General features: G+C 40.9%; 2 protein-coding genes and 5 non-coding genes across 10 annotated transcripts; 3 read left to right on the forward strand and 4 right to left on the reverse strand.

Annotated features, from left to right (window-relative positions):
- Positions 1 to 18,478: 18,478 nt before the first annotated feature.
- Positions 18,479 to 18,560, forward strand: trnas-aga (transfer RNA serine (anticodon AGA)). The gene has a single exon. It is a non-coding gene; the product is annotated as a tRNA-Ser (tRNA).
- A 1,930-nt stretch (positions 18,561 to 20,490) lies between these two features.
- trnag-ucc (transfer RNA glycine (anticodon UCC)) lies at positions 20,491 to 20,562 on the reverse strand. The gene has a single exon. It is a non-coding gene; the product is annotated as a tRNA-Gly (tRNA).
- A 531-nt stretch (positions 20,563 to 21,093) lies between these two features.
- trnag-ucc (transfer RNA glycine (anticodon UCC)) lies at positions 21,094 to 21,165 on the reverse strand. Its single transcript has one exon. It is a non-coding gene; the product is annotated as a tRNA-Gly (tRNA).
- Positions 21,166 to 21,931: 766 nt separating this feature from the next.
- Positions 21,932 to 22,003, reverse strand: trnag-ucc (transfer RNA glycine (anticodon UCC)). Its single transcript has one exon. It is a non-coding gene; the product is annotated as a tRNA-Gly (tRNA).
- Positions 22,004 to 23,212: 1,209 nt separating this feature from the next.
- Positions 23,213 to 23,284, forward strand: trnaa-ugc (transfer RNA alanine (anticodon UGC)). Its single transcript has one exon. It is a non-coding gene; the product is annotated as a tRNA-Ala (tRNA).
- Positions 23,285 to 28,006: 4,722 nt separating this feature from the next.
- On the reverse strand, positions 28,007 to 35,545 carry map3k8 (mitogen-activated protein kinase kinase kinase 8). Of its 4 annotated transcripts, XM_026179975.1 has the most exons (9): positions 35,475 to 35,545; positions 35,214 to 35,284; positions 34,091 to 34,453; positions 33,798 to 33,968; positions 32,158 to 32,419; positions 31,310 to 31,416; positions 30,264 to 30,416; positions 28,883 to 29,129; positions 28,007 to 28,791 (listed from the first exon to the last, which is right to left on the reverse strand). In XM_026179975.1, the coding sequence occupies exons 3-9, from the start codon at positions 34,451 to 34,453 to the stop codon at positions 28,667 to 28,669; spliced, it is 1,428 nt and encodes a 475-aa protein (XP_026035760.1). In that variant the 5' UTR covers positions 35,214 to 35,284; positions 35,475 to 35,545; the 3' UTR covers positions 28,007 to 28,666. The 4 variants fall into 4 exon arrangements, with proteins under 4 accessions (XP_026035760.1, XP_026035761.1, XP_026035758.1 ...); XM_026179976.1 differs by lacking the exon at positions 35,475 to 35,545 and having other exon boundaries at positions 35,214 to 35,285; XM_026179973.1 differs by lacking the exons at positions 35,214 to 35,284; positions 35,475 to 35,545 and adding an exon at positions 35,069 to 35,207.
- Positions 35,546 to 35,569: 24 nt separating this feature from the next.
- mtpap (mitochondrial poly(A) polymerase) lies at positions 35,570 to 46,869 on the forward strand. The gene is made up of 9 exons (XM_026179972.1): positions 35,570 to 35,764; positions 36,445 to 36,611; positions 36,708 to 36,941; positions 37,038 to 37,262; positions 38,889 to 39,100; positions 40,233 to 40,459; positions 42,886 to 42,978; positions 43,076 to 43,149; positions 46,276 to 46,869. The coding sequence occupies exons 1-9, from the start codon at positions 35,584 to 35,586 to the stop codon at positions 46,618 to 46,620; spliced, it is 1,758 nt and encodes a 585-aa protein (XP_026035757.1). The 5' UTR covers positions 35,570 to 35,583; the 3' UTR covers positions 46,621 to 46,869.
- The last annotated feature ends 24,707 nt before the right edge of the window (positions 46,870 to 71,576 follow it).

Consider the following 71,576-nt stretch of genomic DNA (forward strand, 5'->3'; position numbering starts at 1 on the left):
ATTAGCGCTGAACTCAGTATCTTGGTTAAGCTCTACAGTATGACTTGACTCTGAATGTTCTTTTTCAAACAGCACATTTACTTTTCTCTTCAGAATCAATGTGAAAGTGCATGCCATCTGTCGCTGGTGCGCCTGTGTTTAAAAGTGAAGCCGCTACTTCCTCCTCATTCTCCATGAAGCATTGCTTGGCCTGTATGCCAGCAATCTCTCTAATACACACACATGCACGAAACATAAAGCAAAGCACTTAAGAGATCAAAGGACAATCAATTACCATTCTGCTCTAATGGCAGAGTTAACTGTCCACATGTCCCCTCCATTAAAAACAAGGCCAGATCAACATTCAGCGTGACCACAGTTTGAGCCGCTGCTATCTCTGTGACTCCATCCTTTAACAGCCTTGTAAAATGCAAAGTGCTGAAGGTGAATAGGTCTGTGTGGGTTTTTTTTACTTGCTGTCACTGAAAGAGAGGATACATTATTTGGAGGTTTAAAGTGTTCCATCAGATGTGAGTTGCTGAGGTGGAAAGATAACCATGTGACTTTGTTTGACTGACTTGTCACCTCTGCTCTTTGTTCGTGTTGCCTCCTTTGAATGGTCTGCGCAGCAGCAGGTTTTGAGGCACGTTGCTACGGGAAACAGGCCAATGGCAAACAAATGATCCCCAACCGCAGTCAGAATTGCTGATGAGCCTGTAGTAAACATGAAACTCTCCAGCAGCCATATGGAAAACACTGAGCTGCTGGTTGCAGTGTAGGATAATATTCCCAGTTATGCAGAATTGTGGTTGCAGTTCTCTGTCTTATTGTTGCAGTTATGTGCTAACCATGAAAGAGAAAAGATTCTTTGTTTACAAAGGAGGACTCATACATAAAGCTTCTGTTGATGCTGAAACGCTACCAAAGATGTTTCACGCTGCTGAAAAGGACTACAGTTATGATGTTCAATGGAGCATTCCATAAATGCCACCAGCTATATAAAAGCTGTAAATCAGACACACAGAAGACAGACAGAGCAAAGGCTGCCAAGTGACCTTCTGCTGTCACTGCTGATATCAGATGATTTCTTAGTTCTCTCTGATTAGAAACAGGTTGCTTTCAGTAAACACTGGATGGATCTGAACGCAAGGCATCTGATATAGCCTTTTTGTGTTTTGGTTTTTTCAAAAGGCTTCTTATGTTGAAATCTGTTCCAGTGGGTCCCAGCAGGTGGTGAATCAAGATGAATGCCATGATGTGCTCCCATGGCACGTTGCTCAAAGTGCCAGGACCTGCAGCTCTTAAAGCATCCAGTGTGAGGGCAAACGTGGACATTTTTAAAACCGTTTTGGTCTCTGGCTCATTCTTCAGTTCACGAAAGACATCAGCTTGTGTGAATTTTTACATTAACGGCTTTCATGTATGAGGAGAAATGTCATTCTTAGTGAGAGTCCAAGTGGATCCAGTTTTGTCTTCCCTGGAGTTCAGTTGTACTAAAAGACAGTTAAAGAGTTTACTGTTCAGTTTGAAGGGTGACTTTCTGCATTGGCCAGATTATGTAATGGACATTCAAGAAACATGCTCAGGGGCTCACGCATAGTCTGGGACTCATCCAAGAGGCAAAAGGGGAAAAGAAGCAAAGAAAATCTTGGGTATGTTTGTTATTTCACATATTTCACCTGCCCCTTCCTGCCCTGCAATGCTGAGGTTAGTAGTTTTTCCCAATCTCATCTAGCTATCGCTGATTGACTACTTCCAAAAAGAATGAACCAGGTAGAAATGAGGTTAGCCAAGGACGAATGCGAAACCTTTTTGAAAATTGACTTTTTAAAATCCATTCAATTCAGATAGACATGAAGCAGTTAACGTTAAACTTGCTGAGACAAGACAACATGTGAGCTAATCCAGAGGTCAGCTGTAACAACAGCTCACAATCAGCCCAAACTCTGGCCGGACCGAAATGAAGACAGTCATCAGTGCTGCCCCTCGCAAAAAAAAAGAAAAACAAGTGTAGAGGAAGTTTATTTGCCTTTATTATTATTATTATTATTAATTTTTTCATTTTCCTGACAAAAATACAAACATAAAAGTGTTCATTCCTTTTTGAAGTGGACAGATAACAAAAGAGTCATTTTTATCATGAGCGTGAGTTACATATGAGTAACAGACAGCGAGAGAGAAACGGTACAAGAGGTGCTTAAAAAAGGAAAAAAGGAAAGGAGGACAACAACAACTGTGTGTGTGTGTGAGAGAGAAAGAAAGAGCGAAAGGACACATTAAACATATTAATATTACAGTATCATCCATATAAAAACTATTAGGAAACAGTTTATTAATATTATATAATTTTAAGCTTTTAGTGAAGCTGTGATATTTATTTATTCAGTAAGGCAAGTCTGTGTACATGCACCTGTTCCTATATGATTTCTCTAATTATTGATGAAAGAATGAGTGGCTCAAGAGTTGGGAATTCGCCTTGTAATCGGAAGGTTGCCGGTTCGAGCCCCGGCTTGGTCTGTCTCGGTCGCTGTGTCCTTGGGCAAGACACTTCACCTACCGCTTACTGGTGTTGGCCAGAAGGGCCGATGGTGCGATATGGCAGCCTCGCTTCTGTCAGTCTGCCCCAGGGCAGCTGTGGCTACAACTGTAGCTGCCTCCACCAGTGTGTGAATGGGTGGATGACTGGGTGTGTAAAGCGCTTTGGGGTCCCTAGGGGGGGACTAGTAAAAGCGCTATACAAATACAGGCCATTTACCATTTACCTGATAATCAAAACAGGTTGACTAGGGTCCATCAAGCAGTTGTGCAAATGGTTACTTAATAAGCTGGACATGCTTCATGCTGACTATGCCTTATTTCTAATATATTGTTCAGAAGATATAATATATTTTGTCTGGTTAGATGGCTCCTGTGTCAGATTAGGTTAGTAATAAATTTAAATTCTTTGCAAGACTCGGCAAAGACCGAGTATTTATACCCAGTACCTTACCATCTTTCATAAACAGTGTGATATTATCCTGAAGGGGGTGCCAGGGACCCAACACTGTAGAAGAACTACTGTCTTGTATTCAAAATGGCCTAAAAAGGTACAGAAGACACAAGACTTTAGACCAGCAAACAGCTTTCACTCGTACGCACAGCTATTAGCTAAATGCTAACAAGCTTAGAACAATGATAACATGTAAATATCATGTTATGTGCGCTATACTAACATGCTAATTAGCAATAACTTAATGGAAAACAGGTATTTGGATGGCAAAAGGGTTAAAATTTAGACCAAACAATGCTGCTAAATGAAGGGCCTGGGATTTTATTCTCTGAGGTCTCTAAAAAAACATTAGTTCAAACATTTTAAAAGCAGCAAAGCATTTATTGGTGGATATTTTATGTCAGTCCAGCTGGTAGTTATAGCAATACTTAAGCCTGATCTCAGACTAGATGGGACTTTAGAAACATACCAAATTGGTATAAATGGTGCAGCAATCAAAATTCTAAACTAACATTAATTATAAACTTGGATTAAAATCAAATCAAACAATCTGAAGATGATTTATGTACTTTATCGGTTCCACTTGTTGAAAAAATCCTTAAAAAATGTAAGAAAGTAAGAAAGTTTAAGTTAGAAGCTTGTGTTACTACTTCTGAGGGTGGGGAAATAATTAGCCACAGCAAATTAAGTGAAATATTCTCAGTGAAATATTCAGTGTAAACTTCTGCTTTTTAAAATAATGTATTTACTTTTAATTTTAACAAACCAAAGTCGTTCAAATATGAGAATCCTACCTTCTGTCAGTAGAGCTTCAGGGGAAAAACAACCCACCGGGTCCATTTTTGTCTGTAAGAGGACCACCAACCATCACGGGAATTCTTTCTCCCCCTTCCCCAGCTCCCCAGGTTTACACCAGGGTTGAAGCTGTTTTCACAAAACATTATCACAGTACATCTAGGTTACAGTAATGCTTCCCCCCTTTTTCCCTTTTGCCATATTGCATTTCAAGCGAGCACCTTTGTGTGCATGTGTGTGCACTCTACCAGCACTGTTTCTTGGAAAAAGATGAAGGCCAGTAATACTAATTTTACCTTTTTTAATGGTGGGAAAGCATATCACGAGATCCATATTGTTGTTCTAACTGTAACCCTTTAGTCTGACAGAAATACAGAGTGTTATGGTCTATAAGCAAAACCAGGTTCTCCAGCACTTCAGGACTGGTTTGATGGCAATTCCATTTGGCACTCACTCCACAAGATCCACATGTGGCTCCAGCTGACCTTTGAGGCTGTCATGTTGCACACATGATTCTGACATCTGTTGAACAGCCTGAGTAACCTCGATGTTCTCAGCCTTTACATAAAACAGAGACATGCTGAGTAGAAGCCATCTGAAAAACATCATCATCTTGTACATCTTGTCAAAATCTTGTCAAAGCAAAAGAATTAAGAAACAATTTATGATTTAAAAAAAATTACCTCCAAAGAAGTTTTCTATGATTTTATAAAGATCAGACAAACCAAACGGACATGATGTTAGTTAAGTAAACTTAAGTAAAATTAAAAGTCAAAAGCACCTCTAGTGGTCCCTGCAGGCTGTCATTTCTTTACATCCTGAAATTTGTCATGCGTTGGATGAACGGATGCAGAGAACAATGATCTTTTTCTGTCCATTCTTAGAGTGTTACAAGCAACGGAGTTAAAAATACGTCTTTCCTGAGAGTGTCACTGAAGGAAATACCTTCAGTCGAAAAGATTGATATGCTTAAGAAGTTCACAAATTCACAGGAAACTTTCAGAGCTTTTCAAGTTGGACACAATATGGATTAATCCTGGAAAATGTAATCCTCTGAAAATACAACTGTGACCATTTCCCGGGAAATGCAATGTCAGGAAATGGTACAAAAATTTGCTTAGATGCAATATCTTAAAAAAACGCTGTATAACTGCACTTGTACAGAAACATCTGATCTGTTGCAGGTGGCTTACACTGTCTCAGATGCTGCAGGTACCTCAAGGCTATTCTCGCTAACTCCAAGTTGCTAATGGAGGCTATAACCTATTTCTGTGTTATTACAGTAGGCAAGGCAGGGCCATAATGCTTTTATGGCATATACACTTTGTGCAAAATTATTAAGTGAGTATTTTGACCTCGTCTTTATTTCTATGCATATTTTTTCACTCCAAGCTACATAAACCGCAATACTTGTTGGATTTAAACATTCTCCGGTGATATTTATTTGTGTAATGTGGCCCAGAATGCTGAACATCTTATATCAAAGTGTGCACTGTTATTAGGCAGCTTCTTTACTTCAGGCAAAATGGGTCAAAAAGGGGACATAATGGACACAGATAGCTCAAAAATTGTAACAGTCTTTTGAAGTAGCTAATAGCTTCCAGAAGCAAAGATGCTCAGTACCCAGGGACATGGCCGAAGTAAGGAAGGCTGAAACACAAGCACCACTGAACAAGATGCAACACTTTTATTTTTGGATTTAAGGAAAAAATAGATTTTTTTAAACAACAGGGTATTTTCTTGCTTTTTGGGCAGAGGCAGGGTTCCACTAGCAGGCTTCTGCATCTTCATAGTTCAAAGCAGGCTTGGGTGCATGGTTGAAGCCCTCCAGACCATTGGTTCAAAGAAGTGAAAAAAGCAAAAACACAAAAACAGTTTTGCACCTAATGTAATACCAGAAAGGATAAGTCCAATTCAAAAAGGCCCACCATGGGCTACGATGGAAAAAATGATAAGCCTGGGCTCTTGGAATGTATGTCAGGACATCCAACCAAACTGGGAAGGCTTCAAAGAGTAGAGTAATGCGAGGTTTTCAAATGTGACTCCAGAGACACAGTTAGGAGATCTCTTTCCCATCATGTTGATGATAACATGTGGTTACAGACTTAATGCACCAACACTGTGCATTTTTCCACCAGTAAAAACTCTGTGATGAGTTAAACAGCCACTTTATAGTTTGAAAGTTTATCTGAACAAGTCACCTGAAATACAAAGACTGTATTTGCTCTTATGTTCATAGCCTTGCATGTTATTCAGTAATGTTTCAGGCCCTTGCTGTATATAGTCATGTTTGGGAGGTTTCAGAGCAATGGTCGAGCTGGGTTTGCGTGGGTCTGTCTCATTGCTGCATTGTAAATGAGTATGCATTCTTGGGCATTTAACTGTGCCGCTCTGCCCCTCATCAACCCCGTGACTAGTAAGCCCCCAGTAATGAGGTCAAAGTAGCAATGTACTCTGGCAGCTTCAGAAACACTAACAAGACCTCTTTTATTCCCTTTTGTTGTATCTTTGGATGGACTAGACTCAGTGTTGTTTACCTTATAGCCATGTTTTTTCAAAGGCCTTTACCCTTTATTGCTTTTAATTTCCACCGAAAATATCGATTGAGAGCAGAAGCTTTTGTGCCTATTGTGGAGAAAAATGCAGCATTTAGGACTCATAATGGTTATCACAGAGAAATTATATAAGGAATAGATTTCAAGAAAACTTTCTTCATCATCAGTATGCCTGATGATGGACCTCCATCGGCATGAGAGCAGGCAATGGCCTATCGAGAGAAAAAACCCCACCATTAGGTACAACATTTTGCCTTTTTCAAGCTAAACAAATTCACCCAGTGCAATCTATATTCTGCATTTAAATTATAGTGGATGCCTAAGTTGGCCTGAATGAGATGTTATTCAAGGCCGATGATGTACTCTAATGAGTGTCATCTTGGACTTTAGTGGAGCTTTGTTTGCACACCACATTGTGTAGCTCAGAACTTTGTCTTCCAGTTGACCTTCTTTATGTTTTAGAAGAAGAACAACACATTTTCACAGTTTAGTTTTGCGCAGCAATAATATATCAAGCTCTCAGCCACAGCCTGTATGCAGTATAGTGTAACTCTGAACAAACACACTGAGCAAGCTGAACTTAGCCTAACTTTGATACGTGCCTAAAAAATCATCAAAAGGTTTGAATCTTCCACAGTTAAGATGTTTATTGTGTTTTAAAACATAAAAATAAGCAAAAGGTTTTGTATGTAACTTGTTTGCCCTGAGCTTGCAAAAGGCACCACATTGCTTTGGAAGCTCTGCAAGTCACAAAATCAGTGGCAAAAGTTCTTATTGAGCTTATTTGGTTCATATACCAAAAAATCATTACATCTATGTGCCTTAAGACTTTAGCAGTACTATAAATCTTCCTATATATGAAATTCCTATGGTGAAAATGGAAGTCTTTTTTTTAATGGATGGACTTTTAGCTCCCAATGGCTAACCCACTAGCAAGTAACCTGGCTCTAACATTATAGCAAGTTTACATTCTAACTGGTTCACACAATTTATTCAAGTGATGTACTTATTTATATATTTATAACATACAGATAAGCTAACACACGGCCATCTAGGTTGCAGCTAGCTTGATAGCTTGGTTGCTAATATGACGATAAGTTCTCACATAAATGATGCGCTTGTTAAATGGACTCCAGCCAAAATGCTGTCAGCAAACCATTTCCATTTTTGGAGTTTAGACCTTCAAATGTACAACAGCAACAAAACTAACAATCTCTGGCCCTGTGATGAAGAGAGATTATTATTATTATTATTATTATTATTATTATTATTATTATTATTATTATTATTATTATTAATATTAATATTTTGGTCAGCAGTGTAAAGTTGTGTATGGCATAATGTTTAAATTTGTGTGAATTTATAATTTTTTCATAAAGATACTTTATGTGTTTAGCAATTCCATGAGAACTTGCTTTAAAACTATGACCTTACAATGTCATGACCCTATCATGATGTTGACCCAGATCTTGTAAACAGTGATTATAGTGATTAGAGAACTCACTATGTTCTCTGAACTATGCAGAATAATTGGGACAGAAAGAGAGTTTAACATAAAGCTCTAATCTAATCTCATTAATCAAATCAAAGCCAATAACCTGCATATCTGACATTATTTAAGCCTGAAAATACTTACAGTTTTGGAATACATGCGGATGTTGTTAGATTCCTTAACTGTTTCCATGAAGGTTCTGAATGTACCCACTTTATATCACTGACTGGAGGATAAAGGCAGGGGGTGGAAGTGACCTATTGTAAGTCACTGGCTGTTAGGATTTAATTCCAGACTGACCCCATAAATTTGTTCCACTTATTAAGCCCTACAAATTACATCTGCATGCTTTCAATGGCCTTTGGTAACAGTACTGGTTCGAGGTGATGGTGCAGGAAAAAAAATCCAATTCAACTTGTCACTTTCAGAATTGTTTTAATGGAAAATTAGGTAAATAATGTGGCACTGAAACATAAAAGTGCATCAAACTGACCCAATACTATAACATAAATGCTTTATTTCCCAACATGTTTTCATAACTGTTTAACATATATATTGAAAGAGATGGTTCAGTTGATCAGGTATTAATCTGACTGAGAGAGCATTCGTTACTTTGGTGTAAGCAGGAGGCCCTTACACCAAAGTAACTTTTACTAAATATTTTTAACATCTATCATTTTGATTTTCTGGGCCTTTAACTTTTAGTCTTTAAATGACTTTCCTGTAGAGAATTTTAATAGGAGCTCACAAACTTTCTTATATAGTATCTGTGCTTTTAATGTGAAGCTGGAGATATCACAGGGCTATATTAGCATAGCCTTGGGGAAAAAGGAGATAGCAACCAGCCGGCTGAAGAAAGAGTCATGCGTCTTTGACAGATTAAGGCAAAGTGTTTAACTTTGGGCAGCATGGCAGAGTGGTGGTTAGCACTAATGCCTCATATCAAGGTCTTGGGTTTGAATCCAGGTGGCTGTGGTGTTTCTGTGTGATGTTCTTCTTCCTGTGCCTGTGAAGGCTCTCTCAAGGCCTAAATCTGTCTAACTCTAAATCTATGCATGAAAACTTTTCTTTTTCTCAATTAGTCCTGTGATTGACTGGTAAAGATGCAGTGTCCAGGCTGTGCCCTTCATCTCAGCCTATGATATACTGGGTAGGCTCCAGACCATACATGACTCTGACTCGATATGCAGAAAAAGTTGTTGGATAGCTAAACCTGCTTGATCTTTAGGCTAGGTAGCCTAGTCTTTAATCAATCAGTTTGTCACTGTTACAGGCTGATGGTGAAAAAATAATGTATCAATCCTTGTTAGCTATTCCTGTAGCACATTTCTCCTTATTAAATTAGGCTCAGAAATTATGAAAGCATGTGACGCAATCAAGAGGCCAGTCAGCCAAGAGGATAAAGTACTATAGGCTAACTAGCTGCTAGCTGCATAAGTATGTGCAGTATCTGCTAAAAATGTTTTGTTTTCTCAGAAATACATGAAAAGACCACACTTCCATGCCTGCGCTGTGGAAATCAGTTCACTCACATGACCACACTTTAATGGTTCTGTTTCCCAAACCTCTACAAACCCAACAGTAAAAACTGCTTCCACCTAATTATTACGTCCCCAGAAGGGATTTTGACCCAGTTCTCCAAGGTGTGAGTCGTGCATTTGCATGCTGCACCTCTTACTGACAACTGTTTTTTATTATGTTGCATCACCACCAGGGAATTCATGCATCCACCACAACAATGCTGTGAACTGACTGCCTTTTATTCTGTGGTGTACCAACATAATTGTAAAACAATACATGCCACCAGCACATAACGCGTTTGAAAGAGGTTGCGGTCATTTCACGTTAATCTGTGAGATCAAAAGTTTGAGTGGCATTAAAATAGTCCTATTTGAACTAATTGTGTGTGGAATATTTGACTCAAACAGGAAAGAATTTGATACGATAGCATTTGTTGGATTACATTTTGTACGCATTACGTGAAGACCAAGACTTAAACAGAACGGATACATAACTGTGTTTTTTCATGTGTGCATTAATAATAAACTGATTCAGCTTTGAATGCTGCTCTAGTACTGTGATTTTCACAATTATTTAGTTGGCTAATAACAGACCCTGTACTATGTTAAACATGATTGTTAGCCCTTTGATGTATTGCGTCAGAGTTAGCATGACGAATCATAGTGCATATGTCATCCTTTAGTGTGGGTAGAAATGAAAAACAGGTGTAAAAACTGTGAGTCCTACGTGCTAGCGAATTAAGGAAACTGTATGTCATAGGGCTTTTCTTAAGGTTGTGTTTTTCTAAGATTACAACCCTGCGATGAGGCCAGGCCATGAGAATTTCACATCTGCAGCTGATTATTGTGAAGTAACAACAAACTATGTGAGATGGCTGGGATGTGGGCTGGAAGGAGCGGATGATATAATGTGCAGTCACTTTAAGTAAGGTCGTGGTTCACGGATAATCACAGACTTTTGAGAGGTGATTGCGGCAGAAGACCTTGTTTAACCAATACACGGTTAAAACTACTATATTAGGCCTATTCTCAAATAGAGCACAATCGATTTCATAAGCACAGAAGTTATGAGAAAGTGTGTTTGTTTTTACCTTTAAAGTAAATTTTTGGAGACTAACGAGTAGCAGCTGGATACACTCTCAGCCTGATCTATGCAAATGGGTGGATGGCATTAATTAGCTGTCCCGTTGCTACATTGTACACAACCTTTTCAGCCTTTGTAACTCTCCATGCCACAGTCAATCAGTATCTGTGTAACCACGCCTGGTATTCTTCTCTTGCCAGAGTCACATGGAAAAATGAACAATATTTGAGAAAAGCGTGTGCCTCTGGGGCTCAAAGGGAGAATAATGACAAACATATAAATAATGCAACAGCTCAGCGGGCTGTGCAGATTAAAGAGGGAACAGAAAACAATTTTCCTGTTGCTTACAAGTGAGACTTGTGTTGATGCAAATCTTTGCACGCAAGAGACAGAGGACAACAGAAAACATGACGGAATGGAGAGGATAACAAGATGAGAACAGGAAAACGGGGAGGAAACACAAGTGAAAGACAGCTGCATGAGCTGATTATCAAAACAACGTGTTTGCATGTGTGTAATCCAGTATTTCTATGGTTGTGAAGACCAAGCCTGTGAAATGAGAGGCTTTGTTTTCTCTTTTGCGGGCCTAAAGGTAAGGCAGGTGTTAAGTCAGAAAATTACCAGAAATTAAGAAGAAACATCAAATGTTCCTAGTAAATAAACTGTAACATCAGTCTTGCAGAATTCGCAGCAAACTCCAAGACAAGATAACATACAGTATCGCAACATGGAGCTAATAACATGAGTGCAGTTCCTCAAATGACCACTTGAGGCAAGCTTTTTTGTTTGCTTTGTTGAAACCCATTTTATTATACTTCATTTTTTCATTCATGTGGATACTGTACATGTTTAGCATTCATTTCATTGTTTAGCATAATTCATTTAAATGTTTAGTAATAAATAATAAATGAAAAAGGTTTTTGATCACAAGTTTGTTTTTTTTCATAAATAAATATTCAGAAACACATTTTACTGTATGGTTTTGAAGTATCACTGTAACGCACATAAACTCATACAAATGAGAAAAGTATCCAAGGCCAGCATGTTCTTGTCAGTGTGAAAACTTATTGTCATTTTATTATTGTCATAAAGCGCTTTGAGGCGACTGTTGTTGTGATTTGGCGCTATATAAATAAAATTGAATTGAAATAGATTTTTAAATAGCTCTTTCTAGCATTATTAGTACTTTGACCTCCAATCTAGACCCTGAAGGAAAGGTCAGAGGTCAAGTGTGACATGATATTTAAATACTTATAGTATTTTAAATATGTTGACAATACACACCAACACTTTTAGAGTTTCAGAGTTCCCAAGTTATCACGCTTTTCTTTTCAGTTTTTGAGGACCTTGGTGTAAATAAGGCAAAATTGTTAATGTGACCCCGACTCTACACCCCCACAAAATTTTATCAGAATTTATTCTTAACTTTATTGTGTTTACAGACAGAAAGAATAACATGCCTGCACACAAATGCTAGCAAAAACACAACCTCCTTGGCGGAGGTAATAGACATGTCAGCAGCCTGGCACAAAAATGCTTTTGGTTTCATGACTGATTTCCTTCTTCATGATTACTTCACTGAAAATTCCAAAATGCTTTAAATGTTTCTGTGTAATTTTAAACCCCAGGCAACATATCATCACTTCAATCTACACCTCTCCTCAAGTTAAAATAATTATGAAAAATCCTGAGTTCGTAATGTGTTTATAAAATACTTTTTAGAGCTTGTGATGTCTGAAATAGTCAAATATGGCACAAGTGTAAAGGATTGTACCCAAAATAAACAGTTACAAATCTGGCATAACTGATTAAACTGTACAAGTGCTGCATTATTCCTGAATGAGACCAACTAACAGACCAAATGTTTGGGAACATGCTACTAAAGGTGGAAGGTATGTAGACTGTTTAGCCTGTATCTAACTGAGAATTAAGAAGTACCATGTCTGTACTTGTGACACCTTGTGGAGAAACATAAATCTCAGTTACCTCCTTACAGTGAAATATCATCTGCTGCTTCCCAAGCCCCGATTGGCTCTTGTGTTTTTTCGTATAAATGAAAGAGTCATAGACATAGTGTATAGTTGCACTAATCTGTTTGCCTGGAGCTATTTTGTGCCTTTGTTTGTGTCTTATTTTGCCTGTTTGTGTGACCTAGTTTATGTCTCCCCGGCTTCTATGCGCGTGAGTGTTTGTCTCAACAGAAACCCAACCTTTGTGGCACCACAGCTGCTCGGTCACTGTCAGATTCTGTCAGCGACACAGCAGTAGCCCGGCCTCTCGGTCACTGACTCTGTCTGTTGGGTTGCCAGATCCAGGGTGGTCTCTACAACCGCAGTCATCCAACTCATCCGCCCCTGTTGTCAGCGTGATTATGTTGATTTACTAGTACTACCTCACTCCTTCCCACCTCTCAGTACATCCATCCTCTCCTCTTCTCAACCCCACTGCTGCCATACATTTATAACAAAGCTTCTCTGGTCATGACACACAGCAGTGTCCACACTGTAAGAATAATAAGTCTTTAGAAACATTTTCATAGACTTGTAGTAGACTTTGAGTGGTGCAACTGATCACAACCTATTTATAGTCAATGTAAATATACCAGAGTACTTATTTTGCATGTGTATCACAGCTATCAGACAGCCAAGTGTTCTTTGGAAGTGTTTTTTTTTTTCAAACCAAATGTGAATCATGAATTGATGCACACTGGGACATGTAAAAAGAGGCAAATAAACGTCTGCACAAGTGGAAAGGTTTTTAACTTAAGTGTAAAATCTGCCTGATGCTGGAAGCTGCTGAAGCCATAATTCATAGAGTTATTGTCTCCAATTTTTTTTGAAAGGAGACCAGATTGTTGAGTTGTTGGTAGCTTTATGTGTTCTTTTACTTAGCTTACCTCATTTTGCAATGCCTTAGTGGTTTCTATCTAACATTTACACACAGGTGGATGCATGCTTCTGATTAGCAGACAACATGCTCTACCTTCTGAGCTACAGCCACTCTCGAACTCTGAAAATCTTATTGTAACTTGATTCCAGGTATTGCTTTTACGCATTGTCCTAGTTCAGTGGTCAGCAACCTGCCATGGGTTAGAACTAGGGTAATACATACTATATGTCCCCTGTCACCTGCGTGTGCTGCTCTTTTTCTCCCGTTGTTTGGTAGGAGGAACTAAAGTGGCTCTTTTGATGTTGAAGGATGCAGACGCCTGTTGTTGCTGGACTGAATATTTATCTCCATCAACTGTAACACAAGGCAGGCTTTGCTTGGCATTTGGTTTTCAAGAAGTTTATCGTTTATCTTCTGTACAATTGGAATTTCTAATGCCGACGTGCTGTCGTGTGTCACAGTTGTCCTTGTTCAACAAATGGAAAAATTTTCCCTGATGTGAAAAAATGATGCGTAAAGCTACCCAGCGCGTTTACACGAGAAGCCAAGTCATTAGATTGGAGTGCGATAATCTGGTGAGTTATGGCACAGATGTCAAAACAGATACATGTAGATACAAATACATGCCTCAGAAACAGCAGAGATACAGCCAGAACAGCAGTATTTGACACCCTGGGAATGTGAGCTGGCTGGAATGGGAACACAAATTATTTTAAGTAAATGAAAGGTTTGGCTTTGGGGGAAAGATTACAAACTTGTGGTTTCTCTGTTCCCTGGGCAAAGAGGATACTGGGGGAGGTCGCAGTTGTCATGGCAACTTAATTAAACTAACTTTGTGGTCAGCACAGACAACATTTCAGTCCTCTGCAGGCCGGCTAGAAAGCTTTCAGATAAATTCTTTGCCTGCTCTGATCTTCATGTCCCCATAAAAGTTCTTTTCTAAAGTCAGCATTTTCAGTTTCATACGCACGACCCTCGTAGATTCAGAGGAACAGGACTTCTGGAGTGCAGCAGGCAGACTCAGGACATGCGATGAACCTGCTGATGACTGTAATCGGCCAGTTATGTGGAAAAGAAGACCAGGTTTAATCACCACATGGCAACAACTTGAAGGATTTGCTTGTGGTCAGTCGAGCTCAGTTTCCAGTGCGTTCAGCCCACACGAACACATGATACACATCAACAGTAGCTTACTGTGCACACTGGACATACTGTACGTGCAAAAATGTGGACACTGTCAAGATGAATTCATTTGAATGAATTCAGTAGCCGCGCAGCAAGCCTGGATGAATTCTTTAACCTTTTACCTCAAAGCTTATTCATTAACAATAACTGAGGAATTGTCATGGTCCTGTGTCTTGGACTCAGGGTTTTGAGTTTTGTATTCTCAGTTTAGTTGTTTGGATTTTTAGCCTTTAGCTTTGGATCCTTTTCTTCTCTTGGTTCTGTTCACATTTGGAGTACTGGTTTGTATTTATTTCTCTTCCCCAGTGGTCTCTAGTATTTGCATCCTGTTTGTTGCTTCCTATTTATTTTTATATTCTGGTAGCAACAAAAGGCCTGGAGCCATAATCAGCCCTGCAAAGACTCCAGTCCGGCCCACTGGATGGCTTTGGAAAATGTAAGGGAGACATAAATTGTGGACTTTTAGCTGTATTTTCACGTTTTCCAGCTTTTCCTATAGATACAGCGCTCCCCTGTGGTCATCCACAACAATCAAAAAGTAATCTAATGATAGATTTCTGTCATTTTGCACATTTACATACAAGTTAAGCCCAGTCAGCTGTGCTGACAGCTTTCTTTCATTTACTACACTACCATTTCTTTATCATGCAGAAAAACTGAGACATACTATTGATGTTGCAATTCTTTGTCTTATATTAAAATTTTGCAGAGATTAAATGTGTATTTAAACTTTACCCTGACAGAAATTGGAGTCTGCCCCACATGTGGCCCACGATGTAAAATTAGTTTTACATCCCTTCTCTATTATTTTTTGTGCAAATTCCACTTTCCTCTTTGTCGCTGTGGCAGTCCAGCACCGAAGCCTCGTCTGAGCAGCAGTAACTCAGTACCAAACCTTGCAGCTGCCTGGCCTGACAGAAATGATGCTGCCTGGAAACAGGGCCAGCCCCAGAGGTCTTTGCCCTCCAGAGAGGTCTGTTTGCTATGCTCAGCCTGTGGGTTGCTGCCTGAAGGGTTTTTCAACCTAGCTCATCCTCTGGGTCAAACTTCTGAACTGGTCTTCAGTGCTCCCTGGCTCAGGCTGACCCACAGAAATGCTCCTGTGCATTGCCCCATGACCAGATCGACTCACTGAACACTCATCAGCTTTGTCTGGACTTGTTTGCTTTATACACCTGTGGCCACAGAAGTGACTGGAACACCTGAATTCAAAGATTCGGATGGATGAGTCAATACTTTTGGCAATATATTGTATGTGCCACTGTGGATTTTGCAACTTTTATTCATTCATTTTCAACCCTAATTACATGTTAGTTTTCATTTACTTTGTTTTTGTCTGTGAGTCCTGTGTTTGGGTCCTTTTTGCCACCTCTGTCACAGGAATAGACAAATCTTCCTCACTTCAAAGGTTACACTGAGTCGCTGCACCATCATGGTATATATCTGTATAACGACAAAAGTAAAACTCAGCCCAGTTAAACTTAGGCTGATATCTTTTCAACATAATACATGGGCCTTTACATGTATATATATATAACAGGTTTATCTGTTGTTTTGACAGGATAAACCTTCAGCACTCCGTCTCCTCAAAGCAGCTCTGGTGCCACTCAGGTCTCTAACCTTCATCCATAATTGATGGTTAGGCCTTGTAATGTTTATGGCCAACTGTTATCCAGGCTGAATAATTAAAAGCAGTTTTCCTTTCCACTGCCATACAGTATATACTTTGGTAATTTACATAATTGGTCAGATGCAAAAGGAGGCTTCCTACTAAATAATGGCCTGTTATGCAGGACTTATGAATGCAGCAGCTGGTGATGGTACAAAGCACAAAGTCTCTCAGCTGGCCAAGCATTCATGATGCTCATCTGGGCGTACCTTCCCCAAAGTGAAGTCATGTTTTTCACTGTGTGCTCCCAAAACTCTCAAATAATTTTGCAATGTCATTTCAAGTGAGGCTGTTCTGGAAATTTTCATTCCAGAAAATCCACACAGAGCCTTTCTTCAGTTTCTTCGCTTGATCTGTGCCAGATGTTCCTCTCACTCTTGATTTTCTACTCTTTCAGTCCGGCAAATAAAAAAATACTGCTTGCCACAGCGACAGTCTTAGCGTTGCAATGCTTACTTTTTTTCTCTGATTTTTGGTCACAATGGAGAGACAGAGGGTGTAGAGGAGGAGGAGGATGTTAGTTAGAGCAGTGGATCTTTGAGCTTTCTTACTGAGACGCTGGAAACATTCAGTAAAATTCCTCTGTGGATAGACCGCAGCGGTTTAACAACAGCTGGATCTTTTTGGTCAAGTGACGCACACTGGAGCTGAAACGCTGTGCAGACAGACACATATTGTGTAAAAACCAAAGAGACACTTAGCTCATTAAAGCTGGATAAAAACTATCATCCTTTTGTCAACAGGAATACAGATTTCCTGTGGTAGCCTCCACATCACCGCTCCCCCCGGTAAAAACAGAGCTTGCAGCCAGCTGTTTGCTGTCCACGTGGTTTGGAGGAAAATGGTGTATCCTCACATCTCGCCATGGCTAATTTTCACAACCCTCCCAGGCGCTGTATTTACATCTGGAATAACATCCCCACAAATGTCAGTGTAGTTAGAAGGGTGGAGGCTATCATTCTATACCTATTGGAGACTGAATGAAGCTTGATTGCACTATTAGAGGGTAAGATCATTTCCACCTCAGTGTTTCGAGTTCTTAAAAGTGGATCATAAATTAAAATTATTGGGAAGAATTCTTGCTAAATTGTGGTAATTACTGAACCATGTGAAACAGCAATCCGAGCTCAGCTTTACCTGCAGGCTCACACATCTCTGTTCTGAAACCTTTTACTGAGGTTTAAGTTGGGGATACATTTTTGCAATCTATCCCCAACTGAAACAGCCCACATATGCCCTCTCATCTCGTAATCCTATGACATTTACTCAACACCGATATCCAGGACTAGGACTCAAATCTGACACTGCCAATCTCAGCTCTGAGCAGCCAGCCAGCATTATTATTAATCACTTTACCATCTACTCTACATATCTCAAGGTCTTACTCTTATCTAATGTGGAATTCAGTTGCGAGTGAGGGCACGAGGACAGAACAAACGACACCCTGTGGAAGACAGCCAGAAATGAATAAAAAGTAATGATTAAATGCAGAGTGTTGTATAAACACATAAGAACCGAATGAAAACCAGAATCCTGTCTGTGTACACATGCAAGGAACTGGGATTGTTCTCAGTGTACTTATTAAAACAGGCAACATAGACAAAAGCAACACGTAAGAAGAAGCGCAACCTGTGTAAAATAATCAGCATTATATAATGATGGTTTAGATACCAAAATCAAGGTTGTGAAGCCTTTGAACTTCTATATGTGACACTGGACTATACAAATTCTGCAAGTTCTTCCTGGAGAACTTGAAACATCCGTTTAAAGAACTAACAGGTAAGTGATCTCAGAGTTAACTGACACACTTTTGGACAGTGACTGTAGACTTGATGTGTAGTATTTATGAGAGAGATGTTCACACTGTAAAGCTCTCCAGTTTACATTTCTGGAAGACTTGTAAATACTTGATCTGACGTTCTGTGTGTACTTCAAAGGAACCTTTTAAGAAATGTGAATTACTGCCATCTTGTGGTATTGGAAGTCAAAGGAATCTGCGCTTTCTTTATTTCGTATTTATCTACATACATAGTCGACAATGTTGTCAAATAAATCGAAATATCGGCATTAAAAATACTTTTAACAAAATGTTAAAACCCCGCATCCATCAGGTTTTACCTTTGGAGCAAAAAGAAAACAAATATAGACTTTTGTTAGTAACTCTGGAGTTAATCTTCCATTATCATTTCATTATATGTTTGTTTATGATGTTCATCTAAAAAAGTATTAGACGTTCAATAAATATACAGAGGATATACGGATGCTTAGCAACTAATGCTCGGCTGAGCGAAGAAGCGATGCACGACGGTGACGTAGTATAAGTTGTCGTGGCCGAGTGGTTAAGGCGATGGACTAGAAATCCATTGGGGTCTCCCCGCGCAGGTTCGAATCCTGCCGACAACGTGACTCTGTTTTTGTCCGATCTTTATCGAGACTGAATCTACATAAACTACGTTATGGTGGCGGCCATGTCTGTTGCAAAAAGCTACATTCAGAACTTTCCCTGTGCTACTGTGCTAAATATCTTGAATGTTGCTGCACAGTATTATGCTTACATCAGGTATGTTCCTGAATGGCAGCCACAAGATTAGGTAGAGCTGCAAATCATTCCAGCTGGATTCATTTTGTGTAGATTCCCACATATCTAAAAACATTTATTGTCCACAGCCCTGAGGAGAAGGAGTCTTTTAGTGAAATTATTTTTCTTTGAAGGAGAACATTAGAAAACAGCAAGGGCATTAGGGCAGCACTGCTGAAACATTAAATGAACACTCATTCGTAAATTTGGGCTACATGGTGGCATGTGTCATCTGTTTAGAAGGTCTAGGCTAGCTTTCTTCTTAATGGCACACCCTGTTCTTTAAATCATATTTCAGGTTGTTGTGTCAGTACATAGTAGGTGTAAAGTATTTATTTACTATTTGAAATCATGACACTAAAATTCCTATTTACAAAGGAGCAGAATTCTGAAATGTTAAATTATTTAGCAGATCTCAGGGACACATGGATGACCCATGTGTCCCTGAGATCTGCTGAATACAGTCGAGGCTATCCTTTCTCAGAGGGATCTGCTGATAAAGTGCTCAAGTTTTCTCATGACAGCAGTGTGCTGGATTCAGAGTTTCTTCCTGTTATGAGAGCTAACACAATGCATTTCTTATGCCTCAAATGAGAAATGTAATCATGTCACTTGCTGTTTTCCTCTCATCTTTTATTGTATTGCACTAGATACTCTCCTTATGTTCATGGGTCAAAGGAACCCAACATATAAGCTGCCACATCATTTCTGCAGTTTAAGATGCACAACAAATAAGAGAGATGGGATCACTGACCTATGTGGATCCGACTTGTTTGTCCAGCACATCCCACAGATGCTCAATTGGATTTCAACTGTGGAGAATTTGGAGGCTAAGTCAACACCTCAAACTCATTGTGGTGCTCCTCAAACCACAGCCATCAGGGAATACTGTGTCCATGGCAAGGTGCTCTGCAACAATGGTTTGGTAGGTGTCAAAGTAAAATCCATATGGTTGACAGGACCCAAGGCTGGCCTCCTGATGGCTGGCCTCCTTTAGTGCATCTTGGTGCCAGGGGTTCCCCAGGTAAGCAATGCAACCATCCAGGTTGATGTAAAAAAGAAAGTGATTCTTTAGACCAGGCCACCTGGTCCATCATTTCTCTGTGGTCCAGTTCTCATATTCACGTGCCCATTTTTGGCGCTACTGTTGGTGGACATGAGTCACCATGGGAACCCTGACTGCTGTGCAGCTATGCAGCCCCATACTAACAAACTGTGATGCACTGTGTATTCTGACTCTTTTCTATCAGAATTACCATGACACTTTTCTGCAATTTGACCTTTAGCAGCTTGTTTGTTGGATCACAGCACAGAGGCCAGCCTTGGGTCCCCATGAGCATCAGTAAGCTTTGTCCACCCATGACCCTGTTGCTGGTTCACCACTGTTTCTTCCTTGGACCACTTTTCGTAGATTGTGACCACTGCAGACTGACATGTGACTTAATGTTTTGCATAAGAGTAACTGTTCTGCTCTCTCTGGCATTATATATATGCAGCTCTAAAGCTTCATACAGGTGAGTTACATTCAGACTGCCATAGCTTTAACTTGTTTGAGGGGCTGGGACATATAAGCATGCTTGAGTGATCAGAATAAAAGCATTTCTGAAGTAATAAAGGTCTGTAATGACGCACTGTAGTAATGATGGGAGAAGATTATGAAATTAGATCTAAGGAATATCCCCTTATTACACATATTGTCTTATCTTTGATATAAAATGACTTTCTTCCATTATTGTTCTGTGACAAAAAGAGAGCTGCGATGGCCGGGAATCGAACCCGGGTCAACTGCTTGGAAGGCAGCTATGCTTACCACTATACCACCATCGCCTGATACACATCTGGAATCAGGCTTCTGTTCAGGCAGCATTTCAGCCGGGGCTTTACACGGCTGAGAGAGGAGGGGAGTGGAAACAAGGAGGAACAAAGCAAGAGAAGAGAAGTGAAGTGTTGAGTGATGCTTGCTTCAGTTAGAAACCAAAATCTTCTCTCACATCCTACTAATCCTGAAGTGCTCACTCACCAAAGTAGCTGCCTAGGTGGAAAAAGTAGTCTTTCTTTACTTAGGAGAAGTAAAGTAACCTGTATTAAAACACTCTGCTAAAAGTTGAAGTATCTATTGAACTTCTTTACTCAAGTAAAAGTGAAAATGTACCACCTCTGAAATGTACTCAAAGTAAAAAGTAAAAATATGTCTTGACTGATTTCTGTTCTCCACACTGACAGTACACTGATTATGCTGTCTTTATACTTTGCTTGTGATGTCTGTGGACGTTCCAGATATTTAATTCCTAGTGGGGCGCTTTGCCCTTTGGAGATGGTCTTGAGTTGTTACATGAGCCAAGGTGTGAAAAAGAGAGCTGCGATGGCCGGGAATCGAACCCCGGTCAACTGCTTGGAAGGAAGCTATGCTTACCACTATACCACCATCGCCTGATGTGCATCTGGAATCAGGCTTCTCTTCAGCCAGCGTTTCAGCCAGGTCTTTAAACAGCTGAGACAGGAGGAGACTGGAAAATAGGAGGAGCAAAGTAGCCAACGAGGCAAGAGAAGAGAAGTGTTGAGTGATGTTTACATCAAGAAAAGAAAAGATGAAAACTAGTTGTATTAAAATCCACTAGATTGTGCATCTTACCACACACCCCCTTAATGATTTTGGTGTGCTCTCTCCAAAGCTCTCTCCTTGGCTGGGAAACAAACCCACATCACACACTGGGAAGGCAGCTATGCTCGCCACTATAAAGGCACCGCTTTGAATACATCTAAAACTTGCCTGCTGACTCAGCAGTGTGGCCTCCACGTGTGACTACATCTGGGCAGAGAGGAGAGTTTAAAAGAAGGTAGGAGAAAGAGAAGAGTGCATCAGTTAATACGTGTTTCTTTCTCTCCGTTGTGATGACAACTGAGCCCCCTTTTCCAAACATTTAATCCACTATTAATATTATTATAATCTGAAAATACCTGCTTCCAAAGCTGTAGTCCACTCTTTCAACAGTCAATTTGCAGCGTGTTTAGTTTTGCCTACAGAAAGGGAGTTGTTTGTAAAGGGTAACTTTGAGTGCACATGTAAGCAAAAGAAACATAACATGAGAACTTTAGTAAGAGATCTAAGTAACAGCCACTTACTCCACACTATATATTGTCTTATCTCTGATATAAATTGCCTTTCCTCCATTATTGTTCTTTGGAAAAAGGAAACTGCGATGGCCGGGAATCGAACCCGGGTCAACTGCTTGGAAGGCAGCTATGCTTACCACTATACCACCATCGCTTGATGCACATCTGGAATCACATGATCCATGACCATGAACACCACAGCTGCTGTGCACCAGTTCAACACAGTGCTTTACTTTAAATCCATCACAGTACAGTAAGCTAACCTGTTTATCCTGCACTAACCTGCAGAGGATCTTCAGGCAACATTTCAACAACAAAGCATACCCCACTTTCCTTTGATCAAATCCCACTGAACATCCTTACCTTAAATCTAACCTCTCTTCTTCCTCTCCTGTCTTTCTTATCTTTCTCCATGCAGCACATTCATGGACAGAGCCTGGTCAGTCCTCTGTGTACGGCTTGTTTAGTGACTCCCAAATACACAACAGTGGCAGTATAGGTTAAAATTTTACAGTTTTATTGTTGTTTACTATTGCTGGGGGTTGCTGACAGCTTTCTGAGTGGGAAATCTGAGTTGAAGGGACATTCCAGAATCAAATTCTGACTGGGAACTCCTGACTTATTCAGGAACGCATCATAAAAGCCATTTAGAGCCACTAGAGGCTAAATGTTGTCAGCATTAACTGAAACAAGTAACATTACTGCTTAAGTTAAAAACAAAACAAACAAAACATGGACATGTTATCAAAAATATATGTGGACACTTTTGACACATACAAAAAAATGAAATGTCATTTTAAATGATATATATACTTTGATTGGGAATGGAGGCCGTACTGCTTTTTAAATCGTTTAAATGTCTTAGCCAATTACGGTAGAGCATGACAAACCTAAAGTGTTCTGACTGCCGTGGAGCCCCGTAACACTCACACTCGTTGCACTGCCTCATCTTACTAACAGATGTCACCGTCGAGTCATTTCAAGCAGTTATTCGATAATTTATTCTTAAAACTATTTTTTCTTTATAAATATATTTTCATATTTAAGTGCCCGTTACTGTGCTTATATTATTACGACCCCTCGTTGTCACTGGTAAAACTGACAAGGCAGCAGCCACTGATTGAGAGTGATTCACGTTCTGTGACTAAAATATGTAAAATATGTTTATGTTACTATTCAAAAGAGCAAGGCACAAAACAGGACGTTGAAAAGAAGAGCGCTGTGGCAGATTACAGTCGGTTACAGCATATTACATGAAGTTAAATATCTGCTGGTGTAAAACACACTTTAAGTATACTTTAATGATTATTTCTTTAATACACAGGATGCGTTCAACAGCTGGCCTCACGGTCATTTTGCAATAGGGGATGTAGCTCAGTGGTAGAGCGCATGCTTTGCATGTATGAGGCCCCTGGTTCAATCCCCGGCATCTCCAGACTTTTGAAGTGCTGAATCAGCCTGGTGCCGCTTTGCAGCATGTCGGATTCTCAGTAAGGTAGTACACGTAGACGTGAAACGTGTGGTGTGTGGAGGTAAAAACAACGTATCCACAGTCAGCCGTGCTGCTGTCTTTGTACGCTGGTAGGTAAAATATTTGAAGACAAACATTAGATCTAATCACAGTCTTAACTACTTTTTAAAGTATTTTTGTTTTCATTTTCTCTAAAAACTTTGAAGAAACCATAAAAGCTTCCATGCTTATGTGCAGATCAATAATATTTTTTGCCACTTCATGTCCTGACTAGTTTTCCTCCCTCGCTGAACTCTAATAAGTCTGCAAGCTTTGCAGTGTATATGAGGAACAGACGTGGAGAGGGCAGCAAATCAAGTCTATTCTTCTTTCTTGCAGCATTACACGTTCTCGAGACCAGGAGGCACACGAGGGCACCAGAGAGAAAGAAATCCTCAGTTTTTTAAGTGTTCAGTGAGCCTACAGCAGCACATGTCGAGATCTCGTTCTAGTACTTATGAAGGCTGCCGGCAGGTGGCAGTATCTGTCTGCAACGCTCAGTGGAAACCGTGACCGTGACAGTAAATACTGCAACTTTCATTTCGGCTTGACAGGCACGTCTCTGGGCTGAGTTCACCGCCCACTCTCATGTGACGCTTATAGAAAGAGGAAGAGTGGGCCCGGGCTGCAGATAGGACACAACACTTCACACCACACGGGTTTCCCTGATGCAAATTCAGTAGCAGATACTGCCCATGACTAAATATGAACAAATAAAAGTTGTCTAGTGGCGAACTTTGCTACAGCTTGATTCACGTTTGATCTCTGTGATCTAGCTGCTAGATTGGGGAATTCAGGAAAACCCACATGAAGAGGCTTCCAATGAAAAAGCTAGTTTGGGTTTTTTTTAAACTTTTTTTTATCGCTGTTTACTGCTGAAATATTGTAGAAAATGCGGCATGAGCATTTCTAGTCATGCAGTTGTGATTCATGTAGAGTGATTAGTGCTGGGTAAATCTGATCAGATTTGCTGAAATGTGGGAAAACTGAGAGTTAGAAAGTCAACTGGGAATTCAAAAGAGTTGTTTCAGTGAGAGAAAGCTGATGTTTCATACTCTGTAATCACCTTTTAATTTTGGTCCAGACTGAAAGGTTTCGACAAGTTTTGCATGTTAGTGCTGTGGGATAGTGCAAATGTTGGTATCAAGCCGATAACCAGTAAATACTAGGTCAGTATTGCTGATACCAACACTGATACCCATACTGATGATCTACAGAGGTAGTGTTTATAAGGGAGAGCGTTGTGTCATGATTTATGGGATCACCAATTTGCTAATTCTGAACACATTTTAAAGAGCACTAAATCACTTTGGTTTTTATTTTCCACAATAATAAGGTAATAGAACAAAACACACCTTCCAGCTGAGTTTTGTTGTTCATGTATTTCAAACATGGGACTTCATAAAGACCTTCGGCTTCACTTCTGTTGTTTAAATGAGTCATGAGGGATAAATAAAATAGATATGACAGTCAACCAAAAAAGGTTCAGACATTTTTCATATTGCGTATTACATATTTCGTTTTTTCTTTTTATAAAAGGATAATTTAGTGAACACACTTCAGAGGGCTACATACTGAACTTAGAGTACAGAAACGTTAGAAGTGTTGATATTTGGATTGATCCAGCCACCTCTATTGCATGGATTGTTGTGCATTTGGACATTCATAAAGTCCAGCAAGTTCATATTTGCACTCATGTCTGTAATTGCAGGTGGATTTTCTCTCTCCTCCTGGTTTGCAGTCCCCATCAATCACTACCCTTCTAATGTGTAAAAGCCATAATAATGATAATGATAGTGCAGAGTTGTAGTTAGAAACAAGGTGATTAAGGACCATCAAAGTAATTTTAAAAGATCTTAAAATCTGGTCTAAAACTTGCTGGAAGTTGGTACAAAATGCTGAAACAGGAATTGTTCTAGTTAAAGGCCTGGTCGGGGAGTTCTGTAGAGTCGGCAGTCTTTCAATGCCGTTCTGCTAAGGCAGGTGAAAAGGTAGTAATATCTCCACATAACCTTCAAAATAAAACAGGAAGTAAACCTAAAGGGGGACCAAGAGCAAACTCAAAATGAAAGAAGCAGATAGCGGGGAACAAAGGAGGCACATGAATAAAGACTAACACTCAGAAAAACAAGAACTGAGGATTTACAAGAAAAATGTATGATTACCAATAAGAGGCACAGAAAAAGCAAAAGCTAAGGATAATAAACAGGAACCTCAACAAGAGCAGTATGAACTCTGACCTTTCATCTCACGTGAGCAGAGGGGGGTAGAGTAGCCAAAATTGTAATCAAGTAATATTGGCACTACTTCATGGTAGTTTTACTCAGGTAAAAGTAAAAAGCAGCCATCCAAGAAATTACTTAAGTAAGAGTAAAAACGTTTTTTGTAAAAAAGGCTACTTGAGTAACTGATCATAGCATCTGATTTAATGTTTAAAAATGAGATAATCAGACAGACAAAAATGTAGTTTTGTGCAAGTTTGGGTATTTTAAAAGCAAAAAAAAAAATACTATTAAATACTATAAATAACATGATTACAAAATAATAAATCTAAGCAGAGGAAACACTTTTCCAAATCCTTATTAAACTAATATTTAGAGTAGGTATTACCTATGGTGCTACTTTACTTCTCCAAATGGCACAATAGGCTCAGCAGATAGAATAACATTAAAACAACAAACCTTATGTACGATTGTAGGTTTGTGTCTGTGTCTCATGCATTTTTGGTTAAAACGTGTTTATCATTCATTCCCTGGAGTTACTCACACTGAGTAGAGTCGTCAGAATTTTTTCTCAAGTAAGAATATTACTCAAGTAACAGTTAAAAGCACAGTGTAGTAAAATTACTCCTAAAAGTTATTTTTTTCTAAAACATTACAAGTAAATGTAGCTACGTAAATGTAATCAGTTACTACCCTTCTCTGCACGTGGGTTATGTGTTCTTATGCTGATGTCATTATTCGAAACTTTGCTAACGTCATGAAGAATCTATGGCAGAAAAGAGGGAAGTGTTTGTTAGAGCCCATTTAAACTCTGTTGTATAATCAGAATCTAGGTTTCACTGGTAAATGGGTTGTCTTACCCCAAAAAGCCAAATAGAAAAGTTGCAACAGAATTACATTCATGATTTCAGTAGACCACCTTGATATCTGAACTAATTACAGTGATCTAAGGCTATATGTCATTGGATGTTAAATGTTTCATTGTATCATTTGTTGCATCTCTGATGGAATGCTTGTGTTTTTTCTGCACATTATTTGCATTTTTCCATTAGTACAGATGTAACATACAGGTAACATTCAGGTATCAAATGTTAGCGCTAACAGTCATGATTTTAATAAACCGATTCTCAGTAATGCCTCCCGTCTGTTGCTCATTCTAAAAAAAACTGTCAGCCCAGCACCAGGAGCTCCTGCAGACGTGGGAGTGGTGACGGTTAACGGTTGTAAGAAAAAGAAAGTAGAGGCAGTCAGCTGACTGAATGTGAAACATACTGACATACTCAAGTTTTGAATTTCATTCACCTTTCCAGGAATCTCCCTTAGTGAGTTCAAAAATGAATAGCAGCTAACGAGTTATGGCTGCAGTGACATATACACAGACAATTTGGGATTTTTGAGTTCATTGCATTTATTGCAGAATGACATTTTGAAAACTCTTGGTAATTTCTACACTTAATACTAAAGAAAACAGAAGTAAATTATTGTTGCTTTCAGCAGAAACACACACTCGCAAAGTGCCCAAAATGCTGAGTTTATCTTATTTAATTACATGTAAATTTTGTTTCATAATTACAATGTAAAATATTAAATTCAGTGGAATCTGGTCTGGTTTACTTGATATAAATTTGATTTGTACTGATCACATTTTCCTTTATGATGAATTATTAAATTAAATAAATCTTTGATTTGACAAATTTCAGTTGCTTCTTCATGTTCATTGACGGTGCATAATGTTTTTGTTTTAGCGAGGCATGAAATATGGGCTTTCTCTGAGAGTTGGGAACTCAAAAGAGAAGTGAAGCTGCATCCAAGCCTTATATCACCAAGCAATGCAAAGCAATACATTGGTGTAAAGCACGCTGCCACTCGAACAGCGGAGATGTGTTCTCTGGAGTGATGAATCGTACTTCTTCATACTTCATCGTACTTCTTCATCTGGCAATCCAACCTGGGTTTGGCCTGGATTTGGCAATTGCCAGGAGAACACCAAGTGTAGAGTTTGGTGGAGGGGAATAATGGTGTTGGGTTGTTTTTAAGGAGTTGGGCTCAGTCCCTTACTTCCAGTGAAAGGAACTATTAATACTTCAGCATACTGAGACATTTTGGAGAATTTCCCAACTTTGTGGGAACAGTTTGGGGATGGCTGCTTCCTGTTCCAACATGCTCCATAAAGACATGTATGAGAAGGGTTGGTGTGGAAGAACTTGGCTGGCCTGCACAGTCCTGACCTCAATTTTGGTCCAGACTGAAAAGGCTGGACTAGTATTGCACATATTGTTGAATGTTTAACTGTATAATTTATTGCATGTTTTTGAAACATAGTGATATACTCAAGTTTTCAGTTTCCTTTCCAGGAATCTCCCCAAGCAATTTCAAAAACGAATAGCTGCTAAAGCTAAGGCTGCAGTGACATACACACAGACCATAGGATTTTTGAGTTTATTGCATTTATTGCAGAATGACACTTTAAAAACTCTGGGTAACTTTTACACTTATTACAAAAGAAAACAGAAATAAATCACTTGCTTTTTTTCCCTTTCAGTATAAAGCAGCGCATGCTTCATCTCAGTGGATGTACAGAACATAAAACAAAATCACTCATCGCATTCATTCCACAGAAGCTTCATTTTGCAAAGCACAGTGTTGCCAAGAATATTCCACGGGAATTAACAGGAGGACGTTCGAAAAGAACTACACATCATACATGTTTACACACATACTTTAAGACACAGCTTACACTTTAAGTAACTCAAATGATACAATAACTTTTTTCAGAAGGTTTTAGGAGAAAAGAAAACAGCGTGCATTTATCACCATGAACCCAAACTGAAATAAAGTACAAACATCCCACAAAAGAAGTGTGGGAAATTATATGTAGAGTATAATGCTTATTTATTCACAATGCATCCAAACACTGTCCTGCAGCGTTTTCTATTTCAGGCCGAACTGGACCCATTCATTCCAAGTCACACTTGCTGTTTTACATCATTACGAGTCATGTTGGCTATAGCTGTCCACGAGTCTCAGCCATTTATGTGGCTTTAAGAACAGTTCAGTCTTATAAATGGTGTTGTCTGGTCATTTGTTAGCCATACTCTGAGGAAGGCGGTCCCGTCACCAGTTTAGAGTAACCCGACAAGGCCCCTAGGTCAATGTACAGCGAGCCCTTCCTCCTGATGTGTCCAGAACCTTCAGAGTACAGAGAGGATTCTGCAGAGAAGACGAGGTAAATGTTAACGTTAAGTAGCCAGCTTATTATTAATAACAGAGAACAAACTGAGCTCGGCACTAAAGGCTTTACCCTGCGTGGTGTCGTGGTGCTGACTCTGCTGCCGTAGCAAGGTGTGGGTGGCCTCTTCCAGGGCCGAGTCAAGACTCCAGCAACGCGGCTGATCCTCTCTAGGAGGGTTGATGGCGTCATCCTTTAGTAGCTCAGATGCCGAGCTCCGCAGCGCAGGGTTCCTCTCTAGGGCTCGCTCCAGGAAGGACCGCATAACTGGGCTGCAGTCCTCCGCAATGTCCTCCAAAGGAGGGGCCTGCTTGTGGATCTGTTTGGAGACAGATAGACTGTCATTAAAGAAGAGAAAAACAAAGCTAGCACTTCCAAATAACTCAAGAAAAAAACAGCTATGCAGAACCGAAGCTGCCCTTTTTTTTCAGTGGCCATGTGAGCAGTGGTTTGTAAAAGCAGTATGGTTACAATAAACAGGAACAAGGAGCAGCTGCAAAGCTCAGCCCGTACAAGTGACTTGGCCCTGTAATGCTACTTCTCCATGACGGCAGTTTCAAGTGGAAGTGAGTAAACGGCCAGAGCAAAGAAGCTGATAATCATTTTAAAAACAGAAATGGGACTAGCTAAAATGGAAAGAGCCCATGTAATGGAACGCTTTTAGAGTGGTGAATGACTAAATAAGCCACAGGTCACCCACTGCAAACATCCTCTTTATCGCCTGGCAATCTTGACTGCGAAGGGCGTGAGCATGTTGTGTGCGGTAAGTGTGTCACTATTTGACTCGCAGGATACTAACAACACAGGACTGTCTCTGCTGAGGCATGTAACAGAGGCATATGTCTCCAATGGTAATTGGTAACCAAGGAGGATTTATACCTGCAGCTAGGAAAGAGCAACATTAACACTAAAGGACTTGTTTTTCCTAATTGTCTCTTTCCTTTTAGGTCTGTGTTGGCCCAACATACTCAGTGCTATTCAGTGTGCACCAGCCACTGAGGTGCAGGTAGCATACAGTGGGGTTGTTGTTGTTTTTTTAAGAGCAATTTTAGGAAAAAAGAAAAATCAAGAAATGAAAACAAACAAAAACAAAATTAAGTGATGTACTAATTTGCTGTGTAATAACTATTTCATGGGAAACCTTTCACAGTTTATCTACAAAATGATTTACTATCATGCAATCTAGCATTAAGCATAAAGGTCAGCTCATGCTGATGGGAAAGTACTTGGTCATAAATCAGAGCACTGAAACTTAAGAGATACCGACGTTTCCAAATAAGGCAAACATCAGCATCCAACTTTAGGGTCATCAGACGTCTCTGGTGCGCAAATTCAAACATGCCCTTTTCCTCCCAATATCACAAATTCATCCTGTGAGGACCACAAATATCTGCACCAACCATTCTGGTTGCGTTCATTTCCCTATGATGTGATTTTCATGTGCAGTACTTACAATGTACAGGTAGGATGGATATGCAGTGCGTGGGTATCTCCTGACCCAGGGAGGACTACCGGTCTGCATGTGAATGATGGTGGTGCCCAGGCTGTAGATGTCTGTCTTGGTGCTGTGTCCTCGACACAGAACCAACTCTGGACTCATATACATCTGAAAGAAAGACAGGGGATGTTTAGTGGGTGACTTTTAACATGGCTGCAGATCAGAATGGCAGAGAGAGAGCGAGAGAAACAAGTTCCCTTTTTATTCAGTGCGACAGTCAAATTCTCCGTGTCAGCGAGACACAACAAACAGGAAGTGACCTGTTGTTAGTGTAAAAGGGGTTTTCTGCCTGCAACCAAACAAGCAACCTGCAGACCCACGCTGCGCATGAAAAAAGGTAAGGGAAGTGCAGAAGTGTGTTGGCCTTTGGAGGGTGAAAGGTAAACACACCAGAGTTCATCTCTTTGTGTCTTTCTGCTGGAAATTCCAGCTTGCACTCCCATGTTCATGTAACCCTGAGCAGCCCAGCATATTTACAGGCTGTGCCTGTAAATACGCACAGGCTGTGCCTCTCTTATTATTACTCCTGGGTGTCTGCCCTGGGACTTTCCACAAGCACTTGAGAGGCCCGGGGGTGCATGTACACAGAACTATATAGACTGTCACACAAGCATGGGAAAGCAAGGACCAGTGGGTGAGAAGGTGTGTGCAAAATCTTCATCCTAAAAAAAAAAACAACTTAAAGAGCTGAAAGCCCTGAGCATCAGCAAGCTATTAATAGTGGCTGTGAGGCCAATGAGTGCACTGACTGCTCTAAATTAATGCTTGCCAGTCACTGACTCTGTAATCATTTTGGAAAAGCACACAAGTGCTGACAAGTCGTGGGACTAATTTGCTAAAATCCCTAGGGAAGTCTAGTGTGAGTCACGTGTCAACACACGCTCCAGATCAGCAAAAGAAAAGCAAGCATTGATCGGAGAGCAATTACTCAAAACAGAAGGCCCGCATTCATTACAGGGCTACACTTACATCTTTTAAGGAGGAGCGGCTTATTTCCTTACCTCTGTTCCTCTCAGATCTCTGGGAATGTATACATCATCTGTCATCTGCACTGTCAGCCCAAAGTCCACTAGGACTGCTTTGTCTGACATCAGGACAATGTTGCTGGCTGTGGAGAGATGAAAAGGAAGGAGGTGTGATTCAAGTTGGTGCTTGAACTGATAAGATTTCAGTTTCAGGTCCACTGAGTCTGTATTGATCTTAAGCATGAAAACGATAAGTAGGTCACAGGCTTTGACGAAGGAAATTGCCACGAAGAGACTCATCCTTGTCCCTAAAATGTCACCAAGGTTTAATTACATATTTTGACTGCAGGCAGGAAATGCTAAGAACCGCAGCTTGTCAGAGGGCCAGAATGGTCATTTTAATAAGTCACTTGCCTCTCTGGACCATAATTGTAACCCTGACTGAGCATGAGAAGCAGGCTGGAATTTCCAGACAGCCAGCGAGCCTTTAAGCAGTGAGGCTGACAGACAGCTCTGCAGAATGCTTTGATCCCAGCAGCACTGCTGTGGTTCCTCAGCTGAGCTCCACCTGCAGTAACTAGGGCGTATTTGTGTGATCTGTCATGATAGCTACCAGTCACTGTGACCAGGCTACCTTTGAAGAATTACTGAAAAAGCATTAGTCAATCTATCAGATTCCTATGATCTGCTTGGTTTGTGGCTGTTCCCTGATTCATTCTTTTCAGCGAATTGAGTTATTTACAAGAGCAATATCCGTCTGTGGCTTGAATTTGACGCATAGAAGATACAAACTGTAATTGCATAATTTCCTGTAACCTATGTACTTGTTCAATACCATGGAGCACATCCATCAAGAGTAAGTGACACACATCTTTTATGCTTACGTTTGATGTCATGGTGAATGACGTTGTGTGAGTGCAGGTACTCCAAGCCCCGCAGGACTTGCTTGGTCACCCAGATGATTTCGAACTCTCTCATCGGTCCGCAGCTGTCCAGTTTCTCCAGCACAGAGCCGCCTTCGCCGGCCTCCATGAACAGGTGGATGCTCTGGTTCCAGAGCAGAACGCCGTACAGCTCGGCGATGTTCTCATGGTGAAAGCGGGCCTGAAACTCTACATCAGCGGCTTTGAAGTTCTCCATGGGGATCTAGCGAGGGAGATAAGACACATGATCACAAATAGCCCACCGTTTTGGGAAACATGTTCATCTTATTTCTTGGAGTGAGTTAAAAGGCTCGGTGACACCATTGCATTTGACTGTTAAATATGAAGCCAATGAGCTAAATGAGACATCCTGGGGACTGCTGGCCAAATGGATCCGTGTTTGCTTACAGTGACAACAAACTGACTTTTCACATTTTGCATTTTTATTGGCAAGGGTGGCTTTATTTGACAGTGCACAGAGGATTTATCAGTTATTGGTAGAGCTAGCTAGCTCGGTAAAATGCATACTTAGATCTGTCCATATATTTTCTTCCACTTCTGTATTGTGGTTTATCTGGAGCCCATCCCAACTCCACACAGAAAGGCCCCAGCCGGCCGGTGGATTTGAACCCAGGAATCCACAGTGCTAACCACCACACAGTGTGAGAGCAAAATGTGCTACTTACATATAAAATGCTGATGTTTTGGACCCTGCCTCAAGTGGCGATTTAAGGAACTACAATTAATGGTTCATTTTTATTATAATTATTGTTTTTTTACCCTGACAGCCTAATCGGGTAGTTCAGCTCAGTTAGTTCTGCAAATAAAATATACATTTAATACATACTTCACAAGGACACTGACTCTTTCTGTATTTAACAGATTAGCTGACATAGTAACATACTGTTATCCTGTTTTTTGTGCTTTAAGAAATCTATTGTTATTAGTTTGTCAGTGATAATTTTAAAGTTGTTTCTTTAAAGGAATAATTTCTCAGTAATTATTATCTGATGATGGCATTGTTTTAAGCAGATAAGGACACCCTAACTCCAAGCCCTTATTGCAAACTATTTCCAGTAAATCCTTCACAGCAGCGTGAAAAAAACAACACTGTGTCAACATAGTATTCTGACGATAACACCTGACTAGAGAGGAAAGTACTCCTTCCTCATTTGTCAATATTTTCCATACAACAGCGTAAGCACGCTGCCTCCCTCCCTCCTCTTTCTCAAGCATAGGTCTGCCCAGATAGAAGCAGCATGTGTGGTTTTTACATGTGTCTTTAATGAATCTGACCCTGTCACAAACATCCAGAGGAGCTGTGGGAAGTTATTGTTGAAATTCCAGTCTTACATTAATCCCAGCCCATGTTGTAAGTTTGTTACAAGAACAAATAGTTCTTCATTCAGCAACCCTGTTCCTCTTTCACCCAGTAAACATAGCAAATGTCACGCTGGCACCAACAATCTTTGTACAAACAGAGGAGTAATTGGACTGTGAACAAGCAGTATTTGGCAGGTTAAATATTTGGCACGCAGGTCAAGAGCTGTCGAGAAGTCAAGCACAGGCGGGATTTCTAGTCACCGATCAGGAAGACTCACCAGTTTGCAGGCCATTCTCTTCCTGGTGGTGGTGTCCTGAGCCAAGTGGACTTTCCCAAATGAGCCCTTAGGCACGAGGCCAGACCCATGATTCTTGTAGGTCAATTTCCATGGAAACAGGAGAACGTCCATGTTAATCTGGTAGCGGCCTTTTTTCACAGCCATGTCCTTCTATTTGTTTTTAGGAAGGAAAAAAAAGAAAATTATGCAAGTTTTTCTAGGCTGACCACATCAACTAAACATTCAGGTTATGTTGAAGATTAAAAAAAAAGAAAAAACAACAAGATTCTCACCTTATTTAGGAGGACTCCCATTTCCTCTGGCAGGTTTGGCAAGGCTGCCGTCTGCATGCTGGACAGGAGGTTGACAAAGGACAGGACCTCTGTCACAGTCCCATATCGAACTCCATTAGCGTAGTCCTTCTGCTCACTCCCCAAAACCACCACCTCCCCTGCCTCCTCATTCTCATCCATCTCCTCCTGGGAAAGTCCTTCTTCGTCTTCTAACGACAAGATTTCGTCTTCCTCCTCTTCCTCGAGCCGATATAGAGTCTCTGCAGCATTAATAATGTCCTCTAAATTCATGTGAGTCAAGAGCAGTTCTATTCCCGAATCATATTTGTAATCCATGTTAATGCTCCGTTTGTCCAGCTCCATCTAAAATCAAACATCAGGAGGTCAGTGTGGGGACTGTTTCCGTGCTGACTTGAATTGTATAAGCAAGCGGATCGTTCATGACAGGGAAGGTTCACGTGGGGAGCAGGACGTGCAGTGAAACTACACTTAAGAAGTGAAGCTTTGATACAGCTGGCTGAACACACAACTGGGAGGGGCTTCACAGGGCTGTTTTCCAAGCAAAAGAAGGGAGTTTCGCAGTAAAGCTGGGAAGCCCCCCCAGGAAAGCTTGAACCTTATTATACATTTATAAAACAACAACTGCCCATTATTATAACTATTATTAGCATTATGATGCTGCGATAAAGAGTTCAGCTCACATTATTCGATGAAAATCATACACATGTGCATTAATGCAAACCCCATGCAACATTTGAAATAAATACATAAAAAATAAACCGTATTACGATCCAAACATGCAAATTTAGAATAGGTGCCTAGAAAAATAAAACAAACAAACAAACAAACAAAAAACAGTAGCTGTAGAGCTATAACTAGCTATCTGCCAAATATTCAGCTGCTAAAGAAAAGAAAAATAGAGTTTCGCTGAATAACAGGAGTTACTTCTTTGAGTGACAGAAACCACGCGTTACCTGCCTTATGAAATTGAGTCGGAAGCTTAAGCGCACCGTCGTGTCTTCATTGTGGCGCCCCGCAGACTGTCTGATGTATGAAGCTTCGTGGATTGTGTTTAGAACGAAGTAAACACAGGAAGTGTGGCGTGTCTGTGGAGGTGGAGTACCTCTTTAGTGTCAGCTGCCAGCAGCTCTCTCTCGCTGTCTTTGTAGGTTTCGTTTTCCCTTTTCTTGTTTCCTCAAATGAAAAAACACAACAAAAAAATAAAAAATAAAAAAAAAACGAAAAGCTTTCAGGACTGTTGGGTGCTTTCCTATCGGGAGACGTGTCTCGTTTAATGTAGGATGCATAATATATCACCAACACTGAAGCTCATTCGTAGTAAATAAAATAAAAACAAATTTCAATTCAATTTCAAATTTGATACCTTTAAAAGACGTTACAGAGTCAGCCCAAAGAAATCGGATGATAGTTTTTTAAACACTAGAAAGTGTCTTTTCTGGTATCTCTAGGTTGCCGTAGACAGGACCAGCCGCATGCGCATTTACGCTTCATTCCGAAAAACAATGGCGTCCTCCTTTGCTGTGTGCAGGTTACATATGAGAGGAAGGGCCAGCCTCGCGAAGTGCCTACAGAAAACCGACGCGTTTCTTCACAGAAGTATAGGAACAGACGTCGTTATTGCCCGAGCTGAGGCCACTCGAAGTGACGAAAGTGGTTAGTAATTAAGCCTAGAAGAGAAGCTGGCCTTTAGGCTAGCCCCAATACACCGCCGTGTGATGTCGAGTGAGCACCATTCCAAACTCCCCTGAGAAACGTTATATTTTTGTTGGTGAAGGCCGTAACTCTGAGTGCGCTGTGCGTTTTACACAATGTGTGACCTGTAAGAAATCACTGGGTCATACGTAAAATTCGGCAGTGTGACTGTTAACGATAACAACGCGATAACTCTTTTTGGGCTAAAATGTTATTATATAGAACGTTTTGAGCTTGTACCTGTCATTTGCGGGACGTGTATATTTACATAGAAAGCCCCACTGTAAAACTGACAGTTTTTTAAATGAGGTTTGTTGACATGTTCTGGGACAATTGAACAATGAAAACTAGAACTTAACCGACGATACATCACACTTTTTGCATTTTATTATCAATTTGGTGCATCCCAGTCTTTGAACGTTTATCAGTGCAAAACTGACGTGACACACCACAGAATTATTGCCTGCTGTCACCGGTAAATGTCATATTATTTCCCAGTAAGCTGATATCAGTCACCCAAGTTGAAACTAATGTTAGGCCTGTCTGTCTGTTAACAACGGTGTGCTTATTACACAGTTTTAAATGTCTTACTCTCAGAGAAAAAAACTTGACTTGTTGGATGGCTTCTTCTCTGTTGTCAGATGAAAAGAATGGAAGGAAGTCTCTGCACACTCTCCACATGGAGAGACAAGAACAAGCAGAGAGGTCCGTTCTCATCAGCTGTCAGTCCAGTACCAATGAGAAAAAGTTCCTCAAGTATTTATCAAAACATGGAGAAATCAATAAATACTTCTTTTATGAAAGCTATGTGAGTAAAAGACCAACCTCTTCTGATAAGCAAGTACTGCTACCTCACCACCCTGTTGGAATTATGTTACAATTATGATATTTTGTAATTCTCCAGGGAGTGTATGCTGTAGTGGAGTTTGCCAACCAGGAAAGTGTTACGTCTTTACTTGAAGGGGTGGCAATTCCTGGTGGCAGCCACGAATCCGCAGTGCCTTTCAAATCCAGACTGTTGTCACTCAGAAACCTCGGCTCAGTGGACTCATCAAACCAACTGTCAGGCCGGCAGTGCCAACCTCAGACCACTATTCCCATCAATGAGCTAATAAAGAGACTTTCCAGAGAAGAGAGTGTATGTTGACTTATCACATCAAAAGTTATACTTACATTTTAAGTCTTGTTTGAAGTTGATTGATTTGGATGTTTCCCATTTCCTGGTTTCCCTCAGATAGACAAGCAGATAAGCTCCTTGACTGAAGCCTATCAACTCACAGAGGAGAACAGCAGGCTGCGTTTCCTCGTCTGTTCCCTGCTCAAGGATATTGCTACCGCTTATTTTCCAGAATGCACCATCAAACCCTTTGGCTCATCAGTGAATGGCTTTGGAAAGCTTGGCTGTGACCTGGATATGTTGCTGGATCTGGACAGCATCACTGGACGCAATGTGAAACTGGTAATGAGGCTTTCTAGGTTTCTTTAGAAAATATTAGATTTATTGGCAAACAGTTTGCAGTGATTTCCTTGTGAGTTGTGAGGTAGCTTTCCTTTTAAGCATTTTATCTGCATCTAAACTAACTACTCCTTTGGTTTGTTTTGTTGTCTCTGACACCAAAAAAAGGCATATGAAAGAACCACGTTCTTCTTTTGCTTCTTTCGGCTCCCTTTGGGGGTCGACACAGCAGATCATCCGCTTCTATGTGACCTTAACGTCCTCCTCTGTCATCCATGAATCCTGTCTGTGGTCTTTCTCTTTTTCTGTTGACTTTGTCTCTAAAATGCTTAATCATAGCTGTCTCTCTGATGTACTCATTTCTAATATATTGAAAATCTTAGCATCACCATCTCCACCACCTGTAAGCTCTGCCTTCTGTGTTTATTGTCAGTGCTACTGTCTTCAAGCCACACATCATAGATGGTTTCACGACCCGCTCATAAACCTTCCCTTTCAGTCTTGCTTTCTTACTGTCATAAGTCGCCCCTGACACTCATTTCCACCCACTCACCCTGCCTGTACTCTGCTCTTCACCTCTCTTGTTCACTTTCCATTGCTTTGAATGCTTGGCTGCAGGCATTTGCACTTGTCTACCTTCACCGTTATAGGAAATTAGGTTAGTATTTTTAGACTTTTTTTAAGTGCCTCTGCCAGCAATTGCGGATTTGCCACCACAATCACACATGAACCAATTTCATTTTATTATCCAGTGGCACTGAGGGAGCAATAAAACATGTGACAGAGTTATCAAACTTATTTAAGTTAATGGGCAACATGCTGTCCAAGTTGATCTCAAATGAGCTAGATCAGTAAACCCATTAAATAGCGGCATATAAAAAAATTCCCATGAAGCACTTTTTGAAGTATATTCATATAATGAAACATCACAGATGGCTCATAAAAAGTAGGAGGAATTTGAAAAATATGCCGCAGGTTGTTTCTGGTTGTTTTTATTCCAAAAGAATGCTTCTGTGCAGCAGGGGTTCTTGTTGTGTAGGTCTTACTTAAAAATGCATCCAGTGGCCTGCATTGAACCCTTTTGCAGGGTATGTTTGGCTCATGGCACATATGTTTGAAACCACCTATACATGTATATAAAAATTGCCCTCACATATTGATTTATCTCCTGATATCACCCCACAGCGACGCACTACCCAGAAATCCTTTGCATAAAACCAAACAAAGTGGTGCAAAAGTGGTTGCTTCTTTCTTTTTGCCACCTGCTAGATCCCCACTATCGCCAAACTAAAAATGCTGATGTGTTGGTCTGACTTTCAGACAGCTGATGTGCATGTGTCTGTCTTTAGTTTGTTTGAAAGCTATGAATGCACTTGCAGTAATGTAACGGTTAACTGGCAGCTCAACTAGAATGACCACAGACATCAACTTGACATAGAAGAGAGTCACCCTGAAACATGTATTAGGTGAATACTTTATTTACATGTCATAAGACAGAAAGGTGTGGAGATACTATAGGATCAAATGAAAATAACCACTGTATGCCTCATGGTTTCTTAGGACAAAACAATTGAAAAATTAAAGTGTAAACATATCTGTTATTCTGTATATTCCTCCCTGTGTGTGCAGCCTAAGTCAGGCCTCTCCCTGGAGTACCAGATGAAGCGGGCCAATTCAGAGCGAGCCGTTACTCAGAGCATCCTGTCTGTGATCGGGGAGTGCGTCGACCAGTTTGGGCCCGGCTGCGTGGGGGTACAGAAAATTCTCAACGCACGGTGCCCTCTGGTCCGTTTCGCCCACCAGCCGTCTGGCTTTCAGTGTGACCTCACAGCCAACAACAGGTACTCAGTCAGCGCAGATGTTCTGACGTCAGTGGAATGAGTAAAATGTCAGATTTGACTTGGTCACAGTTCTCTTGCTTCACAGTAAATGCTCTTTTTACGTTACCCATAATACCATTTTTGACCACGCTTGCGTTATAAAAGCTCCCAGACAGAAACCAGACTCTGGCAGGAAGTGCTACGATGGGTCAGTCTTGCATTTTTCCGCTGTGAAACTGAACACGAAGTGTGGGCTTGTTTGTGTTTCACTTCTTTTCCTTCCAACGTTATTGACTTGTGGTCTCTGCTGGTGTGTGACACAAGTGCGCGCACACACACACACACACACACACACACACACACACACACACACACACACACACACACACACACACACACACACACACACACCTGCTAACGTACAGAAAACCACTCTGCAGTTTCTAAGGAAATGGAGTTGAACCAGCATCTGTGGGTGGCTGTGAGAGGGGGGACTTTTCTTAAATCGTGCTCACACATCATTGAAGCATAGCACCTTCCTGCCTGAGGTGTGAATGCGTGCATTCAAGAAAAACAGACGAACAGCAGCCGAGTCAGCTGAATGCTGCTCTCCAGCGGTACATTTAGTTTCTCTGACCTGTAATGGTCGGCCCTTGCACCATTTCTCTGAACTGTTAATGCTGTTAACACATCTCCAAGTTCTATATTTAAGGCAAAATGCAGGCATTTTATAATTGAACATAGTGTCATTTATTTTCAAAAGCCATTCCATATTACTAAATTTCCATTTGAAATCTCTAAAATCAGACAGTGAGAAGTACATAACAGCCCGCCTGGAGTTTGCCAGAAATCAGCTAGAGGACTCTCAGATCTCTGACTCTCTGGCCTGAATACCGAGCGTCATGTCTGGAGTAAACAAAAGTAGTCAAAATCACCCCTACAGTGAAGCACGATGGTGGCTGCATCATTGTGGGGATGTTTCCCAGCATCAGGAACTGGGATACTCATCTGGGTCAAAGGAGGGATGAATGCAGAAATACACAGACACATCCTTGATGATAACCTACTCTAGCGCTCCGAACCTCAGATTGTGAAAACTGCATCTATCTGGATGCACCGTATGCTCAGATGTCACTCTTTGTTTTCTCCACAGGGTGGCGATGAAGAGCACAGAGTTGCTCTACCTGTATGGAGAGCTGGACCCTCGGGTGCGCAGCCTGGTGTTCACTGTACGCTGCTGGGCCCGAGCTCACGGAGTCACCAGTAGCATCCCCGGGGCCTGGATCACCAACTTCTCCCTCACTGTCATGGTGCTGTTCTTCCTGCAGAAGAGGACTCCTCCCATCATCCCCACACTGGACCACCTGCGGGACCTCGCAGGTACCATCCAGCACTCACACAGCGGACCTCTGAGAATTTGTTAATAAGGTTCAAAGTTTCAGTAGTGTTTTAGTTAATAACATTAAGAGTTTTGCTTTTGTTCTATTCTTAACAATCACTCTAAGCGTAGCATTTCACAGCCCAACACAACAGTCTCGTTCTTCATGCTTCAAAAACAGTGTACTTTCCAATCTTAAGCAAACACGCGTTCACTAGAAAACATCTTTCTTATTTAAGTGTCAGGCAAAAAACAAGAAGTTCATAAATTAATAATGCCTTTTTTTTTTCTTCACACGTTGCTTACTAACTGTTCCCTAAAATATAAATGCAACCACCGAGTACACTAGCAGCAGTGTGGGGTGGGGGTTTTCTCTGTACAGCTGTAGTCACACTCACAAATATACCTTGGTCAATTAGTTACTTAGAAATGAAAAATGTCATAAATGATTCAACAAAAACTTTTGGTGTTAAGGAAGTTAGATTTTCAGTGTAAGATACCTGCTTTGAGGACAGTCCCAGTGCACGTGTGAAAAGGTTCCAATTAACTGAGTCAGAGTAAAATTCACGCAGCCGGGAGGAGGTGAACAAAGTAAGAGCAGCAGTCCCCACTCCATGAATATTGTGTTTCCTGGCAAATAAAGGCAAGAAAAGCACCAAATTGTAAAATTTTGCTGAATTCAGGAAGAAAATAACACATTTTGGAAGTAACAAGAATTCTCATTTACAGCTGGTTGGGGTGATTTTCTCTGGGAAAGCAAGGGGAAAGTCTTTTCTGTCTGTAACCATGTTTAAGCACCTCTGGACACTTTGAGCTTTATTTGTTTATAGAAATACATACATGGAATCTCCAGTTAAATTGGATTAAAACAGCTTGAAAAATTCACTGACTTCATTCACGGACGTTGCACTTCTAGCACCATTTTTGCTGTCATAGAATTCCGGATCCTTCTCTCATAACATCTCCAGTGACTATTTGTTCACCTCTAATGAACCATCTATTTACAAAAGAAGTGATGAACAACACGAGATGTTGTTGAAACAACTGCAGTTTAAACAGTGTCTTTTAAATGACATCAAACAATTCAAACGATTTTTTCTTTCCACACGTTTTTATGCCTTTGTAGTAATCCGGGCATCCACTCACCACTGAGGGTCCTAATATCTTTATTGCAGCTTTCACACTCGTGAAGCCACCCGGTGGTCTAGATTGGACCTTTTGAACTTGTGGAGGGATAATTAATGGTGTCCTGTTACTGCTGCTTTCAGTGACTGAGGTGTGTGTTGGATTCTGCAGCATGCAGACCCATTGCTTTCCGGGCCTCTTCTCCCATGGCAGAGGCCCCCTCGGCCTGGCAGGGACCAGCAGCTGCCTTTGCAAGACGTGCTAAAACACTTGCGTTTTCCAGGTCATAGACAAAGCCCAGTTATCTGCTAATGTATGTATTCTTTAGCAGACAGGGCACAACCATATCACAATCAAGTTGATCTGGTAAACCAAGCTTGATGACTTGTTAAGTGTTGGTCCACCTGCTGTGCCCACTTCAGATAAAGAGAGGCGTTGTCCTTGTGGGGTCCTCAGCCTGAGCATAGGTGCCATTGCCATGCAGCATAATTGTGTTCAATGCACCTTTGCTGTGTCCATGACTTTCAAATTTAACTGTAGCCAAGAGCAGCATTTCAATGTCAGGTGTGACCCTGCAACACTGAGTACAACACACATCCTTCATCTACAGCCCTGGAGACTGTTCACTTGTTTTATTTAATACTCAGCATCCTGGGAAAGCCTTCCAGCCATCCATCTTATTACCATGTATATATGTGTTAGGAATGTTTAACCCAGTGTCCTTTTCTAATAGAACTGCCGTCACACCAATCTGCCCGCAAGTCCACTCGCCTCCCTCTGCCCCTCTTTCTGTCACCTTGGCTGCCTGATAATTGCCTTCCAAAAGCAATCTAACCTCACCTCCTCCCCTCCTCTCCTTCCTCTTCCTCCTCGGCACACCATTTAGCGCAGACTCTATCACACAGAGTGCTTACAGGACAATAAAAGGCCCATCACTCTGGGAAGGTCAATGACCCACCTCCTCTAGACACACACACACACATGTGCGCTTCCAGGCAGTTATTTAAACAGCAGTATAACACACACACACACACACACACACACACACACACACACACACCAGCCTCATGGTGGTGAAGGAGACTCGACAAGGGCACGGTTAAAGATGTAAACCAGCCAAGGAAGGACATGATACATGCTGTCTTTGTTCTTTTTTTGTTTATCACGTGCGCCTGCTCTCCCCTTGCTTTCTTGTTTTCTGGCCACGAGCGCGTGACTCCATCCATCTGTGTGTTGTTTATGGCCGTCGCAGGCGTGTAAAGGCAGACGTTTTACCTTGTATCCCTGCTCTCGTCTCCACAAGGCCCCGGGGACAAGACCGTGATCGAGGGGAACGACTGCACATTTGTCAGCGACTTCAACAAGATCCAGCTTCAGAGCAACACAGAGACGCTAGGTGAGCACAAGAGACCGCCCCCCCACAGTTTGATATGTCGGTGACATTTGTGTTAGCGGGCTTTTATGCTAATTCCAGTTTTCTATCTTTGGTTTAGAGCAACTGCTGGGTGAGTTCTTCGAGTTCTACGCCACCTTCCCATTCAGCCAGATGTCCATAAATATCAGAAAGGTGAGCATGATTATCCAGAACTGCCTCAGGTCATAGTTTGGTGCCAGTTGAAGGGAGATTCAACTGGCACCACAGATTTTCTGCTGTGTGATCTGTGTGGTCTTATAGAGAGTGGATATGACATGGTCATCTGGGAGAACAAGCCCCGCCTCCTGATGTTTAAACCTCTTGTCTGGGAGGGGCAGACAAAGATCCATCTTTGTCTGCCCCAATGGCCAGTGATTAGCAGGCATAACAGATCCATGTATATGTCCACTTCTGAGAGCTGGAAAAAAAAAACCCCATATTCTACAAAGAGAAAAGTATCATAAGCATCATTTTGGAAATGCTGCAAACAAGCTGATTTTTGAGTTGCTTAGGAAGTTCTACTCATGTTGTATCAGTCAGTACAAAGGATTTCTCCCTCTGCTAATGAAATAATAATGAGACCAACAATCGCTTCCTGTGCTTTTTTTTCTCTCCATGCCAACTGCATGAATAAATAAATAGATATCCCAAAAATTCCTCACATTCAAAAGGGAGCAAATGTGAATTAAGTGGGAGCTCCAGTTTAAAATCTAAAATCGGCAAAGAGCGGTCAAAGCTACAGCAAAACTTTTAGACTGACAAATGCTTGTAAAACATTTCGGACAAGGCAAATAGCCCTCTACTTCAAAGCTGCCATTTAGACTTCAAATCAAGTTTTCTAAACACACTGAGGCTCCTGTCTAAAGGAACGTTTGAACGGAGCTGGACTGTTAAGCTGAAAAACAGCCGCGATGGCTCCGAGTGTTCTGATATACTGTCAGCATTGCTGCATATGTCGTAAAAAGGCTCAACTGGGGTCCTTCAGTGTGGGCTTGGATTTATTAGTGGATCTGACCTCTGCAGTACTGCACAGTCGTTGCAGAGTTATGGTGGGGCACACACATACATACACATTTGGCATAACTGTATGCAGGTAGTTTTAACATCGTTTAATTGAGCTGTGCATCCTCGCAGTCATTTATTCCAGTGTTACAGTTTCCGTGATTATCTCAGTTTCTGATTGTGATGTAAATTCTGTAGCATCTGCCGTTTTTTGTTTTTTTTGTTTTGTTTTAGCAACTGATGCACTACGCATGCATCCATCAGACAGACGGCTATGCTTCTTCAGCAGTCCTCATCTCTACTACTATGCTACAGAGTCCTTCTTTATCTTCTTTCTCAACACAAAAGCATAAAAACCATGTCAGTAGGTAGTTATTACCACAGTAGGAGTGCATTCTCCAAGCAGAGTATCTTAGTGGATAAAATAGATAGTGACAAAGTTTAGCTTTAAGGGCATTGCACAATCTGATATCGTCTTGTTGGTGTTGTTCCCAGATCATCATACTAAATGTTGTTCCAGGATCAACATTGCAAGTGACCAATCAGAATGTTGTGACGTCATACTTTTGCGACTTCGGGAGAAACCGCCGTAAAACAAAAAACTGTACTTAAGCTGCGAGAAACCGACTCTGTCCGCCGATCAGCGGACCCTGACCCTAACCCTTTGATAAACGGTAAGCAGAATTGATATTGTCCTTGCAATATTGGAATTTCATAAATGGACGAATGGCTTGGCGCGCAAAAGACTGACGTCAGAACAATGTGATTGGTCACTTGCAATGTTGAACCTGGAACAACATTTTCATGATATCTGGGAACAACACCAACACGAGGATATCAGAACACCCTAAGGGCATCATTTGTAGTTATTGCAATACAATAATATTGTATTGTGTGTGAAGTATTTTGACAATATCATATCATATGATGTCGGGGGATTCCCACATCTACATGCTAATGTGACAAAAAATTAATATGGTTTTAAAGTCAGTCCAGTGTCTGTGTTAGTCCAAATCCTCACACCTAAGGAACTGGAATAAAACTTAAAACGCACACAGAGAGAAGTTCAGTCTTCTTTCAACTCTTGCACCCAGCTGAGCTCCGGCAGGGAAATCTGTTGGTAATAAAGACCGTGTTTGCTGGATGGCGTCTTCCCACACACACAGATGACAGCTGTCCTCGTCTCATGTGATTGATGCCGGCCCCACAGGAGCCTGGCGCCCTTGAGCTTTAGATCCCAATTAGGAGGTCTGTCACATTAACTGCAAACAAATGCATATTTGTTCTTTTTATACCCACATTTATCCTGATGTGGCTGTTTATGCCTGCGTAATACTTTCTACTGGCAACCAGGGAACATCCTCGATGGAAGTCACAGTGTTTCATCGTTGGGAGTTTTTGGGGCTAATTTTTCCTCTCTGTCTATACGCGATAGTTAATTAACCTACTGCTTAAAATGTTCAGTGCTGAATAATATGCCTCTTACTCCCTATTACTCTTCCCAGTAGAAATTTTGTTGATAAAGTAGCTCTTCATGCTTTGATGGCACAGTATATGAGATGCAGGGATTTTGCTAGAGCTTAGAGTTTAATGAATCGATACCCGTGGGAAAGAGAGACCCCAGCTTAATAAATGAGACTAATGTGAAGTTTGACATAGCCTCCCTACAGCACAGGAAGCTTTCAGGTAGACTGTGGTTGTGACCCTTGCCTATCGGCTTTCAACAGTGGAGCAACCACCATAAATCTGCTTTACTGTGCTACAATTCACCGCTTCACTCCCCTTTTCTGACTGATGGCTTTATGTTGCCATCTTTAATCCTTCCTGCCCGTCCTTTATCCCCCTGTGCCTTTACTGTCAGGCATTATGCAGGATACAGCATGCAAAGTACCACGGAAGCTTCTTGACTTCCCTCTGACCCACATTTTGATACTTTATTTGAAGGCCACGGCATTTGGACAGATACAGACCATGTATGTTTTTTTTTTTATTTCAGGCTAAGCTAATTTTTTTCCTTCTTTTTTTGGGTAAATTCAAAAAACTCTGCTCATTTCCCCAAGTCAAAAAAGACATGTCCATTTCCCTTCTTCATCTGCTACCCTGCAGAGAGGTGTTCTACTCAGCTATGTGTGCCCCAGATAAAGCAGCAAAAGGCTGAGTCCATGACCAACGAAATTGATGGACCATGACGCACAGGACACGAAGGTCTACACTTACAGCTGCTGCTGCTCACGAATGTGTTTTCAACCTGCCTTGTCCCCTTCCCTCTCCCTCCAGGGCAAGGAGCAGAACAAACCAGAGGTGGCCCCGCTGCACATCCAGAACCCGTTTGAAACCTCTTTAAACGTCAGCAAGAACGTCAACGCCAGCCAACTCGACCGATTCGTGGCTTTGTGTCAGGAGAGCGCCTGGCTGCTCCAGCAGAGTGAAACCAGCACACCAAGAGGTGGTGGTGCGGGAGGCGAAGGTGCACCCACACCTTGGGGACTCGCTACCCTCCTTCTGCCTTCGCAGGTCGCAGGGATCAAAAGTCGCAAGAAAAGGAGGAGGGAGCCGGCCAGTGAAAGGATCAAGGGCTTGCTAGAATCATTAAAAAATAAAAATCAACTAAAGAAGAGCTAGAAGGTCTCTTCCATGTCTCCACTCTCTTGTCAGGACTTCAACCTCCTCAGTGTTGCTGTGTGATGCTTCACTGTGAAGGTGAGAGAAGAGGCTCCAGGAACTGGACTGTAGTTCCAAACATGGACACTGGAGGGTGTTAGTGAGACCTATAAGTGCATATGTTTTGGGACCTGAAATAAGGGAGTCTTGGCCATGTAGGCTGTAGACTTTCCCACTCTGTTGTGATTAAAGACAATACTGTGTAATTCAGTCTGGCCTGGTGCTCGTTTCGTAGCTCAGTGTTTAACAGGTTAATTTGATTCATTATCATGTGCATCACTGTTAACAGCATCAGCACAGACACCATCTGTTTACACTTCAGGCTAAATCATTATGCATACAGTTACAATATGGATGGAATAGTTAAGGTTTTACTGAAAACTGTATACACTTGTTACACTTATGGAGCCCCAACATGAGTAAAGGCAGCAGAAGTGTAGCAAAATACATCAGAATCATAAATACTAAATAACCATGGAAAGACATTTCATACTTTTTAAAATTATCCTTGTCTGATAAAATAAATTCTAAAATTTCAGTTTTTCCAGGCAGTATGATCTTTTTTTTCTTTTTTTTTTTGAGACATGAGAAGAGGTGTGTGTTTGTGTGTGTGTGTGTGTGTGTGTGTGTGTTTTTATCTGAAAATATATAATTTCAAGTGTAATTAAAGCAGCAAAGTGGGACAAACACTTGACTGTTAGAACTGTTACAGAAGTAGTACCATTGGTAGTTGGAGAAAGAATAAACTTTATATAAACAGCTTTTATATCTGATTTTTACAGGTTTAGTGGTAAAAACTATCCGATTTATCTGATACAGATTTATAACAGTAAAATTTGATCTACTTTGTGTGCTTTTACTGCAAATATTGTATTACAGCTAATAACCCTTGAGTAATAATAGCTCTTCTTCCTATTTACTTTGTAACTGCAGGTAATGCTAAAAAAAGTTCATGCTATTCTTTCTCTAACACTACATAACCAGTAAACACAATTTTGGAACACTTCAACTTTGAGTTGTTACTGAAGTGTACTTTATGTCATTCTGACAGCAACATAAAGCACAACTTTTCGGACAGTATTGTCGTAAGACACCCAGCTTAAATATAAAGGAACCCTTAATTATCACAGTATAACACAAAATCACTTAAACTTAAGGGATATCAATCTGTTCTGTTAGGAAGCATAACCCACTGTGAATCAGTTTCATCTGCTTTGGTGCAAGTGAAAGTGACAACAGGTGCACTCGAGAGGCAACAACAAGGCAATCCCCCAAAAGGGAATGGTTCTGCAAGTGGTGACTACAGACCATTGCTGTCTTCTTATCCCTCCTGACTAATTTTTCTGTTTCTGTTTGGTAATAAGGGCCGTGTTTGCCGGATGGCATCTTCCCACACACACAGATGACAGCTGTCCTTGTCTCATGTGATTGATGAAGTTCTATTAGCAAGACCCGATACCTGTAGTCCATTCAGGTGGAACAGGTATTTTAGTGTGTGAGTGTGAAGAACATACCAAGAGATGGACTGTTGCATAAGGCAAGATGGATTCAAGGTCAACTTGGCAGAACCAGTATCTTCTGCTTTTTGTGAGAAAGAACAGGAAGAGCATCGCCAGATAACTTTGGCCTTTGTTCAATACTGTGATTATCTACGGTTCCCTTCATCTTTTGGAGTGGTTTATACAAGAAGTTCAGGGACAGTTTGATCTCACTTTCATACAGAGAATTTTATAATCAGCAAAAGTTGGGGAACCTGAATCTACTTCCACTTCAGGAAAGCTGTAAGTTAACCAGTTCTTAACCTATAAAAACATAATCCTCTATAAAACTTTTATGTCTTTCTTTCACTTATTTTTTGATTTTACACAACTTGATTTGAAGTGCTAAAAACTGAATTGTAAAACAACTACAAAAATGGGATGCATTTTCCATATGTATAACAGACTACGATGGAACTCTAATATGATATCTTTGCAATTTTGTAGTGATGTGCATTTAGTTGAGTTTTTTCTTGACTTGGGCATTTTCTCAATAGCTATCTACAGTTTTGTGGAAGCTAGCTGGATAAAACATAGTATCTACTGCTGTGAGAGATCACACAGGGAAGCTAAGTAGTATAGTTTATGTATTGATTACAATAACCTGCATTATTTAATGGCTTTAATCAATGACTGTACAGTGATTGCCTTTATTGCTGGTTAGCTTGAATGCTATCAATGGCTGCCATTGATAGCATCAAGCTAGTCAGCTGCAGTAAGCTAAAGTTATGCTAAAACCAAAACATCTGGGAAGTAAAATAATTTGGAGAACATTGAGTGGTTGATCTTTTTTTTTATCCATCTTGCTAGCAGTTAATGTAATAGATATTTTTAACCAACTAAACAGAGATTGAAGGATAATAGGTGGCTATATATATTTATTTTTACACTTCGTTTTATCCCACAGAGATCTGATTAAATTGAACAAGTTGTACTTTTTTGTGTTTGGGATGAAATATATAGAGACATGTAATAAAATTTTCAGTTCCTGTGTTTCACATGTTGAATTTTTTTTATTTTGCTATCTTAAGGCAATGAACCTACACAGCTTTTTATGATTTGGTCATCTGTGTTAAGAAGATTGAGTTTCTATATAACAAAGTGTGCTATATAAATAAAATCACCATTGTCATTACCACTGGCTTGATTTGGTCAGAGTAATTTCTTTTATTCTATCTGTATCTTCTTCTGTGTGGGAAGAAATTAGCCTTGTTCTTGGGGGTTAGGCTAAAATCCCATCACCCAATGATTAGTGAGGTCCCAGTTTCAAAGTCTGCGGTTGGCTTTGACTGATACCATAGGCTCATATTGTGACTTATTAATGACAAGTTTGGCCCACCCTGAAACATCCCCTGCTTTCTTGTGCATTTTAACTCGAATAGGGGCTATACTTTATTTAAAAAAACATGGAAGTGACACTGAGTGTTCACTCAGGTCATAGATCACAGGAACTGAATGGTTGTTTTTCCCATGGGCATCTATATAATCAGACTTCTGCACACAATGAAGCTGGCCCTTGCTGGTCATTGGAAAGAAGTAGCTTTGAGCCACTTTAACATTGTCTTCACTTTTGAGATGTGGAATCAGCATTCATACATAGTTAATGGGAAGCACAAAGGTAATAAATTAATGCTAGAAACTAATTTTCTAAAATGAAAAACTATTGGAAAATGTATTTAGAATCTAAATAAATGTAAAGATAAACTGAAAGACAATACATACCGCTGAAGAATTGCATACATACTTTTAGGCTTTGATTTTAGTTAAGACAGCCAGTGGCAATTTGGGAGTATTTTTTTTTTCATACTCGCAGAAAATTCCAAGTTTCACTTTAGTTCTCTCTATATAGCTGTTTATTTAGATAGAAATTATGGTTGCGATTGAACAAAGAATACCACATTTTTCTTAAAACGTTTGTCAAAATTAAAGATTTTAGATGAAAACGGTGGCATAGTGGTGCTAGCGTGGGATGTCCAAGACAGCCCACCAGCTTGGTTCCCCAGTTTACTGGAGCTAAACTCAGCCAGCTCTGTGGTGAGGTCTGCTGAATAGATTGACCTTGATTAAAACCCCACTGACTGATTTGTCATACTAAATATCCAAAAAGAGACATAAAACTTAAACATTTCCTTTGGTTTTCCATTTACAGTGCCACGTCTGCCAATCACATCCCTTGAAATGTTTTCTAAGCTTGAATTGGTAAATGTTATTCACAATTTATATATTTCTTTCTTATTATATAACCTGAGTGTGTGTAAGTGAGTTTGAGGAAAGAGAAAACGCTGTAGGGTGCATGTGTTAGGAGTGCATCTACAGGTTCACATCCTATGAGAGTGCCTGACTGTGTTTGTATATGTGTGTCTCGGGCCCATGGGACAAGGTTGGAGGAGTGGGGAGTGAGTGGCCCACAGCTGTTTTTCTGCTCATTGCCGTCTGAGGTCGGAGGGGTGAGCGGATGGACTTTTAACTACCTCCCCCTCCCCTTCTGCCACCAGTCCACACTTTTACCATTGGGGGGCACGGGATGGACAGGAGGAAAGGAGCAAAGCTGCTTTGAACTCCACTCATTGTCCCTGCCTCCTCTTTCAAATTCAGCATGCCCCCCTCTCTCTATCTTGGTCATCTGTTTTCCTCTCCTCACAGACTAGCAGAGTTCTTTGAGGTTTGAGGAGTTTGTTTATTTCCATGAGTGAGTTTCTGACTGATGGATGTGCTCTAGTGGAGCAACAGAGTGGTTATGAAATGTGGTAGTCAGAAAAGCATGGGGTGGGGAAATCAACAGCTTGGGGGAATCTGATGAAATGTGACTGCTGGGTGTTGTGGGGTTCATTTTAAAGGAGTGTGATGTCAGTGCCATGGATATTCTGATTTGCAGATGGTGGTATAAAACCCACAGTACTGTTTTTTCAAATTTATAGATCTCTCTTTGATGGCACTCCCTCCATTTATTGAACACTTTATGAGGTAATTACACGGATAGATAGAAGGTGTGGGTACTAGCCAAAAGGTTGTAACGGGCCATTGTCAAGGTTAATCATATTTTTTTCTCATCCCAACCAGCAAAAAAATACAGGTTTTATGTGACCATCTCCCTGTAATAGACTGCTTTGGCTTGTAAAGGACTGAGACTGTGTTTGGGTAACCTGCCCAGCAGTGACCTTCCTCTGAGGCTTTTGCAAGTGGCACATGGTGGGCTTTGCTTTAATAGGATAACTTGTGAAAAATCAAAGATGGATTGGCCCCGTCACAAGAAGTCCTGAGGTACTCGGGGCACTGGCCAGGGTTTATGTTGCTGCCTTTTTCTTGGCTCCTAATGCACCTTCAGGGCCTGAAAGAATGTAAAACAGTGTCTTGAGGGTTTAAAAAATACAAGTGTAAGTAAGTATGTTGTGTACATGCTTGTGTGAGGAGGAGGGTTAATATATACCCCTCAAACATCTCGAGCAGCCCCTTCCAGTGAGTTCTGGAAGAGGAAAAGGCCCAAAACACACAGTGCTACTGCAAGCTGTTTGATGTGGAAGTCTTATCGCTCGGAGCACTTTCAGAAGTTATTTTATCAAGCCATCAGAGTCACTGCACCACTCCTTCCCCTTACCTCCACGGTCTGCACAAAGGGCCTTTGGAGACTCGTGGAGAAAGTACTCTCCAGACCACTTCCCCTCGCAGTTCCATGAATTGTCCCTGCAACATTGTGAGAAGCCATTACACCAGTTTCCGTGTTCGAGGAACGAGTGTTCTAGCAGCCCCCTTTTACTCCCAGCTTTTGCACTCAGCACCCCTACGAATGGCTTTGCATATGGGACACGGTGAGAGCGAGCAAGGAGCGCTGGAATGCACTTTGCTACTTTGTCTGTACACTCTAGCTATCACCCACACTGATAATATGAGTTAAAATACTGGCCACCAACTGAGTAACGTACGTTTGGTCTTTACGGTGTATGGGAATGGCTGGGACTTACTGTACCCACCAACACAACCATTGTTTGAGTGCAGGACACAGGGCTGCCTAATTGGAGCCTGGCACAGAGTTTCTGGCAGCCGAAGCCTCTGAGTGTCAGAGACCGTGGTTGTTTGCACATTCTTTCTCTCACTGGACAGTAGAGTGGCTACATCCATTCAGCAGTGGTCGGATCAGTGGCTGCATGCTATGACCAAAAATGAATTGTTGCGCGGGTACACAAAACACACAATGCACGCATGGCAACAGGACATAGGCGGGCATCCATGGAAACACAACCCACTAGGCTCTCCTGGGTGCCTTTGCCCCATGACTGGAGAATGCGTGTGAGATGCCACATAAAATACATGTGATCAGTGAAGTTCCCAGAGCTTATCACATGATGTTTGCTGTTGTGTCAGGAAAAAGCTCGAGCAGAAGTTACTAAATGCAGAATTGTATTTAGAGGTATATACTTTAGTTATTCCTGCAGCATTCATAATACTGAGCTGCAGTATTTTATACTCAGAAGCATGGAGGTGGGTTGCAAAGTGGCTTGCAGATATGCCTCAACTGTAGACGAGCACATGAGGTCAGTGACTTGGATGTGATGGGAATACTTGGCTGTCATATTTCCTTAGGTTTTTCATCTTCAGTTGAGCTGCTGCATACAGAATAAAACACCTGGGTGGTGTTGCTCTGGCGTGTAGCTCTTAGATTTACCAAGAGTGGCAACAATGTGTAATAGCTGTTTCTGTCCCCTATATTATTGTAGTTATAAAGAAAACAGGGAATTCCAAATGCTAGTTTAACAATTTAAATATTTTTTTGTGATTATGTCTTAATTATCAACATCATCAGTCTAGCTTTAACATCCTTTACACCCATATTGAAGTCTCTTCAATCACTAGCCTACAGCTTGTAAGAAATAATTATTAGTGGTTTGAATAAAAACAAACAAATTCAAAGTGAAATAAATTGTCAGTTTTAATTTAAATATATTAATATGCTGGATCTTCACATCAGCAGGGCCTGGTGTGGGATATTTCCTCTGAACTGAACATTGGGACTCTGTCCAGATAGTTTGGCCAGCTATGGGTGGCCCCCAGAGGAGGGTATAGACACAGCTATTCCAAAGATAGTGGGTGTGGAGATGGGACTGAGAGTACAGTGGTGGGGTTGTGGAGATAATAATGTTGGACCGCTGCTGTGATCACAGAGCGCCCCCCCCCCCCCCCCCCCCCCGTTTTGTCCTCATGAGCCACATTTCTCCTCCTTTCCTATAAGAGCTTAATCTACAGTCTGTACCACAGCCAGCGAGGGCCTTATCAGAGGGCCAGCATGTTCGCTTCGGCCTTGGCTCCGTTTCACTGGTCAAACCTGGCTGAATAGATACACACTCCATACAGATACAGTCACAAGTTCAAGCTCATGGTTTACTCTGAGAGCAATAGCAGTATCTAAATAGCAGTCTATAAAGCTTACGAGTATGAGGCTGTAGAACAAAACTATATCAGTTTCACTTTAACGATTTGCAGCATCAGTTCAAGAAACATGATCAGTTTAAGGCTTGTGATTCTTTATAGCCTAATAATCACACGTCTTTTTAATAGCTTTGTTTTTGGGCATTTAAAAAATATGGAAGCAGCTTAGCTATGCTCAGCATCAACAATAAAAGGGAATGCAACGTATTTTACACATCAAAGTCTGTTTACAGGTGCTGGGAGGACTGTTGCATATGTGTGAACAAAGTTATATAAAGACTCGTGGCTCCAAAGGGAGCTGCACAAAATCATATAAAAGCACAAGATTGATACTGCTTATTACTTGAGGCTAACTGTTTGGTGCAACATTAGATGTAAGTAACAGATTGTGTGACAGATTTGGAGACAAATTGGTTGGGCTTAACTTCCGGGCAGCTGTATTGTTCTTGGAATATTTCCTTTCAGCTTTGGAACAAAGCTGCTGCTACCTTTTAGGGAGGTGAGGGGAAAAAAATCTGGAAGCAAATGGGTGTATTCACAAAAGTACAATTTAATAATCTGAACACAAAGAAATCTGTATGTACAATCCTAAATAGACAGTATATTATAACCCTTAAAAAAGCTTTTCATGTCAAACTCTCAACCTTTTTTGGTTCCTCTGGATTCTAGACCTTCAGACATAATGGCATTCATTCCAGGAAATCATAAAGATACAATTCAGCAGCTCTGTTTTTATAATCTCAAACTGGGGGCTCCTCTTTCTTCGATTGTTTTTCCAATCAAAGGCTCTGTATTTCATTCATTCTTACTGTAAAAAGATTGTTTTCCTTAAGCGGTATTACTCTGGCAGTGCAGACCACGAGGCTTCTGCGTGTCTCACTTCTATGGAAAACATTTTAAAATTCTACTCCTTCATGCACAATTAACTTCAGATGTCCCTGGTAGGTGGCTAGTAAATTCTTGAAATACTGGAGTGTTTTTTTTTTCTTTCTGCCTCACTGTATTTCAGTAAGAACAAATTGGAGATCTGTGCTTAAGAAAAAGCAACGGAAATGAAATGAGACAGACTAAAAACAAGGCTTGTCCCAGCACCCCACAGAGAAAGGCTTGTTCAAACTCACCATCAGGCTGCTGGTAGGAGCTGTGAGTAGGGAAGGGCCCCGGTATTAGAGGAAGGATAACCATGCGGATGCCACACGGAACCTAATGACTATTTAAGGCTACATTTGACGTTTTAAGGTTGCTTTCCCATTCATGATTGGAGGTCCATGCAATCTTATCTTCAGAAAGCTTGAAAACTTACATTTAACTTGGCACATATCTTTATTTATGCTAAGAAAAATCCCCGTTTGTGGTTTATAAAGCTACAAAATGTACTGAAAAATTTGGATTTTGTGGTCTCTTTGAAAAACACTTAAAGATTTCAAGTACAGAAAATAGGGGATTAAACAGGAAAGCAAGCGCACTGTTTTTTAACTTAAAAGCTGAGCAAAAACAAAATTCCAACTCTAACCTTTCACCTTGCTTTTTGGATTCTGAATCTTTACGCTTCAATGTTATTGTTCTGGCCATCAATTTGGGATGTTGGCAGAAGATACCATATTTGGACAAGCGGGTGGAGTGTTATGTTAAGTTGGAGTATCAGCTAATACTAGGACGCAATAGTTGGACAAACTGAAACAGATATCTGCTAATTTTTGCAAACTAGCAGTAGTAGTTATGAATAGTTATTATTTATTTATATAGCGCCAAATCACAACAACAGTCACCTCAAAGGTGTCAGTATTGTAAGGTAAAGACCCTACAATAATACAGAGAAACCCCAACAATCAGACGACCCCCTATGAGCAAGCACTTTGGTGACAGTGGGTGACAGTGGGAAGGAAAAACTCCCTTTTCACAGGAAGAAACCTCTGGCAGAACTTGCTTTGGGGAGAGGCATCCATGTGCCGTGACCAGTGGGAGGAGAGGGGAGAGAGACAGAACAAAAGCCACACTGTGGAAGAGCCAGAGATTTGTACTCACCAAAACTGAAGCACAAACTTGTTGAACACACAACAAGTCTTAATATTTGTCAGATAATTCCATCCAAAATGCTCTCTTACGTTAGCTTCACTGTATTTTGCTGATTTGTAATTTCATTGAAATTGTATATTTAGACAGCATGCCAAATCAGTTTCTGTTCTTAATCACATTTTGACTAATTGCTACATTGTGACTTTGTAAATCAGAGTATTTTCCCTGGAAGGTGGAGAAGCTCCGAGAAAAAGACGGAAACAAGCACTTAACTCGGTGGGCTCAGTTCAGGACAATATGTGAGGGCGAAAGCCACAAAGACAGCTTTGTATTTCAGCTTTAGCTCCGAGTGGCTCTGCTGGCAGCTACACATAGACCAGTATTGTGTCTATGGATTGTCCATGGGACCCAGAATTAAGTCACACCCCCACAGTGTCACATGAACCTATCCAGATGTGTTGAGTGTGCATCAAGAGACAGAAATCAATCTTTTATTCTGAGAGAGTACAAAACTAGGACAATAATACTGTATCTTTGTCATCGCAGCATCAATGCTAGCATCTGGATACAGAGCCGTCACCTCACATTTATCTCTGCTGCTAAAATTAGAACTGCAGATCTTGTATCACCTCTTGCACTCTGAGGTGATGAAAAGTCTACTCCAAGAGGTTGGATAAATATAGGCCCTGACTAACTTTGGAGGTATCCATACTTAGAATCAACCCAAATTCCTAAAACATCTGAAAAGTATCACAGGAGCCCACTTGTGTCACACATCAAGTCTTTTTGCCTGAAACAGCTCGTGATGTCTGCCATCGGCACAGCAAGATTGAGGTTTGCTGTGCAGGAATGAGAGAAACGGAACAAACAGAAAGTCATCCTCGGGAGTATTATCCTATTTTTGAGGCATATTTTTATTCATCTCTCCATTCGCCTCCACCTCTGATTTCCTCAAAATCAGGAGCAACAGCGGAAAAAGACAGAGATGAAACACGGACTGCTGCCTCTCCTCTCCCCCTCCTCCCACTTTCCTCGTTGGCTCCAATTAAACTGGCCCTAGTTCCTATTGCGTAATAAAATCCAAATAAAACCCCCCATCGGCTTCCTGTGCAGGTTCATGGTGTGGTTAATAAAGCCGCTATCAGCTCTCAAAGCAGGACGAGGTCTTATTAGAGCTAGTGGAATGCAGTAAGGCCCACTGGATCACAGACTCCCAGCTCATTAGTGAGCATCTGTAACAGCCCACTGACATGGGAGACTGGCTGGCTGATTGGGTGATAGTCTGGCTGGCTGACCAGAATGATTGACCTATGCTTTGTTTAATCCGTCCACTTTGTTTTGACGTATTTTGTTTAATTTTGATTCCTTTAGTGGACTGTGACCAGGGATGGATGGAGGGATGGATCCTAATAATAGTTTTGTCAGGCAGAAGGTCAACAACCAGATAACGCTGATGTTAATGCATTAAAGAACCATTACGATAAACATTTTGCAGACCACACAATCTTTATAATCAGTTAATAATCAGAAATGTAATTTCTTAATGTCCCTGTTTGGATCAGTGGACTGATCTAGAGGTGTTGATCCTACTGCTATTTAGCAAAATTAGACTCAAATCCTACACAAAGTATCTCATGTATTATAGTTTTGAACAAGCTGGAAGGAGATGTCCTTTTGGCTAAGCCAAGTTCTTCAGAGGCCTTTTACAGGCACACTTTAATTTTTTGACACATTTTAAGGTTTTTTGATTTCCTGAGCTAGACAAAGCATCATGTACCACGCTGGTGATTTGTATGCCAACATAAAGCTGACACTGTAGCACAGGTTATTAAGACTTTTGTCCAAGCGTTGACTCATGTTTGGGTATCTGAATAAAAAGATCTAAAATTTGGACTCAATAAGCCAAAACTGTACAATACACAGCATTTAATATGAGAAAGATAAGCCAGATAAATGGAGGAAATATGTATTTTACCCACTGGTCATCTGACCAACAGGGAGTATGAATAAAGAATAAAATAGTACCAAGAAGTGAATCCTGGAGAACGCCACATGGAGGGAATTTGAGGATGAGATGAAGTCTTGTTTTTTTTTTGTTAAAAACAAAACAAAAAAAGCAAACAGTTCTCATTTTTCTAATTTGTTTTCGCAGAACGGTGTGAAGTTATTAAGCTCTCTGTTATTCAGCAAGTTTAGAGAAGTACAATAAGATGATCCGGCCTATCATGTTTGATTAGAATTATCCTATTTGATCAACGGTATTTTGGTAGCTAAGAACTTCCTCTGTGACATGAAATTAAGGGCCTGATATGGAAAATCAAAGGTTCTTGATCCGAGACAATAAATTAAAACATTTAAACATTAGTAAGAATCCAGAGGACAGGACCAGATAAGAACTCACACTTAGTTGGAAATAAATTAAAGAAGACTCTGAGGGGAAAAAAGTGTCGGCCTTAGGCAGCTTATGAACTTGTATCTTGAATTATTTTTTGGACAGAATGAAAAGCCTTGATGATAGCAGGGTTAAACAGGATCTTTCTTGAAATATGTTACATATTAAAACTTAGTCAACACTTATTTCCAGATATCTCAAGCCTTCTCTGCCATCTGGATAATAAAATAGTCTGCAGGCTTTGTGATGAAAAGGATTTTTAACCCATTTCTCAAAGCCGTATCTGTTCCTAATCTAAAGTTCTGCTTAATTTCGCCTACAATCGATTGCTTTGCAATATATTCAAAAGTACAGAAATGGGCTGAAAATCCTTTATATCACAGAGCAGATGGAATATTGTTTTTTTCCACAGGGTCAAACTTCTTAAAGTCTTAAAGTATTCTAGGAAACAGACTGAGAACAGAGCTAAATGTTGAACACTGCTCAAAATCACATTTAGGAGTGCCTACCCATCACAAGCCTACGTATGAGGTAGAGAAAACTTTACAAATAACAGAAAAAATATTTTGAACAGTTAACAGTATATATCAACGATGATATTAACTCATGCAGGATGGGCCTTTGGCATTCTATCTTTCTTTTTTTAAGTTATACATTCCTGTTGCATTTCTAATGGTTCCAAATATTTGGTAAATAAATCTTTACTAAATTCTCAGCTGCAAATGTTCCAAGTTTGATGACGGCCTGGCTTTCTGAGGTTTTATTTTACATTTCAATTCAATTCAGTTTTATTTATACAGTGCCAAATCACAACAACGGTCACCTTGAGGCTCTTTATATTGTAAGGTAGACCCTACAATAATGCAGACATACATTTGACATGTTAATTCGCAGTCTACTTTTCTAATTTTATTGGTATTTCATGTTTTTAAAAATGACAGTAAATTCTGTCAAATTTGATAGAAAAAAAAGTTCAGTTACAGATATTTTGTGTGCAGGAGGAGGGGCGCACATTAACACACAGATTTGGTGATATTTCTGTGCACATTTATTGATATCCATTCCAATCAGAACTAAGTATCAGAAACTACCTATAAGCTACACTTTAAACAGTCCCATGCAGAAGCGTGAACGCAAACTTTCATCAGTCTTGTCATTATTGTCTTTGGCTTTCTGTGACAAAATACTGATGAGCATCCCTTGAGAAACTACAACCTACAGTGCGGCCCTGCAGTGTAACACTCTGCAGCCTAACTGCATTTCTTTTCTTTCTTTCTATTTCTTTTTTTTTTTTTTTTTTTTTACAATTTTGAACATTTTAAGTGTCTTTAGGGAAAGATGCCACGCAATAATGAGCAGTTTTAAAATGTGTTGCGTAGGCTCATTGCTGTTTAATGATTATGTCGTAGTAATGAATCACTCCATGTTTTAGGTGCCTCAGTGCAATAACACTGAGGCACCTAAAACATGGAGTGATTCATTACTACGACATAGTCATTGACTTTATTGCAATAAGAGTAATAACTCTAAACGCTTAAAAATTGCAATAAAGTCAATATACTTTCATGTCTCGGTTTATTAGCAGTGATCAAGCTTATGCATGATTTGCTCTTGTATCCTGCCCTATAGCAATGTCAATAGGCTGCAACAAAGGGTCAAGCTCCTATAATTTGTCATTTCAGTCTTAAGCGTAATGATGTTTACGCTTTGCATATCTAATATTATACTTTCTGACCCAGGAGTCTTTTAAATGAAGACACATCTTCCCATTTGTATGAAGAAGGTTAATTATGAGTTTACTGTGGCTGGAAAAAAAAAAAAAAGGAGAGACAGGCTTGGAAAAGAAGTAAGAGGAGGGACTTGAGCTTGACTAGGGGCCCGCAAGAGACAGACCCTTCCTCTAAGGGGATTCATTTGGTAAAATGATAGCCCTGTCTGGGATAATGCAAAGTAGAAGAAGAAGCCATATGGGCAGAGAGCAGCACGATGTTAATGCTTTTTTCCTCGATGGAGGCTGTTCTCCACAAAAATTTAGCCCCAAAAACTCTGGATCAAGAGGCACACTGTGGTTCAAAGAATGCCCCAGAAGTCATTGTTGCCAGAGATGGAGGGTTTGTACAAATGTAGCAGTCAGGAATCTTTGGAAAATCAGTTTGTGCTGGGAAGCTGAAGTGTGCTGAGAAACATTTAGCATATTTTAGGCAGCCAAAACAGATGATTTTTTTAAAATCACATTTCAATATCTAATGCATAAATGCGAAACAAACATTATGTAACACAATCGAAATTTTAAATGATAAAAATTCGATTCGAGGGAGACATTTACTTTTGGTTCCATTTTTCTCAAAGTTGAAGTCGGAGCAGGGCGTGCCTTCCTCTGCTGTGTTTAGGTAGCAGACGTAAGGGTAAAGAGACACGAGCCAGAAACCTCCACACGCCAACAGCAGGTTTTAATTTTTCGACCGGCGAGGCAGGTTAACTTATGCAGACACCAGTGTGTGCGTTTGGCCGCGTTTATTTTCTTTTGATTAAATAGGCATTTGGGGCATGTGCAGTTGGGTTTGAGACTCTATAATGCCTTTATTCTCCAGGAACTTGCCGGGGGATTGAAAGCGGTGGAAGGCGAGGTGAGAGAGGAGTCAGGGAGGGAAAGCAGGAGCACAGGGACAAGTGGCGGTGAACTGCTTCTTTTTGTCACTCCTTCTCCTTTATTCGCTGTGACATCTTCACCCTCTGCTTCCATCATCTACTTCTTTCCCAGGGCTCTGGCATGAAATTCCACACATGCCTTTAATTTGGAATGACGCAGCTCAGGAGTGAAGTTATCTTACCGCTGTGGAATTTTCCACTCTTGCCTCTGACATGAGCCCAGAAGCAATTAAGCAAAAGGAGGAGTAGGGTTTATTATCGGATTGGAGAAGGGGGCGATGGCTGTCCGTGAGAGAAATCGAAGGTAACACTTGCTTCTGTTTGCTCGGGCCTGTGTTTACCGGGCAGTGCCAGCGAGAGAGGCAGGATGGAGAGATAACGATTAGGGGGTGGGAGGTGACAGGGGGATAAACGCTGCTGTCCTTGGCACTAAAAGTCCACGTGCTCTGAGAATGAATTGGGAGAAGATGGGAGGAAGAACATTTATCTTGGCCCCGTTGACCCCAGCTCGCTATCTCACTTTCTCAACTCACTCGTTCAGAAAATGTTACCCTTCACATGATGGACTGAATCTGAACTGAGTCATGGCTTTCAATACGCTTCCCAACCCTCCCCGACAGAGTAGCGACCGCCGTTACATAAAAGACGGAAAAGACAACATTTTTAAATCGTCTCCTCTTCCGTCTCACTTGGCCTCCTCGGGGGGAATTTGTGGGGTCTGAGTAACCCAATCAGGGCCCGTGTGATGGATCTTACAGATATGTTAGATCCGTGGCTCGGCAATTGACCGCCTGGCCTGTTTTTGTACTCACATCCTCGGTTTGGTGTCTGCTCCTTTTGTCTAACTGGCAAAGGAAAAACTGGGTTATAAAAAGAATACTGACGAAAGGCCTTTGAAGTTTTCCACGAGAAATTGTGGAGAGGAGTGGGGGAAACAGTTGGGTCTCTTCTACTTGAAATAGTAATTATGCTAACGCTTTGATACTTTGAAAACTGGGAGCACACATTCAAGTCTCCTATTCTCAGTGCTGCAATAGGGAGGAGAGGAAGAAAAATCCCCATTCTCCTGAATAATAACCACACTGATGTTCAGAAAAGGCTTTATTCCAAAGTGACTTCAGAGCTTCTTTTTCTCTCGCACACAAAATCTGAAAACCTCCTTTTCAAACACTAATTGATATTGAATGTAATGACCAGCTTCTTCTTCTTGTCTCTCTCAGTTAATGGCACAAAGCCAGCTGCACCGCTAAAAAGAGCATTCACTCTGTGCAAATCAGTATCATATGAAGTAGAGGCTATGCTGAGGCCTTGGTCTAGTTTCCATTTGTCCAGGTTATAATCTTGGAAAAGCTCTAAAATATTTCAGATCTATAAAAAACACTTTTCTGGCTTTTATATATATATTACAAACAGGAATGGGATCCTCAGGGTCCAGCAAAACTTTGGAAGTCAGTCATATTTTTCTGTCATCTGTATCAGGGAAAATGCATGACTACGCTGCAATGAGCTATTAGCAGAACTGAAACGAGTGCAACTCTGAGCCCTTTGCACCAGTTTCAGTTACATGAAACCCACCCATAAAGTCTAGCCAACTCCTGCTCTCCACCCTGTGCTTCAAATGAAAGCAAAGGGTGTGCGCTGGAGTAGGAGGAAAACAGAGGAAGAACTGGCCATCTCTTTTCTGTCAATTGAGGATATCTACAAAAAGAAAAGAAAAAACTGTGAAAGAGTTAGTGAGAAAGGAAGGGAAATGGGAAAATAGTTACAAACTCGATGAGTCAAGAAATAGACTTCTGATATACTGTTTGCAGGAAGAAGAGGTGAGCAGCGGTACAGCGGGTTGTCTGGGTCAGCTAGCAGCTCATTGAGAGTCTGTGTCCTCTCCCTGAACTCAGAAACATGGAGGTGACACTGCCATCTCCCTCTTCAACAGTCAATATCAATAACCGCTTTAGACGTCACTGGAGGAGAAGTGGATGGGGGATGTTTGTGTGATGGTAGTGGGTGTGAAACCTGCTCTTTTTCTGTTCTTGATGAGGAGAAAGTTTAATTGTGTACTTAAATTTTATAGGTAGAACAAGAACATCCAAACAATGCTAATAGCTCATTTGCACTGAACTGCACCCGTTCGGTATATTATCCCTGTCAGTTTCAGTCAGTTTAATTTAGTGCCAAATCGAAACAACTTTCAGTTCAAGGCACCTGAGGCAACAGTTATAGTAGGGTTTTCAAACTACGGTAAATTGCAGTTGGAAGACCTTACAACATTACAGAGAAAACCCCCAACAATCAGGAGCAACCATTTGGTGACAGTAGGAAGGAAAAAAAAAATCCCTTTTAACAGGAAGAAACCTCCTATTGAACCAGGCTCAGGGAAGGGACAGTCATTTACCACAACCAGTTGGTGGTAAAGGGACAAAGACAGGATAAAAGACACACTGTGGAAAAGAAGAAACCCTCATTGCACCTTTGGAAGCCCCCAGGAGGCCTATTGGAGCATAACTAAGGGATGGTTCTAACTATAAGTTTTATCAAACAGAAAAGTTTTAAACCTAGTCTTAAAAGTAGAGACTGTGTCTTCTCTCTCAAAACCAAACTGTGTGAGCTGGTTCCACGTAAGGGGGCCTAAAAGCTGAAGGTTCTGTCTCCCATTCTAGCAAAGCTAATGTGGGAGAAATCTGCTCTCTCATTCTAGTCCCTAACAGTACTCTCACTGTGGCATTTTGGACTAATTGAAGTCTTTTAAAGGAACTTTTGGAACAACTTGGGAATAATGAATTATAATAATTCAAAAGAGCCACAGTGATTTAAGCAGTGGATGGCCCAATTTACATTTTAAGAGAACTCAATTGAGTTTACTCACATACTATAATGATCATGGCATATGTAAGTATATTTCTGTGTTTCCTATCACTCATGCTATGGGCAGGGGTTTGCTAGTAAATAAAATGCAATGTCAGTGGTGTTGGTTTCAACATCTACATGCATACATACAAAATGCAGTACTGCTGTAAGAGTCAATTCCAATTGATTACAGGGTTGAGCTGGTTTCAAAGTGGGACCATCAGTTAATACAGATGCCTGAAAACTATGTAGATATACATTAGTGTAAGATTAGTTTAACATTAGTTTAAGACTGCATTAAAAGCAAGTCAAGCAAGTCAAGCTATATCAATTATGGCCTACTTTTAGACTGAAATAGCTTTATTGGATGGGAAGGGAGCGGAGTGGGGCACCTTGCTGACGTACATTTTTTAAGACTTTATAAAGCTTCATCTTGAGCATAAGTTTTTAATGTGATCTGCTCCTAGCATTAAAAATGCATGTTATGTAGGATTGTCATTTAGTGGCTGCAGTGTGCGTACTTTCGACTTCCCTCCACTCCTCATCTTATTCTAGTTGTAGGACCCTGTGTCTACTCCTGAATGCCTAATGTTCTGTCACACACATCTTATGCAATATTCTGATAAATTCAGTGCTCATTCTTTATTTTTCATAATCTATTGAATCTGTCTTGATTGTGACCAACTCTTGAGGGAAACATCTGGATTTTAAGATGCTGAATGTTTCACTAAGTTGATGTGCTAGTTTTTAATTAATTATTTTTTTTACTATTGTTTGGTCTTTGGCAGGTTGTGACACTTTTAGAACATGCTGCAGCTGGAAATTGAATTGATGCCATCAATTGTACTGAGAGGAACTAGGAAACAAGGTCATATTTACCTTACATTGGGCCTCCTCTTAAATGAAGAATTAAATTTAAAATCCTTCTTCTCACATACAAATTCCTAAATAATCATCCTCATCATACAGTATTTTAAATATCTTGCAGCATATTACTCTAATAGAGCACTTTGCTTTCAGGCTGTGGGTTTTTTGTGGTCCTTAGAGTTCCTTTAGAATTTCCCAGAGGAACCCACCCGAGGGATTAATAAAGTTTTATCTTATTTTATCTTATCTTATCTAAAAGTAGAATGGGAGGCAGAGGCCTCTGCTGTGGAACCAGCTCCCAGTTTGGATTTGGGACTGATACCCTGTCTACTTTTAAGATTAGGCTCCTAAAAGCAGAGAGAGACGATTAGGCTCGGGCTTTTCTTTTTGCTTTTTTTGATAAAGCTTTCAGTTGAAGCTCAATCAGGTGGCCCCGAGGCATTCCTTACTTTTGCTGCTGTAGGCTCAGCCTGCTGACAGACCTCCTATGATGCACTATTAGTATTTCTTCTGCACTCACATCTTTTCACTCCCCATGTGTTTATACACCACTGCCACACATCATTAAATTTTGTCTTGTCTCTCCCACAGTGTGTGTCCTGTCCTGTATTCCTATGGTTTCCTTTTTTGCTTCTCTTTCCTCTCACCCCTAAATGCGTTGAGGCAGATGGCCGCCCCTCCCTGAGTCTGGTTCTGCCAGAGGTTTCTTCCCATTAAAAGACCGTGCTCATTGATAGGGGATCATATCTGAGGGGTTCTCGGACTGTGTTAGGACTCCTCACTTTACAGCGTGAAGTGCCTTGAAACAATTGTTGTTGTGAACTTTTTTTATCATTGCATTCTGTTTTATTTATATTTAAGATGTGTCCCAACTTGTTTGTTATTGTATTTTTCTTACTTTCCTTCAACAGTTTAATGCTCAGATACCATAAGTAAACCTGACTTGGTCCGAATTGCAAATCCTTGTAAGCCTATTCTGCCTTAAAAGAAGAATTGTTAGTTTGCTCAGGTTTAAAACTGAAGGCTTCATTTGTATGTTAGTGAATGAACAAATTGATAGATTGCATGGGTCAAGCAGACAGAGGAGAAGTAACTGGATTTAGTGGAACCATGGGGTTTGGGGAATAAGGGACTCTTAAACACTCAAATATTTCCATCCACTTCTAAAACTAACATTCCCCAAATCTGAACTTTTGTCTTCGTGCACTCCGCCTCACTGGACCCTACAATTCATCTTGTTATGTGGCAACTGTTCACAGTCTGGCCCAGAAGCTTCTGTGACTGATGCAGTGCGAAACATTGTTGTTTTTTGGAGGCCAGGGTTACTTCCCTGGTTTTGTCCAGACTGGCTCTGCTGATCCGTGCTCTCTGACTGCCTCGGCAGGCACTCGGCAGGCTTCTCCTCTGGCCTGCCTGCTGGGCTTCCTGTGCTAGGGAAAGAGAGAGAAGCGAGTGGCGGGCTGCCAGGAACCAGAAGCATGTGTGAGCAATGTGTAGATTCAGACCAATGGTGGAGGCTGTGTGTGTGTGTGTGTGGAGGCTGGGGTTGCTGTGTGTTTGCAGGGGCGGTGTGGGGTTGCCATACCTTCTCTGTGTAATCACATCTTAATGATATCCTTCCATGTCACTCTCTGCATTTAGTTTCCTACATGTAACTCTCTGATGGCAGGTTTCATTTGGAGGTATAGTCTGCTGCCATTTAAGCTTTTTTCTCTTATCTGCTCTGGGGAGGATTCTGCCTAAAATCTGTAGTGCACAAAATGCATTGAAAAAGTATTTCTCTCTTGAGCTCTTGTTTGTTTTTGTTTTTTTAATGCCCAGATTAAAGTGCAGCATTGCACAAGCATGCAAACCATTGACCCTGATCCCTCTGAGTCCTTCCTCACCACCACCACCACCCCTGAGGCCTGGAGAGACTCTGAGCCTTGACCCGTAAAAGTGACCACCTGGCCCTAGGAGATTAACCCCCAACCTCTACCTTCACTTATATCTGACTTTCATTCAACCCCCAGAGAAGCGAGACAGAGCCCCATTCAGATGACAGACTCCCTGACTGCTTGTTAGACAGACACACACTCAAGCTCGCGCTACAGCTAGACCAAACACTGCACCTCAGATTGCTACCCTGAGATGCACTTTACTGTTTACTCCAGCATGTTGCATTTGAGGCATGACTCGGCTCTGTTTGTCCCAGAGCAGTTTATTAGTGCAATTTCCTCTCCACCTCTGGGACAACAAACTCCCTTCATTTCATAATTTAGTGGAGCTGCGGATGATCCAGCCCCCGCCCACCCATTGGCTTTTTGGGGACTGGTAAGCTGTTTACGGAAATACTTTTTTTTCCTTACCAAATTGTTGCCAACTTGGCCTCGGCACTTATTGTGAACTCCTGAAGTCAGTCTGCGTATGAGTAATGTTTGGAAGTGTATTCCAAGAAAGGCGATTACTGCATCAGCCAAAAAACAACACGCTGCCTCCTCCGACCTACATGCTAGCCTATTAAACCGACATGACAAATGGAATGCCTTTGCTCTATAAACAATCAGCACGTGGGTGTAAACTTAAAAGCTTGCGCTGTAATTATGATGGATGCCTGGGTTACTGTACCTCTTCAGAGAGGCTGTCAGTGTACAAAAAACTGCATGTTGATGGAATCAAGCTGTCTTGAAGTCTCGTATTTACACTATGTTATCAGACTTGTTTTGGAGTTGTATCACAAAGACCTGCTATCGGTTTTCCCATGAAGTTATCTCCTGGAATGCGGATCGCCACTTGCTGGGTTCCCACAGAGACAGGATGGGGCTTGACTCCCACCAGAGACACTGTCCAGAGGCAGCAGAGATGCAGCAGAAATCACAGTTTGCCTAGAAATCAAGAAATGACACTGACATCTGGATGTGAGATAAAGATGGGGAGGGGAAAGAAGAGTCATGGGAGAAAGGAACAGCTTTAGTGTGAGTTTAGGAAGATCCCTGAAAAAAGTACCTAGGAGTACACTGATGTCCTAAGCAGCAATCTCCTGACTTATCAGTAACAATTTCTTTTCGATTGTTTTAATTTACGTTTTTTACTGCTTGAAATTAATTTTATTGAATTTGAAAAATAATGAATTTTTTCTTTTTTGACACAACATTAGTACAACTGCTTTAGCCTCTATAAAATTGCTTCGCTTCTGCAAGCCACTTTGCAGTCCACCTTCACCCCAACTCAATGCTCTGTATCTGACTTAATCAATTACTCATGTTACTGATGTGTACTGTGTTATATATTCAGGTCTTACTGTTGCTCTCACAGCCTTATTCTTTTCATATATGCTTGTTTCAGGGCAGGGAGGTCCTCGAGCAGAGCCATGCTATCAAAAGAAAACAATTACTGTAGATGGAAATATTAGTCTCCAATTGACTAGAGTGGTCCTGGCTAAATGTATATTGACTTAAAAGTAGTGGTTCTGTTATTTCACCACCCAAGATATGCACTGAGTTCCAGATTCGTGTCGCCACTGTACCTCAGTATTTCACTTTGTTTACCAGCTATAGATCAACTAGCCATGCCCCTCTGCTGCTTAGTGGTGCATAGTGAGGGTACAGTGGATTTATCAGAGGCTTGTTAGTAGAAAGATAAGAAGTGAAACAATGAGCTGAAAGAGCATAAAATGCTCTTTACGTAGCTGATGGTACTTACAGTTCATCACTATAGGCTGCTGTGAGGAAAGTCAGCGAGCCAATTCAAGCTGTTTTACAGGGGTGATCAATCAAATCACAATGGTGTTGTCGTGGTCACTGACAACTTCAGAGACAGTGTTGTGAACACTTTAAGTCAATGGGGCAATAACTACCAATAAACAAGCCATGAAGAACAGAGTGATAGAGTTCAAATATCCTGGATTCATCATTTCCAGTGATGGTGACACCATCCACAATATAAGCACCTGGATAAACGCAGTGTGGACATCCTTTGTCCACACTGCGTTTGTCCACAACTGAAGCTTTGAAAGAAAATCATGTTCCCAGCAGCCCTCCATGGCATCCTGGACAGCTAGAATGAAGCACAAACATGCTTTCCACTGAATGTGGAAAATGTGCACGCTTCTATGGATAATAGGCCTCCTATGGGACTGCACCATGAATGGAGATGAGAAAATGAATGGGACTTGTACCGGTTGCAGATAAGGCGTGAGAATTGCGATGTATGGGTAGAACTACTGAAGACTTGGTGGCCGAAACCACTCACAGTCCCCAAAGACAATGACCCTGAATGACACGTCTAAAAGGAGGACATGCAGTATGGAAAAGTCACACCAGAAGACATCTTGTCATTTGCTTCAGGGTCAAATGGTGGTCTCTATCTAATGTTTTAGTTTTAGCCAGCAAGACAAAAAACAAAACATGAATGTCACATCACCAGCGGATGTTTGTAAGAACCTTAAAGTTTTTGGTGGTGTTTTTTTCTTCTTTGATTTAATTATTACTTTTCGGATATCCAAGCATGTGTCAGTGTCTGACATAAAAAACAGCTACAATACTGTCCAGGAAGAAGCAGCATCACAAAATCTACCTCAGTGTTGACCTCTACACCAAACCACTGGGATCAATGTTTCCATAGTTGTGCTTTACTTTGTCTCATTTCCCCAGACATCAACAAGGTTAATGTGGCCGGACTGTAAAACTCTGCAATATCCACTAACTGTGGGAGGTTGGGGGTAAAAAACTACCAGTGACCCAGCCCTCTAAAGGGTTTCACTATGTTGGTGGTCCTCCTCGCTTCACATTTTATGGCGCAGTCTAGTCAGAGTTTGAAGGGTTTTCTTGGATGGCAAAAGGAGCAAGTAAAAGTGGAATGCTGTAACGTATTGAATGTGGCAAAGTACCCTGATGTATATGTCCCACTATTATTCTTCTGATGGCACTAAAGCAGGCCCTGTGCATCACATCTCACACAGTTCCAGCTGCTGGGTGGGCCCACTACATTTGTGTGAAACTAATACCGTTAATTACCCACATTATATGCTATTGACAATTTGGCTGGATCCTCCACAGCTACCTTGTGTCCCTGAATCCCACCGTTGTCCCTGAGGTGCATCTGCTGATAATCAGCTGTTTGCAGAGCAAGGAAGAGATGGTGGAAGTGGCTGGTTACATAGTTGTTTGCTGGCTTGAGATCATAGGTTCTGCACATACAAAGAGCAAAAACAGAGCCTGCCAAGCAGCCCCAGATCTGCCCTGCAACATGAAATCTTAAATGCCGCTGCTTGATTTGTGCTCTAATCAGCATACACTTCACTGCACTGGTGAGCCAAAGGTAGGTAGTGCATATCTTACTATCCAGTAAAGCTAGTAATGTACTGCATTACTGCTGCAAACTTTGAGTAGGTTTGCACTGCGTCCTGGACCATTGTTAGCAGTTAGGTTGCTTTTTAATGTGCAGTGTATCATTATGGGTCCAAACTGCTGTTCTAACATTCAGAGGGGACACAGACTGAAAACAGGCCAGTGTTTAAACTCCACAGGCAGGTCGTGTCTGAGGGTGTGTGCTGTTTAAGCTTGGGATTACACTCCTTTGTAGACATGCCTACCAGCAGCTGTAGACAACACCTTTCTGTTCTAATTCTGCTGCAGGGGGCGCACACAGAGTTGGACCCTTTGTAATGTAGTTAGTATATATGCAGGTCCGTGTGAGCAGGAACACTGGAAAGTATGTGAACATCTGCACCAAGCCTCATGTGCATCTTCTCATGGTACATTTTTAAATGACTCGGACCATATCTAAGTGAGTCTTAGATATGGAAAATGGAAAATATAACACTCCCATAAAAGCAAAGCTTTTATCAGGTTACTTACATGAATGCATTTAGTGTCTTTGAACCATTTTGTAACTTGCAAACAGTTAACAGGATACCAACAGCTGGAATCAAGTTACAGTAACATATACATATTTGTTCTTTTTAATCTTCCTCTTTTGGTCTTTTGTGACAGCGCACCATTTTATTGTATACATTCACATTGCCCTGTGCACAAATTAACATAATTTTCCATCATTGCATAGAATTCATATTTAATTGCACTGTGAAAACTTCAATTTATGTTTGGTATGTTTGTTATTCATTCACCCACACACACTTGTTATGAAGGGGGAAACTGTCCGGAAATGACAATAAATATTTTTGTACTAGCCTGTAAACATTTTTTAGTTGCTGTAAAGTTGAACACTTTAACCTGGGAGTCTATGAGGGTTGACTCTTCAGCTTCAAGTGGCTGTTAGAGGAACTGAGACTTTCTGCACACTTCTCTGGTGTCTTTGGTTTGATTTGCCATTGATCATTTTCCTTTTCAGAATTCAATATATTTAGTCTGAAAAATCAACACCAGACTTGGTTTCTGCTACACTCTGTCTGTTGTCACAAATAAGAAACACTGCTACCCTTGATATTTCTGCAGCTGGTGCCTAATCATGCAGCACGACACACATCTAAAACTGTCCTATCCTTTTCAGTCAGTTAAAAGGGTAACATAACAATGTCATTACTATGTCTTCACACGCGTGTCCTCTGATTCTCTGTAAAAAGTCAGAGTTAACAGAAAAATGCCTGTGAGGTAAACAGGAGAACTAGTAAATACACTTCATATTAGGAAGTAATGCACCAAGACAAGCTGCTTGTGTCTAGTGTTGATCAGGCTAACTTTGCAAACTCTGCTAGCTGATGCTTCATTGAATTGTAGCAAAAGGATTTCTCTCTCTTTTCATCTTTTTGTACTTTTATGCATTTAAATGAAAGAATGAGCTGTGTATTTTCCTGCACTACTGTCAGTCTGAACACATGGCCTTACTGCAGCATCCCTCCATCCCAGGCATGTGTGGGCAGGCTGTAGCTAGTCCAGACATCCCTTTAACAACTGCAGAGTGGAAGAGAAGCTGGAGGGTGGGGGCTTTGTGGTTCAGAGGTTTTATTAGACTACGCCTAAAAAGTGACAATTATTTAGTTGTCCAGTTTTGTTGGCAAAAGTATTACAAAAATTGTCTTTTCTTAATGAGGGATCTTTCCACCCTGTGACTCGAAGTGTGTGGGCAGTGGTGACTTTGTGATTTTCATGTGTGAAATTTTAATCAGACTGAGCTCTGAGGTCTCACTGTGTTTTTTTTTTTTTTTAAAGTTTGGTACATGGCTCAAGACTTCCTGAAACATATCTAAAGTT

Source organism: Astatotilapia calliptera, chromosome 9 (genome assembly GCF_900246225.1).
Source record: "Astatotilapia calliptera chromosome 9, fAstCal1.2, whole genome shotgun sequence".
Classification (NCBI taxonomy): domain Eukaryota; kingdom Metazoa; phylum Chordata; class Actinopteri; order Cichliformes; family Cichlidae; genus Astatotilapia; species Astatotilapia calliptera.

Bases quoted from the DNA above. Each gene is read 5' to 3' on its own strand.
- map3k8 (XM_026179975.1), bottom strand. From the start codon at position 34,453: ATGGAGCTGGACAAACGGAGCATTAACATGGATTACAAATATGATTCG. The intron at 32,420-33,797 runs GTGAGTCTTCCT...CTCCCTCGCTAG, and splicing joins AGAGAATGGCCTGCAAACTG to ATCCCCATGGAGAACTTCAA. The intron at 29,130-30,263 runs GTAAGTACTGCA...GTCTCCAAACAG, and splicing joins ATCCATCCTACCTGTACATT to ATCCACAAGCAGGCCCCTCC.
- mtpap (XM_026179972.1), top strand. From the start codon at position 35,584: ATGCGCATTTACGCTTCATTCCGAAAAACAATGGCGTCCTCCTTTGCT. The intron at 35,765-36,444 runs GTTAGTAATTAA...CTCTGTTGTCAG, and splicing joins CACTCGAAGTGACGAAAGTG to ATGAAAAGAATGGAAGGAAG. The intron at 37,263-38,888 runs GTAATGAGGCTT...CTGTGTGTGCAG, and splicing joins CTGGACGCAATGTGAAACTG to CCTAAGTCAGGCCTCTCCCT.